General features: G+C 43.8%; 1 protein-coding gene across 1 annotated transcript; it reads right to left on the reverse strand.

Annotated features, from left to right (window-relative positions):
- Positions 1-5,681: 5,681 nt before the first annotated feature.
- LOC111975542 (desmocollin 2-like protein) lies at positions 5,682-37,910 on the reverse strand. The gene is made up of 16 exons (XM_024003875.2): positions 37,627-37,910; positions 34,326-34,416; positions 23,228-23,427; positions 22,798-22,962; positions 22,378-22,533; positions 22,073-22,217; positions 21,827-21,981; positions 21,295-21,429; positions 19,795-19,980; positions 18,580-18,827; positions 17,898-18,040; positions 14,892-15,119; positions 7,699-7,920; positions 7,330-7,439; positions 6,829-7,167; positions 5,682-6,582 (listed from the first exon to the last, which is right to left on the reverse strand). Exons 1-16 carry the CDS (start codon positions 37,663-37,665, stop codon positions 6,373-6,375), a joined length of 2,772 nt encoding a protein of 923 aa, XP_023859643.1. The 5' UTR covers positions 37,666-37,910; the 3' UTR covers positions 5,682-6,372.
- Between the last annotated feature and the right edge of the window lie 31,316 nt (positions 37,911-69,226).

Consider the following 69,226-nt stretch of genomic DNA (forward strand, 5'->3'; position numbering starts at 1 on the left):
TATACAGGTGGACTATAACTCTACAGTGATGGTATGGATCTAATATACAGTATACAGGTGGACTATAACTCTACAGTGATGGTATGGATCTAATAATATACAAACCGTATCCTGTCACTCTGTTATCCTGTCATACTGTGTCAGTCAACCTCATCCACAGACACACACACGCACACACAACCGCATGCACGCACACACAAAATCACACACACGGACACACACCTCCCCCTGAACCCTCAACACCCCTCCCAACCCACCCCACCCTAACCCCCAACATAGCCCTCCTCTGACACCTCATCAGCATATGGAATAATTGCACATGGAAGCAGAATCTCCCTGCCCCCCAAGTCTTCAGTGGTGTCTCAAATTTCTGCCTATTCCATTTATAGTGCACTACTTTTGACCATAGGGCTCTGGTATGGAATATAGTGCCATTTGGGACACACCTGTCTTCTCTAGTCCCTGAGATAATTCATACAGCCTGTGTGTGACATTCTACAACAGCAGGAGGGAGTAGCATGGAGGAGACAGGTAATGCCTATTCTATGACTCGGTTATAAACGAGCCAACACTCAATAACAACCCCAGTAACACTGACAGTAAGGAGAGCAACACCAGGCCAAGTCACCCCTATATCAAATCCAACACCCTCAACTCAGTCCAACTGCCCTGTTCCACTAGACTTGAATTCCACTAGATCTTTCCACTAGACCTGAATTCCACTAGATCTGAATCATGTTGTTTGGCAGCCCAGATAGGCTCAGTCCAGTCCGGCCTAACCCAGCCCAAACCAGTCCAGTCCAGCCCAACCAAACCTAATCCAGCCCAGAAGGCTGACACTCCAAGGCTTATTATAGATCAGTGGTGCCGGAAGAGAGCAAAACTGTCTGATTAGTTATGCAACAATAACCACTGGACAGAAGCCCCTTGCCCAGCCCCTATACCCTGGCCAACCATCCTCTTTCCTCTGTACTGATGTAGACCCAGCCCTGGCCTTGCCAACCACACACACAGACACAGACACACACACACACCAAAGAACATCCACAACGTGTTATATTTTACAGCAAAGGCTGCCGCATAAGCAACTCATTTAAACCTGTCTGAAGGCTCTCATACCTTCCACAAAAAGTTTTACTCAACATAAATACACGTAACTCACGCACGCACGCACGCACGCACGCACGCACGCACGCACGCACGCACGCACGCACGCACACACACACACACACACACACACACACACACACACACACTATAGAGGAGACGTCCAGTGCCTGTATCCCGCCCCTGGCCACTGCCTACTTGAAACCCAAAATGAGTGCTCAGGGCCAGTGTTACAGTCTCAGGCAAGATGCTCCAGTGAATTTAGAGAGGTGTTTGAGCTCTTCAAAACTTCCTAATTGCACCCGCTGAGAATGATCTGAAATAATCCTTGAAGGCTTTCTTGTTTCATGACTTTGCAGCGAGTGAAGAACAGTTTTGTGAGCAGTTTACGTTCATTTTCCTACATAATACATAATGGCTAATGGTGGTTATGTGGAAGTGTCTTTAAATGCATTTTTTTTACATTAAAGAAACGCATTTCTGTATGGCTATACTATGTCTGTGTTCCTTATTGTGCCTTGTGTTTGTATACATAGCACGTTCTGAGTTTTGTAATAGCTTTCTTCCTCCACTCGGTTCCCCAGTGGCAGAGCAGCTGAATGAATAACGGGTGGCTATGAAGGAATGACTCCCTAATCCCTAATGCTGCTGACTCACATCAGCTGGTACCGCATGAACAACTCTCCCTCTGACTAACTGTTCAGCCTGCTATCTCCCTCTTGAGTCAACATCTTTGTTTCTATTTCTCTCTTTCTCTCGCCCTCTCTATCTCTGTGTCTCACTGTATGTGGGGCTCTCTCTCTCACACACGCACACACATTCCCCCCTCTACATTATAGAGGAGACGTCCACTGCCTGTATCCCGCCCCTGGCCACTGCCTACCCGGACCCAAAATGAGTGCTCAGGGCCAGTGTTAGCCCAGAAGCTCTGGTGAATTTAGAGAGGTGTTTGAGCTCTTAAAAACGTCCTAATTGTACCCACTGGGAATGACCTGAAATAATCCACYAAGGCTTTCTTCTTTCATGATTTTSCAGCATGCTATCTCCATCTTGAGTCAACATCTCTGTCGCACACACACACACGAACACAAGTTCAAAATGAGAGATAGAGCATGAGCAGAATAACATCAACATGCCTATGAGAGCTATCATGCTCTTGGGTGGTTTATTAAGCCTAACGACAGAGTATATTATAAGTGTGCATTTGGTTTGATTGCGGTAAGAAATATCTACCGCCTCTACTGTCATTAACATATTTTCAAAGGCAGAATTTGCATAACGGTAGTGATCTTTCCCACTGGGCAGAGACGTCTATTCCACGTTGGTTCAACATCATTTCATTGAAATGACATAGAAAACAACGTTGATTCAACCAGTGTGTGCCCAGTGGGTTAGGTCATTAACATTTAAGCATGTGTTAGTGTGACAGTCGAACATGACAGTACTGAGTTTCAGCCTGATAGGAACAGTCACGTTTGCTCTGAGATGTCGGTGCCAGTCTGCCTCCATCTCCTCTGCTATCTAATAGTAATGAATGTTTATCTGGTAAGTGAAACACTTAGAACACAAATTAACATTTCAACAACTCTCATGACACCATTACCACATTGTTTACTGCAAACTAAATAATCACCCACAATATTTAATTATTATTATTTAATATTTATTTTAAACTTCTTTTATAACTCTCCAATTACTGGTAGCTGAATTCATCAAAACAATATTTTCTATGGAAAAATCTAATCTAAAAATGTTCAACATTATCCATGAATGTCAGATAGCACCTACTGTATTAATAGGTTATCACTCCCATCTCCACAATATCCCAAATTCTCCATCCTGGAGGAACTAAGACACAGACTTACACATACACCAGTGTTTCGCCTATATTCATTTGTTGCCGCCACTCCCAAAAATATGATTGAATGATTTTTCAACAACAAAAAAATCCAGTTGGTAAAACGTTTTCAGTGTAAACTTAACTCACTAAAACTAGATATTAAGTATGTAGAAAAGATAATGGAGCTATAAACAGTACCAGTCAAAAGTTTGGACACACCTACTTATTCAAGGGTTTTTCTTTATTTTTACTATGTTCTACATTGTAGAATAATAGTGAAGACATCAAAACTATGAAATAACACATATGGAATCATGTAGAAACCAATAAAGTATATTTTAAATTTTYGATTCTTCAAAGTAGCCAACCTTTGCCTTGATGACAGCTTTGCACACTCTTGGCATTCTCTCAACCAGCTTCATGAGGAATGCTTTTCCAACAGTCTTAAAAGAGTTCCCACATATGCTGAGCACTTGTTGGCTGCTTTTTCTTCACTCAGCGGTCCAACTCATCCCAAACCATCTCAATTGGGTTGAGGTCGGGTGATTGTGGAGGCCAGGTCATCTAATGCAGCACTCCATTACTCTCCTTGGTCAAATAGCCCTTACACAGCCTGGAGGTGTGTTTTGGGTCATTGTCCTGTTGAAAAACAAATGATAGTCCCACTATGCGCAAACCAAATGGGATAGCGTATTGCTGCAGAATGCTGTGGTAGCCATGCTGGTTAAGTGTGCCTTGAATTCTAAATAACTCACTGACAATGTCACCAGCAAATCACCCCCATACCGTCACACCTCCTCCATGCTTCGCGGTGCACATGCAGAGATCATCCGTTCACCTACACTGCGTCTCACAAAGACACAACGGTTGGAACCAATAATCTCAAATTTGGACTCATCAGACCAAAGGACAGATTTCCACCGGTCTAATGTCCATTGCTCGTGTTTCTTGGCCAAAGCAAGTCACTTCTTATTGGTGTCCTTTAGTTGTGGTTTCTTTGCAGCAATTCGACCATGAAGGCCTGATTCACGCTGTTTCCTCTGAACAGTTTATGTTGAGATTTGTCTGTTACTTTAACTCTGTGAAGCATTTATTTGGGCTGCAATTTCTGAGGCTGGTAACTCTGATGAACTTATCCTCTGCAGCAGAGGTAAGTCTAGGTCTCCATCCCTGTGGCGGTCCTCATGAGAGCCAGTTTCATCATAGCACTTGATGGTTTTTGCGACTGAACTTGAAGAAACTTTCAAAGTTCTTGAAATTTTCCGCATTGACTGACCTTCATGTCTTAAAGTAATGATGGACTGTCATTTCTCTTTGCTTATTTGAGCTGTTCTTGACACAGCCCTATTTGGTAAAAGCCCAAGTCCATACTATCTTCTGTATACCACCCCTAACTTGTCACAACACAACTGATTGGCTCAAACGGATTAAAAAAGTTAAGAAATTCCACAAATTAACTTTTAACAAGGCACATCTGTTAATTGAAATGCATTCCAGGTGACTACTTTATGAAGCTGGTTGAGAGAATGCCAAGAGTGTGCAAAGCTGTCATCAAGGCAAAGGGAGGCTACTTTGAAGAATTTCTAATATAAAAAGTACAATTTGTATAACACTTTTTGGTTAACACACGATTCCATGTGTTATTTCATAGTTTTGATGTCTTCACTATTATTCTACAATGTAAAACATAGTAAAATAAAGAAAAACCCTTGAATGAGTAGGTGTGTCCAAACGTTTGACTGGTACTTTACTTTTAAATAAGATCTTTGAGAACTAAAAATCAACAAAATAAAAACTAGACATTCAGGGAACATCTAAAATTCTGAAGATGTCATGGCATGGGCCCCCATAATTTTTTAAATAATGTTTGAGTCACTCAGATAGCAGAAGAGGATGGCATAAACCATGGAAAAATGTGTAGAATTGCAAGAAATTAGCTATAAAACAGCAAAATATTTTCTCTGCACCCAACAGGAGGGCCTTAAAATCTTGGTCGGAGACCGCACCATTTTACACGCCCACTACCCCACCTGTTGGTTCCAGTCTATGTCTTGGGTCTTGAGTCTTTTACCATTTTTAGGGCCGTCCTCCAACACCTGGATGGCAAGGAGCTCGGCCCCTGTGATGTACTYGACCATACGCACTACCCTCTGTAGCGTCTTGCGGTCAGATGGTGCGGCAGGGTAGCCTAGTGGTTAGAGCGTTGGACTAGTAACCGAAAGGTTGCAAGTTCAAATCCCCGAGCTGACAAGGTACAAATCTGTCGTTCTGCCCCTGAACAGGCAGTTAACCCACTGTTCCTAGGCCGTCATTGAAAATAAGAATTTGTTCTTAACTGACTTGCCTAGTTAAATAAAGGTAAAAGAAAAAAAAAAAAAAAAAGATGCCAAGCAGGTGCCATACTAAGCGGTGATGCAGCCAGTCAAGATGCTCTCAATCGTGCAGCTGTAAACTTTTTCAGGATCTCAGCCCATACCGAATCTTTTCAGCCTCCTAAGGAGGAAGAGATGTTGTCGTGCCTTCTTCACGACTGTGTTGGTGTGTGTGGGCCATGCTCATTTCTTAATGATATGGACACAGAGGAACTTGAAGCTCACAACCCGCTGTGTTAGAAAGAGCAATCATCGTTCTTTACCGTTTTATTTTCTCTATTTCCTCAGCTGGCAGCACACACTTCTCCCCCTCTATTACCTCTTTCAAAATACCTTTGGGTTTAATTTAAGAGAAACAAACATTCAAGAAGCAGACCGTTTTAATGTATACAGTACAATAGAAAAATACTCTGCATTAACATCTTCAAGCACAAATGTACAAAACAAAGCTCTTCTCTTTCTGCTTAAATTTGCTATTTATTTTCTCATTAGAAAAAGACAAGATAGTGTGAGCTCTTGACAAACGGCAGCAATTATGAAGCATTATCTCGTCTCCTACAGAAACCAATTGACTCAGAGATTATGTTACACATTCAGCAATGACAACTCCAGCAATACGATCTCTATCACACACATAGACACACACACACAAACACACTGATCCTGGCCAGTGTTGTATTACAGTAAAAACCGGGACATACGCCCCCTGGTGTCAAAGCAGAGCATAACAGAAACCAGATCAGAGCACTAACAGTCAGTAGCATGTGTACCTCAGAGTGAGAATAGTCTGGGTGATGTCTCGCTTCTTCACTCTTCTACAGGCAATGTAGAAGGCTGAGGAAAGAGAGAATACCTGCCATATCTTTGTCTCCCATCCAAAACAACAGATCTATCATCAGTCTCACTCACTGACAGTCTCACATACTGACGACACGCCTTTGGCATTCACCTTCCATTGACTTTAGTGATTGTCTTTCTCTCAAAGGTTCTGATCTTATTAGTTGCTTTGTGTTCCCGTTAGTTGTGTTCTTTATTCGTGTTCTCATCTCCGTCTCAGATCTCCTCCTCCTTGTCCATGCAGATGTTGGCCAGTGTTTTGAACTTTGACCCCAGTGAGTCCAGGAAGTCCAGGTTATCCTGGTCACCAAAGTCACTGCAGCAACCCACCGACCCGGCCGGTGACCCTTCACCCTCGTACCCGTACGCTCGGGCCAGGTCGTCTGCAAAACGCTCCTCTGACTCATCTGCAAAATACACCAGCTTCTGCAGGACAGAGAAAAGAGGTGTCAACAGGTTACAGAACGGCTTAGGAATACAACCAGGTCCCGACTGTTGTCACACCAACCCAGATATTTATTGCAAAAACACTTGACAGGAATGACAAATTGAGTGCTGAAATTACATTCTTTTGAAACAGCCCATATTGACTAAATCTACAAATGCAATACATTAATCTGAATGAAAAACCACAACAACAAAAAACCACATGTTGCTTTGGCTATGGTTTACCTTGCCCAGGTAGAGTCCATTGGTCTTCCAGGTGTGCAAGGCGGAGAGAGTGGAGGAAGCCTGGGACTGTTTGAGGAAGGTAGTGTCTGTGTAGAAGTTACCGCCCCCGTACTGTCCAGTGGAGTAAAAGCTACTCTGTCCCTGAGCTGTCAGGAAGTCCCGCCTACTGCTCTCCCGATTCAGATTGATCGTCTTCTGACCAATCAGAGGAGGACCTGGAGCCGGACACCCCGCCCCATTCTGATCCAGAAGCCCCACCAGCCCTGCCCCCTTCACGGAGCCATCCACTGTGTCCACGGCAACACCGGTGGAAGGTACAATCAGCAGGGCCGCAGATTTCTGACCAGAGATGAGACAATGACAAAGTCCCATTCACACACACACACAAACATGCGTGCACACACACACGCATACACACACAAAACACGCAGGCAAACAGTACACACGACACACACACTCATCAATGATAGAGGAGCTAGTCCAGAGGAAAGCTGATCTCACCACTTCATCTCCAGGAGCCTCTGTGTTAGACTTCAGCAGCATGCCACCACTACAGTCTTCCATGTAGATCTTCTCTCCCTTAGTGGTGCAGTAAAACACAAATAATAGACCTGCATATGAGAGAGCAAATATCTTAGTTACATAAATCCAAATAAATAGAGAATTGACTGAAATGATAGATGTGAAGTATAATGTAGGATATGTCATATTCATGCCTGAGAAAATGGTATGTGTACTCTGAGTGGTACTTGATTTAATACAGGAATAAACTGACAAAGTATCCGATGTGACTAAGTGATGCAGGATAAGATATGTGATGAATGTACAAGTGCGGGCATGTGCTAGTGTGTATCCATCATTCCTACTCACAGAGCAGTAGGAGCAGCAGGAAGGCTAGCAGCATGGCTAGGACGCCCCAGATCCCCACAGAGACAGAACTCCTCTTGGCCACACACTCTCCCCCCAGGCACTGACACACCCTTACAGACAACACCTGGACCCCGCCCTTATTCTGGAGGTCAGTCAGATGCACAGGGACCGTATACACACCCCGGGCCATCTCCACCACCTGCTCCAGCACAGCTGACCCATCTACAGAAGGGGTGGGGTGTAAGAAGGAAGGGAGTTAGGAGGTGATTGACAATATGAGGGATAGAAGAATAGAGGAAGGGGATTTAGAGAGTTAGAGAGAAAAAGAGAAAGGGGGGAGAGAAAAAAATTAAGAGACAGAGCGAGCTAGAGATAGATTACTCTAACCAGGGTATAAATGCCTCGTGAGGAGATAACCTTTGGAATGTTCAGCGTTCAGAGAGTTTCCCTCCATATTTGGTAGTCTCCTGTGGTGGCTGTGCCCCTCACAGTGTGTGTGTGTGTGTGTGTGTGTGTGTGTGTGTGTGTGTGTGTGCGCGCATTCGGAAAGTATTCAGACCCCTTGACTTTCTCCACATTTTGTGACAGCCTTATTCTAAGATTGATGGGGGAAAAAACTATTAAATCAATCAACACACAATACCCCATTACGAGAAAGAAAAAACGGAAATATTACATTTATTCAGACCCTTTACTCAGTACTTTGTTGAGGCAACATTGGCAGCAATTAAAGCCTCAAGTCTTCTTGGGTATGATGCTACAAGCTTGGCACACCTGTATTTGGGGAATTTCTCCCATTCTCTGCAGATCCTCAAGCTCTTTCAGGTTGGATCAGGAGCGTCACTGCACAGCTATTTTCAGGTCTCTCCAGAGATGTTGGATCAGGTTCAAGTCCGGGCTCTGGCATGGCCCCTCAAGGACATTCAGAGACTTGTCCCAAAGCCACTCCTGTCATGTCTTAGCTGTGTGCTTAGGGTCGTTGTCCTGTTGGAAGGTGAACATTCATCCCAGTCTGAGGTCCTGAGCGCTCTGGAGCAGGTTTTCATCAAGGATCTCTGTACTTTGCTCTGTTAATCTTTCCCTCGATCCTGACTAGTCTCCCAGTCCCTGCTGCTGAAAAACATCCCCCACAGCATGATGCGGCCACCACCATGCTTCACCGTAGGGGTGGAGCCAGGTTTCCTCCAGACGTGACACTTGACATTCAGGCCAAAGATTTCAATCTTGGTCTCATCTGATCAAAGAATATTGTTTCTCCTGTTCTGAGTCCTTTAGGTTCCTTTTGGCAAACTCCAAGCGGGCTGTCATGTGCCTTTTACTGCGGAGTGGCTTCCGTCTGGCCACTCTACCGTAAAGGCCTTATTTGTGGAGTGATGCAGAGATGGTTGTCCTTCTGGAAGGTTCTCCCATCTCCACAGAGGAACTCTGGAGCTCTGTCAGAGTGACCATCGGTTTCTTGGTCACCTCCCTGACCAAGGTCGTTCTCTCCTGATTGCTCAGTTTGGACAGGCAGCCAACTCTAGGAAGTCTTGGTGGTTCCAAACTTCTTCCATTTAAGAATGATGTAGGCCACTTTGTTCTTGGGGAACTTCAATGCTGCAGAAATGTTTTGGTACCCTTCCCCAGATCTGTGCCTCAACACAATCCTGTCTCAGAGCTCTACGGACAATTCCTTCGACCTCATGACTTGGTTTTTGCTCTGATATGCACGGTCAACTGTGGGAGCTTATATAGACAGGTGTGTGCCTTTCCAAATAATGTCCAATCAATTGATTTTACCACAGGTGGACTCCAATCAAGTTGTAGAAACATCAAGGATGATCAATGGAAACAGGATGCACCTAAACTCAATTTCGTGTCTCATAGCAAAGGGTCTGAATAGGTATTTCCGTTTAATTTTTTTTATAATTTTGCTAATAATTCTAATCAGTTTTTGCTTTGTCATTATGTGGTATTGTGCGTAGATTGATCACAACTTTTTTATTTATTTAATCAATTTTGGAATAAGGCTGTAACAAAATGTGGGAAAAATTCAAGAGGTCTGAATACTTCCGAATGCACTGTATGTGCTTTGCAGCGTGTGGCTGTGCGCCATGGCGTCATGTGAGTGTCCTGCAGCGCGAGGGTCCCCTGGAGTGTAACCTGTGTATTTATCTCAATCCCTATCCCCTCCGGCATCTCACTCTATGGTCACTGTGTGCGTGTGTGTGTGGTGTGTGCGTGCCTGCATGCACGTGTGTCTATGTGCCCACTGTGTGCTGGGCCTATGGCAGCCTGTGGTGGTTGTTTTGGAACTTATCCACTGATGTATTTACTCTGCCACTAAATAGAAGGTGACAGACACACACACTAAATGGAGGGTGACATTTCCTCTGTGCTGCCTGGCATTTAGTTGGACCTTTCTCCCCTGTGAGGCTGCAGAGGTCTGGCTAGGGCTGATACACACACACAATACAACCCCCCCCCCCCTTCCCTCCCACAAACAGAGGTCTGGCTCTGTCTAACATACACTAAGGCTGCAATATATATATATATATATATATAGCAAACTACTTTTGACCAGGTCACACATGGTAGTGCCCTATAAAAGGGAATAGGGTGCCATTTAGGACACAGAACACACAGGCCTCTGAACAATCACTGCCTTCTGTCTGTTCCACTGGGCTTAAAGGGGCAATCTGGGATCTAGTAATCTGTTCTATGGTCATTTAAATTCTAGATATAGTCTTCAAATCAAATGTTACTTGTCACACGCGCTGACCTTAACGAAATACTTACTTACAAGCCCATAACCAACAATGCAGTTAAGAAAAATAAAAGTTGGCAGCATAAAAAAAAGGGGGAGGGTCAATGCAAATAGTGCAAATCTGGTAAATCCAGATAGCCATTTGATTATCTGCTCAGCAATTTTATGGCTTGGGGGTAGAAGCTGTTAAGAAGCCATTAAGACCTAGACTCGGCGCTCCGGTATGGTTTCCATGGGGTAGCAGAGAGAACAGTCTATGACTAGGGTGGCTGGATTCTTTGACACTTTTTTGGGTCTTCCTCTGACACCGCCTGGTATAGAGGTCCTGGATGGCAGGAAGCTTGGCCCCAGTGATGTACATACTGGGCCGAACGCATTACCCTCTGTAGCGCCTTGCGGTCGGAGGCCAAACAGTTGCCATACCAGACGGTGATGCAACCAGTCAGGATGCTCTTGATGGTGCAGCTGTATAACTTTTTGAGGATCTAAAGACCCATGCCAAATCTTTTCAGTCACCTGAGGTAGAACAGGCGTTGTCGTGCCCTCTTCACGACTGTGTTGATGTGTTTGGACCATGATAGTTTGTTGGCGATGTGGACACCAAAGAACTTGAAGCTCTCAACCTGCTCCACTACAGCCCTGTCATAGTCCATGATAATCTCCTTTGCCTTGCTTACATTGAGGGAGAGGTTGTTGTCCTGGCACCACACTGCCAGGTTTCTGACCTCCTCCCTATAGGCTGTCTCATTGTTGTCGGTGATCAGGCCTATCACCCTTGTGTCGTCAGCAAACTTAATGATGCTGTTGGAGTCGTGCTTGGCCACGCATTCGTGGGTGAACAGGGAGTACAGGAGGGGACTACAAACACACACACACCCCTGAGGGGCCCCCATGTTGAGGATCAGCCTGGCAGATGTGTGTTGCCTACCCTTACCACCTGGGGGAGGCCCGTCAAGAAATTCAGGATCCAGTGGCAGAGGGAGGTGTTTAGTCCCACTGTCCTTAGCTTAGTGATGAGTTTGAGGGCACTATGGTGTTGAACGCTGAGCTGTAGTCAATTTTATTTATTTATTTAACCTTTATTTAACCAGGAAGGGCTCATTGAGATTTAAAATCTATTTTTCAAGAGCGTCCTGGCCAAGATAGGCAGCACCAAGTCATTACAAAAATTACAGACAGACAACATGAAAAACTACAAGTAATCTAGTAAAAACCATAGAATTCACAAGAGTATAACAAAATCAAAAACAGCAAATTAAAAACATTGACAGGTCAGGGAATCAGCCTCAAAATCCTTCATCAGTGATTTAAAAACACCAATCGGGACAAGTTCTTCCAGTTTAAAATTATTTTGTAAGGTGTTCCAAGACGATGGCGCAGAGTACATAAAAGACCTTTTACCAAATTCAGTTCGGATATTTGGAACAGTTAGCAGGATTTCTGAACAATAAAAATGCCCAAATAAAAAGGTAGTAAACCCAAAATGGCTTTGTAAATAAAAGTATACCAGTGACTGAGCCTACGAGTGACTAGAGAAGGCCAGCCAACCCTGGTATATAAAGTGCAGTGGTGCGTAAGGGTTTTGCAGTTTAAAATAAATCTCAAAGTGCCATGGTAAAGAGTGTCAATTGATCTCAAACACTGAGCGGAAGCATTCATATATAAAATATCCCCATAGTCTAGTAAAGGCATAAATGTAGCTGATACTAGCCTCCTTCTGGCTTCAAAAGAAAAACAGGCCTTATTCCTAAAATAAAATCCCAATTTCAGCTTCAATTTTTTTGTAAGTTGTTGAATATGCAATTTAAAAGAGAGGCCGTCATCAATTAGAATTCCAAAATATTTATATGAGGTTACAACCTCAATCTCCTTGCCCTGACAGGTAGTAATAGGTGATAGGTTCAGAGGTCTATTTCTTGCATTAGAAAACACCATTAGTTTAGTTTTGTCAGTATTGAGGATAAGCTTCAATTGACACAAGGTATGTTGAACAGTATAAAAAGCAGTTTGCAAGTTCTGGAAAGCTTTTGTAAGAGATGAGGCACAACAGTAAATAACAGGATCATCAGCATAAAAATGAAGTTGTGCATTTTGGACATTTTTGTCTAAATCATTTATATAAATAGTGAAATGTTTGTCTAAATCAATGAACAGCATTCTCACAAAGGTGTTCCTTTTGTCCAGGTGGGAAAGGGCAGTGTGGAGTGCAATAGAGATTGCATCATCTGTGAATCTGTTGGGGCGGTATGCAAATTGGAGTGGGTCTAGGGTTTCTGGGATGATGGTGTTGATGTGAGCCATGACCAGCCTTTCAAAGCACTTCATGGCTACAAATGTGAGTGCTACGGGTCGGTAGTCATTTAGGCAGGTTACCTAGGTGTTCTTGGGCACATGGACTATACTATGGTGGTCTGCTTGAAACGTAGGTATTACAGAATCAGTCAGGGACAGGTTGAAAATGTCAGTGAAGACACTTTCCAGTTGGTCAGTGCATGCTTTGAGTACAAGTCCTGGTAATCCGTCTGGCCCTGCGGCCTTGTGAATGTTGACCAGTTTAAAGGTCTTACTCACATCGGCTACGGAGAGAGTGATCACACAGTCATCCAGAACAACTGGTGCTCTCATGCATGCCTCAGTGTTGCTTGCCTCGAAGTGCACATAGAAGTAATTTAGCTAGTCTGGTAGGCTCGTGTTACTGGGCAGCTCGCTCCATAATAGTTTGCAAGCCCTGACACATCCGAAGAACCTCAGAGCCGGTGTAGTAGGATTTAATCTTAGTCCTGTATTGAAGCTTTGCCTGTTTGATGGTTTGACGGAGGGCATTTCTTATAAGCTACCGGGTTAGAGTCCCGCTCCTTGAAAAGGGGCAGCTCTACCCTTTAGCTCAGTACAGATGTTGCTTGTAATCCATTGCTTCTGGTTGGGGTATGTACGTATGGTCACTGTGGGGACGACGTCATCGATGCACTTATTGATGAAGCCGGTGCCTGATGTGGTATACACCTCAATGCCATCGGATGAATCCCAGAACATATGCCAGTCTGTGCTAGCAAAACAGTCCTGTAGCTTAGCATCTGCGCCATCTGACCACTTCCGTAATGATCGAATCACTTCCACTTCCTGCTTTAGGTTTTACTTGTAAGCAGGAATCATGAGGATAGAATTATGGTAAGATTTCACAAATGGAGTCCGAGGGAGAGCGTTGTATGCGTCTCTGTGTGTGGAGTAAAGGTAGTCTAGAGGTTTTTTTCCTCTGGTTGCAAATGTGACATCCTGGTAAAAATTTGGTCTAATGGATTTAAGTTTTCCTGCATTAAAGTTCCCGGCCACTAGGAGCGCCACCTCTGGATGAGCATTTTCTTGTTTGCTTATGGACTTATGCAGCTCATTGAGTGCGGGCTTAGTGCCAGCATCGGTTTGTGGTGGTAAATAGACAGCTTATTTTTTTCTCATCTTAAATAGACTGCTACGAAAAATGTAGATGTAAACTCTCTTGGTAAATAGTGTGGTTCTTCAGCTTATCATGAGATACTCTACATCAGGCGAGCAAAACCTTGGGACTTCTTTAATATTAGATTTAGCGAACCAGCTGTTATAGACAAATAGACACAGACCACAACCCCTGGTCATAAAAATACAAAAATATTGAAACTTGCTGACTGTACTACATAATTGTAGCGGGTTTACTAATGTGTTAGTTCTATTAGCTATGTTGACTATGACATTAGATAATATGGTGACAACGATGTAGGTAGGCTGTGTGTAGCGATTATGATAGGAATGTTTGGCTTGGAAAGTTTTTTTTGCCTGGTCACAGACAGTAGATATGTTGGATACTGAAGTCCACGTGAAGGGAAAAGGTGAAAGAGGAGGAGAGCGCGTAGATGCGAGAAGGAATTACAACAAAGTGATCATGCTGTTTGTATGTGGCTGTTATGAAAGTGAACTGTGTTTGCGATCAGGGGTGTATTCATTCCACTAATTCTGTTGAAAAATGTTTCTTAAAGCAGAAGCAAATGGAATCAAACAGGGATAAACATACCTAAACTCTCATTTGCAACTGTTGGACTAACGATTACACCCTAGATCAGCTAGATGCAGGCAAGAGTGTGCAAGGCGGTACTGTCACTCTCTGTCACTGATTACTAAAAATGATCTTGACCTGTGCACATACGTTGTAAACTTTAATTCATAGGTTAGATTGTAGCAACCTCATGTTGGGTATAGGGAAAATAGCCTAAACCTATCAATGTTACATTGAGCTGGGTGAATAGAATATGAATGACAGTCATCCAATATGCTGTAATAGAAATAAGGCCAAGCTCATTCAAAAATATATCTTCCTCCCTCATCTTAAACGTCACAGACTGCCACTGCTCTGGATGTAGACATACTATACCCACAATTCAACCACAACCATATTTCAAACCCAACCCACTCTACTCACTTTGAATGTCTCTCAGCCTCCATTTCCCATCATGCCCCTCTGGCAGCATGAAGTTGAAGGGTCTGGCATAAGGTGATAGGTCAGCATCCTCTGCTTCTATGGTTACGGAGCCCATCTGCCCATCCTCCCCCTCACATAGCGTCAGGTATGTCCCCGGGACGATCATCGGGACGTTGTCATTGACGTCCTCGATCAGCAGCGTTATATTGCCATTGCCAGACTTCTTACCTAAGAGACAGAAAGAAGGTGGAGGGGTCAGGTGAACAAGGTCAAGCTCTGAGCGACAGTCCCTGTTGGGTAACTTTTCAGGTTTCACTCATTCAAAACTGAACTTATTCATCCATTCGTTCATTCAAACCTGGAATCGCTCATCCATTCATTCAAACATGATGTCATCTGTAACCTGAATTAATTTGTCTATTCATTCAGTAATCCATTCAACTATTTTGTTACATCTAAAATCCATTGTATTATACAATAGTGCCACATAACAAAAGTACAATACTTTGAGTGGAATATGTAATAACAGTTGAAGTGCTGTACACACACATGCACAGTTATGTTAAGGTCAAATGTAGCCGTTTTTATCTAAATATGAAATCATTTATGGGTAGCAATTAAGTAAGTAGCTTACTGTGATTGATTTAAATTAAAATGGTCAAACAAAAATAGCATCTATTTCTCAAGCAAGAATTTTGCTAGGACTGCCTGGGAGTGGCCTGAGTGAGMGGCCTAATGGGAGGGATATGTAACCTGAAAACTAGCAGTTATGGGTGGAGAGGTTTGAAACTCTTTGTTATTGGTCTATTAACTTATACTGCCAGGTGATGTCGCCAGACATGCCAAAACTCCACCCATGGAAAAAAMAGTTGGAATTGCAGGCTGTCTTTTCAAACAGCTCTTATAATAAAAAAGGTATTATCATAATTTTCTAAATTTCACAGTATTATTCCAATCTCATATTGTGAAATATATATTCAAAAAAAAATATGTATAGTTAAATCCCGTTTTTGACTGCACTGCTCCTTTAATTAGAAAAACAGCTTGTGAGTGTTCTGTTGTGTAGATTTCCTTTGGGGCTTTAGAACAGTTCAGCCCTAATGAAGATTAAACAGTTCAAGTGTCTTGCATGAATGTCCTCCTGCCACATTCTATGTGACTCTGTACTTAAAGCAAGACTAGATAGAGACAGATAGCAACCAACGGCTTTGATCTAATTTACACTATGGTGTTGCGTGACCCTTTCACACATATCACTCTCAGGAATGGTAGACATTCAGATTATACAGATTAGTTTAACCCTTTCAATTCAATGGGCTTTATTGGCATGGGAAACATACACTACATGACCAAAAGTATGTGGACACCTACTCGTCGAAGATCTCATTCCAAAATCATGGGCATTAATATGGAGTTGGTCCCCCATTTGCTGCTATAACAGCCTCCACTCTTCTGGGAAGGCTTTCCACTAGAGGTTGAAATATTTCTGTGGAGACTTGCTTCCATTCAGCCAGATGGGCATTATTGATGTTGGGCACATAGCCCTGGCTCGAAGTCAGCCATCCAATTAATTCCAAAGGTGTTCGATGGGGTTGAGGTCAGGGCTCTGTGCAGGCCAGTCAAGTTCTTCCACACCGATCTCAACAAACCATTTCTCTATGGACCTCACTTTGTGCACGGGGGCATTGTCATGCTGAAACAGGAAAGGGCCTTCCCCAAATTGTTGCCACAAAGCTGGAAGCACAGAATCGTCTAGAATGTCATTGTATGCTGTAGAGTTATGATTTCCCTTCACTGGAACTAAGGGGCCTAGCCCAAACCATGTAAAACAGCCCCAGACCATTATTCCTCCTCCACCAAACGTTACAGTTGACACTATGCATTGGGGCAGGTAGCGTTCTCCTGGCATCTGTCCGTCAGACTGCCAGATAGTGAAGAGAACACATTTCCACTGCTCTAGTTTCCAATGGCGGCGAGCTTAAACAACACTCCAGCCGACGCTTGGCATTGTGCATCGTGATCTTAGGCTTGTGTGCGGGTGCTCAGCCATGGAAACCCATTTCATGAAGCTCCCAAGAAACAGTTATTGTGCTGACATTGCTTCCAGAGGCAGTTTGGAAGTCGGTAGTTAGTGTTGTAACCGAGGACATGCGATTTTTACGCGCTTCAGCACTCGGCGGTCCCGTTCTGTGAGCTTGTGTGGCCTACTACTTCGCGGCTGAGCCGTTGCTCCTCCTAAACGTTTCCACTTCACAATAACAGCACTTACAGTTGACCGGGCAGAAATTTGAAGAACTGACTTGTTGGAAAGGTGGCATCCTATGACGGTGCCAAGTTGAAAGTCACTGAGCTCTTTAGTAAAGCCATTCTCTGCCAATGTTTGTCTATTGAGATTGCATGGCTGTGTGTTCGATATTATACACCTGTCAGCAACGGGTTGAAACGGCTGAAATAGCCGAATTGACACATTTTAAGGGGTGTCCACATGTTTACATTGCCAAAGCAAGTGAAATAGAGAATAACCCAAAGTGAACTAAACAATAAAAAATTAAGAGTAAACATTACTCACAAAAGTTCCAAACAGAGACATTTCAAATGTTATATTACAGCTATATACAGTGTTGTAACAATGTGCAAATAGGTAAAGTACACTGAGCACAGAGGAGAGTTTCCACCTAGCGCACCCTGATTGACAACCCAACACTGATCAGCCACACCCCAGTTCAGCTACTCCAGGTGTTCTCACCAACGCCTCACAACAGCATAGCAAGTCTGTTATACTGTAAGGACGTGGTCCTTTATGAACACCAATAAAGTCATGTTTTACTGTATCACTGCATGTTCACCTACACTATGAGTAAAGCTGTAAACCTCACAGGGAAATGTTATTAAACCCCAAAAGGCAGATGTGTCATTTCATACTAATACATGTATGAAATATCCTTCATACACTCTCCAGTGCGGTTGCCCATGTGTAATAACAGTTTGGGTGAAAACCACACTCACTCTCGTCCACAGCTTTGATAGTGATGGTGTAGGCTCCGTTGGTAACTAGAGGAGACTCCAGGTCGATGGTGTTAGCTACCCTCAGCTCTCCCGTGGTCTCTCCCACAGCTATCCATGAGCCAGGGTCAAATTTTGTGTAGTACCTACAACACACAAATCAACATTTGTATTGGTCACATACACATTTTTAGCAGATGTTATTGCTGATGTTGCACAAAAAAATTAAATAGTGCAAAGTTGCTTAGGAGCTAGAAGCAGACCTGCCATGTCTGTCAGCACCATCTTACACACACACACACACAGAGAGACAGAGAGAGAGACAGAGAGAGAGACAGAGAGAGAGAGAGAACAGGTTTAACAGATAGCATAGAGCTATTGATGCATTCCAAACTACAGGTGACAAGTGCAACACGATATGCATGTAGAAACATGAATAGAAGAATGTATGAAAGACACTAGAAAACATCTCATAACATCTAACTTAATCTAAAGGAAAATATAATTTACTCCCAATCTACTCTAATATAACCAGCTTTAGGGTAGTCATTGGTCTTTATTCTTCCTTTACTGTTACTGGATGTGTAGCGACAGTGGGTCGTTAGCGTGCACTGGGGACAGTGGGTCGTTAGCGTGCACTGGGGACAGTGGGTCGTTAGCGTGCACTGGGGACAGTGGGTCGTACTTGATCCCCTTGCTACTCTTGGTCTCTGGGTCCAGTGCGGTGTAGGTGGAGAGGAGGGTCCCGTTGGGAGTGTTCTCTTTAACCCTGATCACCATGTTAGGAGGGGTAAACTCTGGCCCCTCGTCCTCATCACCCACACTGACATCCACAGGGATGGACAGCCAGGTCCCTGCTATGCCCACCAGGGGAGCCTCGTTCTGGGCAGAGATCATCAGCTTCACTGTCTTCCCCTTCTCATAATCAAGAGGCTGGAGGGGTGGGAGAGGAGAGAAGAGGGGAAAAAAACAGGTTAAGCTCATGACTAACTCAGACTAGCCTGGCTGTCATTCTGTCAGCATTAGCCTGAGCTCTGTGGCGGCATCCCCAATGGCTCCCTATTCCCTACCAAGTGTACAACTTTTGACCAGAGCCCAATGAGCCCTATGGCCCCTGGTCAAAAGTAGCACACTATATAGGGAATAGGGTTCCATTTGGGAATAGGGTTCCATTTGGGACATAACCTGTGCAAAATGTTCCTGTTACGACTCAGGTCAAGCTGAAGTATCCATCCTCGGACACATTTAACACCCACCTACCAGAGAGCAGAGACGCACTGTGACCTGCTAATAATAACATCCACGCTCACTTCTTATCACTGCTACAACTTAGACACACATACCCCCACAAGTCTGACAAGACTAATCCACACTCAGCTCTCCAGGGAGCTATTAACTTACGCCGCCAGGCAGGCCAAAAGTCCACCCATCCAACCTCATATTGTGGAAATATATATAAAACACAGGGAAATCATGTTTTTGACTGCGCTGTCACTTTACTAAGAAAAACAGCTTGTGAGTGTCTCTGTGTGACACTCTATGTGACACACACAGAGAGACAAGTCTGCCAATACAAATTCCACGCTCAACTCTCCAGAGAGCTGCCTCTGAATTATAACAGTGTGAGCAGATTAATTTCATCATTCATCTTTTAGTCAGTGTCGCTCTGTCTTTGTCAGTATGTCAGTCTCTCTCTGTAGCAGTCTTTTTATTTGTGTCAGTCAAGTAAAAAGCAAGTGTTGACACACCCAAACGAGATGGACATGTGCTGACTAATGGAATAGTAAAGTTATGAAATCATAGTAGTATACCCATAAAAGTATTTGGAACATATTTCAAGTACGTGACTATCTTTGTTTGTGTCAGTGCTTTCGTCTGTGGTTGTTGTTATCTCTGTCACCTTGATGACATAGAGCAGGCCCTCGTTGGTTTCAGGGTCCGTGTCGATCCGGAAATTCCCATTCTCGTTGCCCTGGGTGATGACAAACCTGGCGTTCCAGTTTGGAGTCTTCTCCTCATCCTTGTCATCCACAGGAATCCTCAGGACCAGCACGTCTGCTTGGTTCTCCTTTACACTGGCCTTGTACTGTCAGGCAGAAACAAACTAAATCATTTTGTAAAATAAGTGGAGCCCTCGTTTTTTGTTGTCGTTGTTGTTTTTGCCCTTGCCTGGTTATATTTCACCAAATTTTTTATGTATAATGTATCCTTTTAAGTGCAAATAAATACATTAAATAAATAGCGTCGCCTGAGTATATTTGACTATTTAAGTAGCGTGTCAATAATGACCACTTAGCACCTACCGAAAACACCCTGAGGTGATTTGTTGACTGCATTATTAACACCACATACCTGTTTTGTTTAGACACATATTGACTGAATGGACAGGTACGAAAGGTCAAAAGGGTAAAAGAGGGCAAGAAGAGGTGTTAAAAAGAGGTCTGCAAAAAGTCAAAATTAAAGGTCTTGTGGACACAGCCTTCCAGATCATCCATTTAATGACCCCAGAAGCACACACACATGACTAAATCACTAACACCTCTGATCGTTTTAATTGAGGATACCAAGGTTATGGTCTTTTTATACCACAATATCAGACTCTACCACTTCTGTGAAGGATTGCACAACTTGTTAACTTTCCCCAAATTCCCAGGTTTTTTGCTTACTCCCTTTCGATTTCGGGAATCTTTCATCCAGGATTTCTAGAAAATCTGGTAATTTAGGAAACATTTCCAGAATCTTACAACCTTACTATGTGTTATTCTCTTTACATTAAAACACATTTTGCAGGTCTGCTTCCAATCAAAATTATGTGTTAACTAATACACTCTAAATGGCCTGTCCACGCAGAGATTAGCCAGCAGTGTTATTTTCCAACAGCCAATTTAATGTAAATAATTTCCTTTATAGTGCATGACTTTTGACCAGGGCCCATAGGGCACTATGTAGGGAATAGGGTGCTATTTGAAACACAGAACAGTGCTGTCTCATGGCAGAAGGGTTGAGAGGTTAGAATAGGACCTCAGGTTAAAGAACTGGTAACCTGTCCAGGCAATTACTCTCTACAGCTCTGATGTTACCTAAATATCTCAGCATGTTTGAGAAAAGTGAAAATCTATTTAACATTTTCAAATGCTGTAGGCTAATGCATTGTGGCGAGGGGTTGGGATATCAAAATGTAACGTTTTCCACATATTCACTCTATGGCTATTATTTGTGTGCAATATCGTTGAGTTTGCGTCAAAGATGAGTGATTTATTGACAGCATTCCAAATGGCACCCTATTCCCTATATCCCGACGGACTCCGGTCAAAAGTAATGCACTATATAGGGAATAGGGTGCCATTTGGGATGCAAGCCATAGTTGTCATCTTAAACACAAGTGGGATGAGTGACGTACGATGGTCTCCCTGAAGGTGGGAGGGTTGTCGTTGATGTCCAGTAGCGTAATGGTGGCCGTAGCAGTGTTAAACAGGCCGTTCTTAGCTCCGTCCATGTCCCGGATCTCCACGGTAACAGCATTGACAACCTGCGTCTGGAAAGACCCAAACACACAGAGAGACATTTCTACTACATATACATTTTAGTCATTTAGCAGACGCTCTTATCGAGAGTGCATACATTTTTTCGTACTGGTCTCTCACAACCCTGGCATTGCAAGCTCAATGCTCTATCAATTGAGCCACAACATTTCCACCACAGAAAACCTCAGTGAAGTATCATCATTCAAGAGTACTCAAGTCTGCTCTGGTTTATACCTCAAATTCAGTACACCATTCAGTTAGCTAGAATGTCAGAGACTAACAATCACTTGTTAGACAATATTAACATAGCCCAACAATACAATAGGCTAACTATCTTACAGTGATGCTGGTCTATTTAGAGGGAAACAGGTGGGTGTTGAATAAGGAAGGAAGCCCTGCCTATGGTACCTCTCTGTCAAGAGTGCTGGTCTTGGCTGTGATCAGCCCACTGTGAGACCCGATGGTGAAGAACTGACCACCAGTCAGAAGGGTGTATCTGATCTTAGTGTGGGGGGTGTCTGCTTCATCCTTATCAGTGGATCTCACTTCTCCTACCTCAGTACCTGGAGAGAGGGAGGGAGGGGGAGAGAGAAAGAAAGATCAATATTGTATTTAAACTATCAGACGCACACACACACACACACACACACTCACCAGGTTTGCACTGCTCTAAAACAGAGAAGGTGAGTGGTCCAGAGAAGGTCGGTGCGTTGTCATTGATATCTTCCACCAGAACAGTGATGTCCAGAGGTCGATCTGTCTCCTTCCCTGACCGCCTGTCAAACACCTGGGCTGTGAACTACACACCACTCATTAAGAACACACATACTGAACACATCTGGTCAGAGGTACAGACAGCAGACAGACAAGATGACTCCACTGCTATTATCTTGCCTATAATCGTTGTGCGTTCATTTAGACCAACTTTATGGCCTGTACTGAAGGTCTGTCACACTTACCACAAACTTGGGGTACTGTTCCCGGTCAACAGGGTAGTGCACACGCACCATGCCTCTGTCCCGATCCACAGAGAAAAGGTTCTCCGGGGGCATGGTCACCCCTGAACCACTGATTATATAGTACACTGTGAAATTCACTGATGAATCTGACCCCACCTACAGAGAGGGAGAGAGAAACAAACTTACAGAAATAGCCTAAAATAACACCAGTACAGTTCTAACACACTGACACATAAAACAAGAGCCAAGGAGAGAGGTGAATGATGATAACAAAAGGGGGGAGTTTGAGATTGGAGGAAGGTGATTGAGATGAGGGGGGGAGATTACAGAAGAGGGATAGGAGAGTAAGACTGATGGGATACATAAGGAAACAGAAGAGAGGATGTGAGGACAGTGATAACGATGAATGCATGTCCTCACCAGTTCTACATCTTTGGGGAAAGGAGGGATGTCCTGCTCTATGATGCTGAAAGGGAGAGGACTCCATCTCCTTTTAGAGCGCCTCAGGACCTCAGACGGACCCCTCGGAACCCCTTTATGCGCAGGCACATTGAAGGGCACCCTCATGGGTACTTGAATATGCTCCTACAAGGACAGTGTCACAGTGATAAGTAAAGATACAAGCAGTCTACTTTCTAAACCTTACCGGAAGACTCACATATCTACTGTAACTCTGTTATTGCATTTCTGTTGTAGAGTGCAATTTGAGTGGAAGGGTTGGTGGGGAGTACTGGGTGTGTCTTCTGTTTGTGATTCAATACTGCATGTTGCATGTATGATTCATTGCATGATTCAGTAAAGTCATTCAGAAGTATCTCTCTCTCCCTCCCCCCTCCCAGGCATTCCTCACCTGTTCAAGGTCTGGGGACAGATGGACCTCCATCCTCCAGCGCCGTCCTCCCCCGTCCCTCCCCCTCACCCAGAAGGACCTGCCCTCCGCTGTAACCGTGGTGACGTCCACCGTGACTATGGTGCCGTCGCTCCGCATGGCGAAGTGGGGGTCACTGGAGGTCAGCCACTGACCCTGTATGTGACACCCTGTCACTGGTACTGGACAACAGAGAACACAGACACACACAGAGAGAACACACACTGTTATGTCGATTGAACTATCATTAAAAGTGAAGACATTTTATCAAATCAATTTTCTAGGTGTAATTATTATTATGCGATTTAACTAATCATGTAAACTTTAATTAACTAGGAAGTCGGAGCACCATGGAATTTTTTTAATAGAGTCTCTATTTCCCGAATCGACTCTTCAGATATTTTCATATCTTATCAAGTACAATCTTCTATTAATGCTTATTAATCTTTACCTTCCGTTAGTCTCATTCCAAACGTCATAAAATTCTTGGTTATCTGCACGAACCCTAGCATAAATTATGAATCAGTGATATACAAATTGGTTTAATTATTTATTTACTAAATAACTAATCAAGTCACAGAAATACATGAAAATACACACAATTAGTTAATACATGGGGTATTACATGATACAAAAAAAGTGTCCCTGGCGGACAAAACCGATAGCTGATAACTACACTAATAGAAATTGATAATACCTTACATGAACGACCTTTAATTTGAAAGGAAATTGCAATTTACATATTTACGAATGTATGTCTTGTTGTCTCTCTATGGTAGCCGGTCCATCTGCTGGAGAGAGTCGACAGAAAGCCTCTGGTTTGTCCACCAGAGATCAAAGTTGTAGGTTGTTAGAATGGATACTTCAGAGTATCATTCAGAAATGTTTTTAGAATAGATGTTTCGGCGGTTGTCGGTATTCTCGTTCTAGACTTAATTTCCAACTGCAGACTAGTAATTATACGTCTAACATTTGCTCTTATTCTGTAGTGATCAATGGTCTCAGAGTTTAACCATTTCCAGCCGTGTTGCCAATGCTCCACGTGATATGGTCTTGTCCTTTGGTAGAGTTGTAGTGCCAACTATTTCAACATGTCGCATCAGCTGCATGTTTTCTAGTCTCATGTCAATTTCGTTAGGTGGTAATGTAGTTCAACCATTTGCAACCTCAGCTTACACTGTGGTTTGCGTGGTCTGGTGTGAATTGCGTCACGAGTGGGTTTTATACACTTCAGAGAAAAGGGCGGTCCATGACACCGACGTAATGTCTATGCTCACGTACGTGTAACTTTATATGAAAAACCCACTCTCATTTATAAGGTTAACATCACATTACATCTTTCACAAATAGTTTCATGTTTAATCACATACGTTTCACAATATTTAGATGCAAACCTGATAGCTGGGAGATGTACACTTTAAGAGATACAGTTATGTGTGTTTCCTGTCATTCATGGGATCACCAAATGAAACACACTTGTCATAACTGTCCCCTAAGTGTCCACGGAGCATTCCCACATTCTCAAAAGTAAAAATATTGCTTAATTTGGCCGAGAGGTTCTTTGTTCTCTTAGACTCTCTAAATACTGCATGGCAGTTTCTACCAGGTATGTATGACCTGTCGTAAAGTCATAAAACTTTGGAGAGAAAGAAGAGAAGAGAGAGAGGACATCGTTACAACACTGTATATATACATAATATGACATTTGTAATGTCTGTATTCTTTTGGCACTTCTGTGAGTGTAATGTTTACTGTTCATTTTTATTGTTTATTTCACTTTTGTATATTATCTACTTCTCTTGCTTTGGCAATGTTAACATATGTTTCCCATGCCAATAAAGCCCTTAAATTGAAATTGAGAGGAGCAGTCATGAGCACATGAGCTTCTGCATTTTTCAGCATGTTCTTAAAAAAGATGGATTTAGAGTTAGAAAAAAGTATTTTTTTTGTGTCAGGGACATATACTGTATGCTACCCTCTACAACATAACCTTAACTCCAAATCAAAACCTACAACCTGATTTTGGACGGAATTACGGAATCACCTGGAAGGCGTACAACTACCAAAGATTATTATTCCAAAGCTATACAGCAAATGCTCTGGACAACAGAAACCTGAAAACACCATCCAACCTGGAACTGAGTGAGTAATGTTTAGTCTGAAGCTATATTTTATTTCTAAAAGCCAAGAAGAAAAAWATATTACTTTACTTTAGAAAGGACTGAATGCAAGAATTAAGGCTGCCAAGATACAACTTAAATTAGCACTGACATGTCAAGTGAGAGGTGTCAAAGCCCTTTTGCCCAACAATGGCAGGAGAGTCACACAGTCTACTCCAACCAAATGGAGAGGCCTTAGAAGCTGCCTCCCGCTGTTCAGAGGTAGTTAAAATACAGTACCCTGTGTATGTAAAGAATGATAAGACACGAAAAGAGCACAAAATGAAGCTCCTTATGGAAAATCAAGAGACACTTTTTGCTGACTATTAAAAAAATGGGAACATCAGCAACCTCATCTTCCACACAGACCATCCCCTGGCATGGCACAGTGCTATATTAACACACTACCCCTCAGTTAACCTCTCTGGCACCAGTGGGACGGTAGCGTCCCACCTCGACAACAACAAGTGAAATTGCAGGGCGCCAAATTCAAAACAGAAATCCCAAAATTAAAATTCCTCAAACATACAAGTATTATACACCCTTTTAAAGATACACTTCTTGTAAATCCAACCACAGTGTCCGATTTCAAAAAGGCTTTACGGCGAAAGCACACCATGTGATTATGTTAGGTCAGCGCCTAGTCACAGAAAACCATACAGCCATTTTCCAACCAAGGAGAGGTGTCACAAAGGTCAGAAATAGCGTTAAAATGAATCACTTACCTTTGATGATCTTCATCTGGTGGCACTCCCAGGTCTCCATGATAGACAATAAATGTTCGTTTTGTTCGATAATGTCCCTCTATGTCCAAAAACCTCCGTTTTGTTGGTGCGTTTAGTTTAGTAATCCAAAGGCACAACGCGCGCTCTCAACATCCAGACGAAACGTCAAAAATAGTACAATAAAAGTTCGTAGAAACATGTCAAACGATGTTTAATATCAATCCTTAGGTTGTTTTTGTTATGAACAGTCAATATTTCAACCGGACAAAAGCTTCGTCAATAGAAAAGGAGAAACAAGAAATGCGCGCTCCCGAACACGCGCTGGACTCATGTCTGGAAATGTTCACTGTCCACTCATTGAAAGTGCTGTATCTCCCTAATTTTTCAGAGTAAAAGCCTGAAACAATGCCTAAAGACTGGCCACATGTAGAGGAAGCCATAGATATTGTGAAGTCTTTGTATGGTGGATAGGCTTTCAATMGAAAAACAGCCTTTCAAAATAAGAGTACTTCCTGGATGGATTTCCTCAGGTTTTCGCCTGCCATATCAGTTATTTTATACTCACAGACATCATTTTAACAGTTTTGGAAACTTTAGAGTGTTTTCCATCCAGATCTACTAATTATATGCGTAACTCAGGATACTAGACAATGAGGACTGAGTCAGCTAATAATAATCTCTATAAGTCTGGAACAGTATAGGTAAAGGGTAACCCCAAACAGTTTCAGCTGGACTTTCTCAAGCTCTACCTTGAGAAAGATACCCCCACCCCGAGCGGGTCAGACCTCGTCATTATATAACCCCACAAACGAGCAACCCCAAGCGGAAAGTCAACCTCCCAGCACAGAGTACTACTCCCTCATTGAAATGAAGGATAAATTCACCTAAGTGGAGGTAAGGCAGGTGGAGCTGGAATAGCAGGTGATTACACTCCAGTCAGCACAGACCCAGACAACAGTCCAGCACTACAACACCCCCTTAACCAGACCCGGAGAGCTGGAGGTGGAGAGAGACATATCTGCACTCTGAACTGTGGTGAGACAACTTCAACAGGAGAAAAAGCAGGAGCAGGAGAAGAACAGAGCACTAGAGGAAAGGATCAGACTGCTGGAGGAGAGGGTAATTGGGATAGCGTGTGACAGAACAACCAACTAGAGAAGTGGCAACCCCCGCAGAGAAGCCAGCAGAACAGCCCACCTCAGCTCCCGAAAAAAGTCTTGACACCACAGCAGAACAGTCCACCCCAGACCATGATCACAGCGGGACAGACAAATAAAGAACCCCAAGCCCAGGGGATCTCGCCCCTCTGAGCAAGCCCCCTGTCAGCCACCCTGATAGTCCTCCTGACAACCCCCCCACACGCACTGAGGACATACACACGACACAGATTGTACTCCCTATGGACTCAAACGGGAAATATATACAAGATAAAAAAACTTTTTCCCAAACACAGTGTGTCTAAACTCTGGTGTCCAAACACCCAGCGCACCCTAGACCTTCTGTCTGAGGACCAACTAGGTTCACCTAGGGACTTAATAATAGACACAGGCACAAACGACCTGAGAGCACAGCAGGAAAGGGAGTGATTGAAAAAGCTTCTTTTACTTTCCCCAATGCACAAGTGGTTATATCCACCCTGATACCATGAAAAGACTTCCACCCTGCTACCATACAGCGGGTAAACACAAGTATTTCCCGTGACTGTGCCTCAAAACCAAATGTTTACCTGGCCCACCACTCCTCCCTGGACTTGAACAGCCTTTATGACCAGGTCCACCAATACAAGGCAGCAGTGCCCACCTTCCCCCAGACCCTAAAGGACATCGCTCTCAAACACAGCCCCAATACTTCACACAGGAGCAACAGATCAATTGACACCCCGCCCAGACCAGCGAGACACTCTCCCAGACCTGTGGAACCCCACCCCCCGGACCTACACAGAGGACCCACGCCGAGAGGACCTACATCCAGAACACAACACCACCAACCACATCCACCCCAATCAACCCCCCCCCCCCCAAGTCAACCATACCCACACCCCATTTAGGTCTCCTCAGATCAGACCTATTCCCACCCTGCCCACCCCATGCACCCCACCCCCGCAAAGAGGGCCTCAACATGGATGGCACACATACGCTCAGACCGTGAGCAAGCAAACAGGTCCAACCCCCATTCTTACACTAACCCAAGCCAATGGCATGTACCAGATGCTCAGCCGGCTCTGCTCACACTTACTGGCCTGAGGCCAAACCACGCGAACAACAACATTGGACACTTTATGTAACACAAAGCCTTCACTATCTCATCCTGGAATATCCAAGGCCTGAGGTCATCTGCCTTTGGCCAAAAGAGCAGGAACCTGGACTTCATCAAAGAAATCGGAAATACAGACATTGTCATCCTACAGAAAAATGGTAGAGGAGACGGACCCACTGGTTTTCCTCTAGGTTACAGAGAGCTAGTAGTCCCATCCACCAAACTACCAGGTGTAAAACAGGGAAGGGACTCAGGTCTACTCTATACCAAATTAGCATACCCCCTAACTCAGTCCATTAAATTAATCAAAACAGGAACATTTTACATTTGGCTAGAAATTCAAAAGGAAAAGATCTTAACAGAAAAATGTCCTCCTGTGTGCTACCTATATCCACCCCACTAGAATCCCCATACTTTAATGAAGACAGCTTCTCCATCCTGGTGGGGGAAATCAATCATTTCCAGGCCCAGGGACATGTACTAGTCTATGGCGACCTAAATGCCAGAACCGGACAAGAACCTGACACCCTCAGCACACAGGGGGACAAACACCTGCCTGGAGGTGACAGCATTCCCTCCCCCATATCCCCCTTGGCACAACTATGACAATATAACCAACAAAAATGGGTCACAACTCCTGCAGCTCTGTCGCACACTGGGTATGTACATAGTCAATGGTAGGCTTCGAGGGGACTCCTATGGTAGGTACACCTATAGCTCATCTCTTGGCAGTAGTACTGTAGACGACTTTATCATTGACCTCAACCCAGAGTCTCTCAGAGCGTTCACAGTCAGCCCACTGACACCCCTTTCAGACCACAGCAAAATCACAGTCTACTTGAACAGAGCAATACTTAATCATGAGGCATCAAAGCCAAAGGAACTGAGTAATATTAAGAAATGCTATAGATGGAAGGAATGTAGTTTGGAAACCTATCAAAAATCAATTAAGCAACAAATTAAAATCTCTTTTAGACAACTTCCTGGACAAAATGGTCTACTGTAATAGTGAAGGTGTAAACTTTGCAGTAGAAATTTTTAACAGTATATTTGACATATCAGCTTCCCTATCAAATCTAAAAATCTCAATTAGAAAACCGAAGAAAATGAACAACAATGACAAATGGTTTGATGAAGAATGCAAAAATCTAAGAAAGAAATTGAGAAACCTGTCCAACCAAAAACATAGAGACCCGGAAAACCTGAGTCTACGCCTTCACTATGGTGAATCGCTAAAACAATACAGAAATACACCACGGAAAACGTAGGAACAGCACGTCAGAAATCAGCTCAAATTAATTGAAGAATCCATAGACTCTAACCACTTCTGGTTAAATTGGAAAACACTAAACAAACAACAACACGAAGAATTATCTATCCAAAATGGAGATGTATGGGTAAAACACTTCCCTAATCTTTTTGCCTCTATAACAAAGAACAAACAGCAAAAATATATACATAATCAAATACAAATCTTAGAATCAACTAATAAAGACTACCAGAACCCACTGAATTCTCCAATTACCGTGAATGACCTACAGGACAAAACAACAACCTTCCAACCCAAACAGACCTGTGTTGTTGATGGTATCCTCAATTAAATGATAAAATATACAGACATCAAATTCCAATTGGCTATACTAAAACACTTTAACATCATCCTTAGCTATGGCATCTTCCCCAATATTTTGAACCAAGGACTGATCACCCCAATCCACAAAAGTAGAGACAGATTTGACCCCAATATCTACCGTGGGATATGCAACCTTGAGAAAATCCTCTGCATTATCATTAACAGCAGACTCATACATGTACTGAACAAATGTCAACTTGTCTTTTTACCAAATTATCGTACGACAGACACACATTCACCCTGCACACCCTAATTGACAAACAAACAAACCAAAACAAAGAAAATCTTCTCATGCTTTGTTGATTTCAAAAAAGCCTTCGACTCAATTTGGCATTAGGGGCTACTATACAAATTGATGGAAAGTGGTGTTGGGGGAAAAAACATACAACATTATAAAATCCATGCACACAGACAAGTGTGCGGTTAAAATAGGCAAAAAAAAACACACACGATTCTTCCCCCAGGGCCGTGGGGTGAGACAGGGATGCAGCTTAAGCCCCACCCTCTTCAACATATATATCAAAGAATTGGCAAGGGCACTTGAACAACCTGCAGCCTTACCTTACAAGAATCTCAAGTCAAATGTCTACTGTTTGCTGATGATCTGGTGCTTCTGTCACCAACCAAGGAGGGGCTACAGCAGCACCTAGATCTTCTGCACAGATTCTGTCAGACCTGGGCCCTGACAGTAAATCTCAGTAAGACCAAAATAATGGTGTTCCAAAAAAGGTCCAGTCGCCAGGACCACAAATACAAATTCCATCTAGACACCATTGCCCTAGAGCACACAAAAAACGATACATACCTTGGCCTAAACATCAGCACCACAGGTAACTTCCACAAAGCTGTTAACGATCTGAGAGACAAGGCAAGAAGGGCATTCTATACCATCAAAAGGAACATAAAATTCGACAAACGAATTAGGATCTGGCTAAAAATAATTTAATCAGATATAGAACCCATTGCCCTTCATGGTTGTGAGGTCTGGGGTCCGCTCACCAACCAAGAATTCACAAAATGGGACAAACACCAAATTGAGACTCTGCATGCAGAATTCTGCAAAAATATCCTCCGTGTACAATGTAAAACACCAAATAATGCATGCAGAGCAGGATTAGGCTGATACCCGCTAATGTTCAAAATCCAAAAAAGAGTTAAATTCTACAACCACCTAAAAAGGAAGCAATTCCCAAACCTTCCATAACAAAGCCATCACCTACAGAGAGATGAACCTGGAGAAGAGTCCCCTAAGCAAGCTGGTCCAGGGGCTCTGTTCACAAACACAAACAGACCCCACAGAGCCCCAGGAGAGCAACACAATTAGACCCAACCAAATCATGAGAAAACAAAAAGATAATTCTTTCCAATGTGTCAAGTAATTAACAAAAAAAAACTGAGCAAACTATAATGCTATTTGGCCCTAAACAGAGAGTACACAGTGGCAGAATACCTGACCACTAACTGAGCCAAATTTAAGGAAAGCTTTGACTATGTACAGACACAGTGAGCATTGCCTTGCTACTGAGAAAGGCCGCCGTAGGCAGACCTGGCTCTCAAGAGAAGACAGGCTATGTGCACACTGCCCACAAAATGAGGTGGAAACTGAGCTGCACTTCCTAACCTCCTGCCAAATGAATGACCATATTAGAGACACATATTTCCCTCAGATTACACAGATCCAAAGAATTCGAAAACAAACCCGATTTTGATAGCCACTTGTGTGGGTTGTAGACTCCGTCTCATGCTACCACTAGAGTGAGAGCACCGCCAGCATTCAAAAGTGACCAAAACATCAGCCAGGAAGCATAGGAACTGAGAAGTTGTCTGTGGTCACCACCTGCAGAATCACTCCTTTTTTGGGGGTGTCTTGCTAATTGCCTATAATTTCCACCTTTTGTCTATTCCATTTGCACAACAGCATGTGAAATTTATTGTCAATCAGTGTTGCTTCCTAAGTGGACAGTTTGATTTCACAGAAGTGTGATTGACTTGGAGTTACATTGTGTTGTTTAAGTGTTCCCTTTATTTTTTTGAGCAGTGTAGTTTCATTTGATTATTGAAATTTATTCGGGACGTTAGGCGTGTTGCGTTGTTTGACATTGTTGACGTTGGAGAGCTTAGCGCCGCATGGCCAGTGTGCTTGCTAATTCAAGAGGGAAAAATAACGTTCTGAATCCAAACAAAGACGGTTCTGGACAAACCCCTTGTACAACATTCTGATAGAAGATCAGCAAAAGTAGGAACCATTTTGTGATGCTATTTCATATATATCTGTCGAACTGTGTACTAGTAGCTTTGCGCTCAGGTTTTGGTTATTCCCTTACCATAACTAAGTCTTATGTCGTAATGAAGATATTTTTAGAATTCTAACACTGCGATTGCATTAAGAACTAATGGATCTATCGTTTCCTATACAACATGTATTTTTTTGTAATGTTTATGAATAGCTATTTGGTCAGAATAGGTGAGAGTCTAATAGAAATATCCGCACATTCTGGGAAAAAGATGCTAAGTTAGCACGTTATGCTACGTTATGCTACGTTGTATAACCACGGATTTCAGCTCTAAATATGCACATTTTCGAACAAAACATAAGTGTATGTATAACCTGATGTTATAGGACTGTCATCTGAGGAAGGTTTATGAAGGTTAGTGAAATTTAATATCTTTTGCTGGTTTATTCGCTAACGCTAACGTGCCTATTGCTATCGCTAACGTGCCTTGATGAATGAATGCGGTAGTGTGGTAGGCTATTGTAGTAAGCTAATATAATGCTATATTGTGTTTTCGCTGTAAAACACTTAAGAAATCGGAAATATTGGCTGTATTCACAAGATCTTTGTCTTTCATTTGCTATACACCATGTATTTTTCAYAAATGTTTTATGATGAGTATTTCYGTATGTCACGTTGGTGTCTGTAATTATTCTGGCTGCTTTCGGTGCAATTTCTGATTGTAGCCGCAATGTAAACTATGATTTATACCTGAAATATGCACATTTTTCGAACAAAACATAGATTTATTGTATAACATGTTATAAGACTGTCATCTGATGAAGTTGTTTCTTGGTTTCTTTGGTTTGTTCTAGGTTAGTTTGGTTGATTTTGTGCATGCTACCTGTGCTGTGAAAAATGTCTGTGCTTTTTTCTATTTGTTGGTGAGCTAACATAAATATATATTGTGTTTTCCCTGTAAAACATTTAAAAAATCGGACATGTTGGCTGGATTCACAAGATGTGTATCTTTCATTAGCTGTATTGGACTTGTTAATGTGTGAAAGTTTTAAATATTTCAAAAAAATATATTTTGAATTTCGCGCTCTGCCTTTTCAGTGGAATGTGGGAGGAGTTCCGCCTGCGGAACCCCAGAGTCAGACAGGTTAACTGACTTGCCTAGTTAAATAAATGTAAAATAAAAAAATTATAAAAAGAGACCAGACATCACTGGCAACAACGCCCCCTATGGGCACAAACCCATTGACGCTGAACCAGACAGTACTGGCAAAATGTGCTCTTCACTTAAGAGTCGTGGGTTTGTCTCACCAGGGGTGATGGTCAGATTTGCGTTTATCGTCAGAGGAATGAGCGTTACACCGAGGCCTGTACTCTGGAGCGAGATCGATTTGGAGGTGGAGTGTCCGTCATGGTCTGGGGCGGTGTGTCATAGCATCATCCTACTGAGCTTGTTGTCATTGAAGGCAATCTCAACGCTGTGCGTTACAGGGAGACATCCTCCTCCCTCATGTGGTACCCTTCCTGCAGGCTCATCTTGACATGACCCTCCAGCATGACAATGCCACCAGCTATACTGCTCGTGATTTCCTGCAAGACAGGAATGCCAGTGTTCTGCCGTGGCCAGCGAAGAGCCCGGATCTCAAACCCATTGAGCATGTCTGGGACCTGTTGGATCGGAGGGTGAGGGCTAGGGACATTACCTCCAAAAATGTCTGGGAACTTGCAGGTGCCTTGGTGGAAGAGTGGGGTAACATCTCACAGCAAGAACTGGTGCAGTCCATGAGGAGGAGATGCACTGCAGTACTTAATGCAGCTGGTGGCTACACCAGATACTGACTGTTACTTTTMATTTTGACCCTCCCTTTGTTCAGAGAGACATTATTCCATTTCTGTTAGTCACATGTCTGTGGAACTTGTTCAGTTTATGTCTCAGTTGTTGAATCTTGTTATGTTCATACAAATATTTACACATGTTAAGTTTGCTGAAAATAAACACAGTTGACAGTGAAAGGACATTTATTTTTTGGACTTTACATTGACTAGGCTACACACAGATAGGCGTTATAGACCTACCTTGAGAGATGACATAGCCAGGCCTGACCTCCACTGGGACCTGGGCTTGGATGGAATGAGGAACACAGCACTCAACAGACTGAGCTATGATCTGAGAGAGAACAGAGAGAACAGGGTTTACGTGTGTCTTTCATCCTGTCTTTGTCACTCTCCTCCTACAGTCCATATTTTAAATTCTTTATTGGCAGTGATGCATTAACCCCCAAATCCATTTCTGCTATCTGCCAACTCCTTGTCACGAGAGCAGACAGACTGGCTACAGATGCATGTCTTCTAACACTAACCTTTAAGATATAATCCTTAATTAAAACAATAACAAAGCAGCCACCTTGCCTCTGTTTTCCTAAAAAGATTAGGGATTGGCCGGGYGAAATGTAACCACTCAAATTCAGACAGATCTATGGATGCATGGACTGACCATACAATTATAGTTTTAACCATGTATCAGGGCTGGGAATTGCCAGGGAACTCACGATACGATATTATCACAATACGCAGGTGCCGATACGATATGTATTGCTCATTGTACACAGTGTACAAAACAGTAGGAACACCTGCTCTTTCCATAACATAGACTGACCAGATGAATCCAGGTGAAAGCTATGATCCCTTATTGATGTCACTCATGGCAGATGAAAGGGAAAAGACAGGTTAAAGAAGGATTTTTAAGCCTTGAGATATTGATTGTGTACTTGTGCCATTCAGAGGTTGAATGGGCAAGACAAAAGATTTAAGTGTGTAAAGAACTGCAATGCTGCTGAGTTTTTCATGCTGAACAGTTTCCCGTGTTTATTAARAATGGTCCACCACCCAAAAGACATCCAGCCAACTTGACACACCTGTGGGAACCGTGGGAACCATTGGCGTCAACATGGGCCACCATRCCTGTGGAAAGCTTTTGACACCTTGTAGAGTCCATGTCCTGATGAATTGAGGCTGTTCCAAGACCAAAAGGGGTGCAACTCAATATTTGTTTTTGTAATGTTTTGTACACTCAGTGTATGTCTACTGCAGAGAGACAAGTGAGACCCATAATAAAAATTTGTATTGATCAGTCATGGAAATATAAGTGCTGAAAACTTGTTGGCTCACTATTTAAAAAGCTATAGGATGAAAAATACTTCAGTTTTGGCAAAGATACAGCCGACTAGCGCTTGCTAATGCTACCAAAACATAATAATCTACAAATCTATATTTGGAGTCAAAGTATCAATATAATATCATCCCAAATAATATTTTGATATGTAACTATCAATTTCTTCCCCATCACTAGTTTTGAGGCTGTACGGTGTTTGTTCACATTTATGTTGTTTACAAACATTGAAGTAAAATAAGCTTATATTTTGGATTCTGATGGGGTATGACAGTTGAACTTAGCTCATGAGGCATTTATCTATATTCTTCAAGAATCAAAGGGTATATTTCCCTCAAACGCAACTCTGGACCTCGAAACCAGTTCCACTGCGTTTATTGTTCCCCTCTAATCAGGGACTGATTTATAACTGGAACAACAGGTGGGTGCAATTAATTATAAGGTAGAAATGAAAACCAGCAGGCTCCGGACCTTGTAGGGTAAGAGTTGAATACCCCTGTTATATACCATTTATTTATAAGTCCAAAAATGGATGTAGAAACTAGGGATTCTAGCTTCACTGAAAATACCTAACCTTTAGAGTGGCGGGTAGGCTAGTGGTTAGAGCTCTGGGTCAGTTACCGAAAGGTTACAAGATCAAATCCCACAGCTGACAAGGGAAAAATCTGTCGTTCTGAACAAGGCAGTTAACCCATTGTTCCTAGGCTGTTATTGTAAATAAGAATTTGTTCTTAACTGACTTGCCTAGTTAAAAAAAAATATTAACCAATCAAATGTATTTATAAAGCCCTTTTTACATCAGCAGCTATGCAGAAACCCAGCCTAAAACCCCAAACAGCAAGCAAAGCAGATGTAGAAGCACTGTGGCTAGGAAAAAGACACTCATGTTGGACAGATCAGTTTTCCAATCACACTCTGTTCACATCATTGAAATGTGTTTGAACTAATAAGCCTATAGTAATACTACTGCTGAAGAGTGCCTGACTAATTCTAGCAAGTGTGAGGAAACCAGTAGACGTGTGAATAACATACAATGATAAATGTAGCCCGAGTCAAAGGCAATACTACTTATTCAAGTTTAATCTTCAATGTGAGATTGGTACATCAATTTTTTTTCTCACACATCAACTGTTTATCAAAACAAGTGGTGAGGTGACTGCTTTGTTTTTTTAATCCCAGATTGGGATATGGGTTATTTTAAGCAATATTTCTAATATAGGTCTCTGAAACTGTATAAGATGTTTTGGTGGGTCATTGTTGAGCAATGAGTAAGTAGGCCTAATGCTGTTTGTATGAAGCCCCCAAATGACCTTATTATTTTCCTATATGGAGTAGCCTGGTCATTATGGCTCAAAACAATATGTCAACATGGGCCGCCACTCACTTGGCTATTTGAAAATATTTTATCTTTACAGGAGTTTATCAAAAAAGTCTTATCTGGATTCTGCTTTCCCAGGCCTTCGTTTCATTTATAACCCGTAGTGCCTTCGATAATCATTAACCCCATTCGCAGCGAGAGTGCTGTATCAGTGAAATGTAGAACTAATGAATGCATTTGCAAAAGATCTACACAGGCCTACTCAGTTTGACAAATAAGTAGCCTATAGCCTAAACACACGTCAGAGAAAGAGACTAGGACAGGAGACTAGAGAACACGGATCATGCTCATTTTATACACAGTTTCAGCTCAACAACATACGTCTGTCATTTCTGTGCTAAATTCCACAACGATTTGCTTACGAAACTTCTGCATGAGATAAACGCAGTGGTCAGACATTGAGGACTGGACTGCCCACCTACTTTTAAAGCTGAACTTAAGTCCCTCAACACTTTTATTCAGGGGAAATACCGAAAATACCGAAAAAAACGGATCCCTAGGTTTTGGCCTTTCTAGGGAGTTTTTCCTAGTCACCGTGCTTCTACACCTGCATTGTTTGCTGTTTGGGGTTTTAGGCTGGGTTTCTGTACAGCACTTCGAGATATTAGCTGATGTACGAAGGGCTATATAAAATAATCTTGATTGATTGAATACCTTTCCACTGGGCACAGACGTCAATTCAACGTCTATTCCATTGAAATGACGTGGAAACAAAATTGATTCAACCAGTGTGTGCCTTGTGTGTTAAATTGTCTACATCAGAGTTATTCTCCAAGACAGCTATTGCAACTTTCAAGACAAAAGTATTGTTTGCGGTTTCCGTCACTTACCACAGTGAGCAGGCTGACGCAAAAGACGCCCGGGGCCATGGCGCGGCGGGATGAATAAACAGAAGTCTGGAGAATCGCGCCCTACCTAAAATGACTGAAGTCGTTCGGTGAAGTCCCGGGTGCAGCGAGGGATGGGTGAGGTTTTGGCTCTAGAGCCTTTGTAATTATTTTAGCTCACACATTAATTCCAAGGGTGTGTCGGGAAGAATTGAGACTGAGAGAGACAGGCTGTGAGGGGGTACGGAGTCCGCTCTGGGGTTGGCCGTAACGATCACCACCTACAGGTTTACCGGGAGGGACTGTCCCGCCTCCTGTCCTGTCTTATCTCGGCTCTGGACTCCACCCACGCCAAACCTACCCAACTGTGTGTGTTTTACTGTCTATGTTGACTATAAGTGTTTATCTAAGTTATTATCCAACATTTCAAAATGTGCTATTGTAATAAAAGTGACACCCTGTATATTAGGCCTATGTTTTTAATTTTTAACAGAGTCATTGACCAAACCAACCAGAAAGGAACCAGAGGCTTCAGTGTAGACCAGAGGTGTGATTTTATCTCTTTGCAGGTAAGAAGTCTGACAGCCATGTATAGTATCATTCCCCTAAAATCCCCAAAAGTCCCCACAAAGATAGGAAAACAAGGAAAATTCTCTCTCGTGGGAACATTTCCCACACCCTATGAGGACAAAGGCTTAGGGGTTAGATTTAGGGTTACAATTAGGGTTAGAATAAAGGTTAGGGTAAGGGTAAAGGCATCAGCATGCTTCAGTTCAGCAGGCGCCTAGCCAACCTCGGCTAGCCGACCTGCACTTGAACATTTTGAAAAAGCGCAATAGTGCTGTTTTTCCATTTTGAGACGCCGTAGCCAGTATACAGTTCCTCAAAAGTCCAAATTAATCTAAGATAACTCAAGAAATCAGGCATTAATTCTGATGTATTTGCCAAAGAGATCGTAATCGTGCAATTTTACATCTAACTAAAATGTTTGGTGAAGTATTTTTCAATGAAAAAATGTGCATGAAAATGAGTTGTCTCTCATTGAATGATAAAGTCTTTATTGAAGAATTCGTATTGAAGAATTGAAGAATTCGTACTGTTGACCAATCACAGACGAAGGGCATAGACTTCCGCTCCGAACTTCGGCTTGACTCCTGAAAAAAATGTGTGTGCCCGAACAACCGAAAAAACCCTCACCGAAGTCCAAAACAAACAAAAAGTCATCATCATCAAAACTCTACCAAAATGTTTCGGCTGGCAAGCATGCGGACACCTTAAGGGGTTAGGTTTATTTGTTTAACCTTTAGGCAAGTCAGTTAAGAACAAATTCATATTCACAATGACAGCCTACTCCGGCCAAACCCGGATGACGCTGGGCACCACCCTATGGGACTCCCAATCACGGCCAGATGTGAAACAGCCTGGATTTGAACCAGGGACTGTAGTGACACCTCTTGCATTGAGATGCAGTGCCTTAGACCGCTGCGCCACTCGGGAGGGTTAAGGTTAGGGGTTAGGGAAACTAGGATTTGAATGAATTTTAGGTCCCCACGAGGATAAAATAACATAACATCTGTGTGTGTGCGTTCGTGTGGTATGCGTGTGTGAGAAAGAGAGAGTGAAGTAATCAGTCATAATAAAACCTTTATCTGTCACGTTCTGACCTTAGTTATGTTGTTATGTCTTTGTTTTAGTATGGTCAGGGCGTGAGTTGGGTGGGTAGTCTATGTTCCTTTTTCTATGTTATTCTGTTTCTATGTGTTTGGCCTAATATGGTTCTCAATCAGAGGCAGGTGTCAGTCGTTGTCTCTGATTGGGAGCCATATTTAGGTAGCCTGTTTGTCATTGTGTGTTGTGGGTGATTGTTCCTGTGTCTGTGTTTTCACCATACGGGACTGTTTCGTTTTCGTTCGTTCACTTTGTTGTTTTTGCTCAGTGTTCTATTTCTTTTTTTAAATATGGACACTTAGCACGCTGGGCATTGGTCCTCCGATCCTTCTTACTACTCCTCCTCAGAAGAGGAGGAAGACGAGCGTTACAGAATCACCCACCACCAAAGGACCAAGCAGCGTGGTAACGGGCAGCAGCAGCAGCAGCGGCCGAAATCTCAAGACTCCTGGACATGGGAGGAGATTTTGAACGGAGAGGGACCCTGGGCTCAGGCTGGAGAATATCGCCGCCCCAAAGCAGAGCTGGAGGCAGCGAAAGCTGAGTGGTGGTGGTATGAGGAGGCAGCACGGCAGCGCGGTTGGAAGCCCGAGAGGCAGTCCCAAAAATGTATTGGGGGGGTGGCACACGGGGAGTGTGGCTAAGTCAGGTAGGAGACCTGAGCCATCTCCCCGTGCTTACAGTGGAGAGAGAGGGACCGGGCAGGCACCGTGTTATGCCGTGAGGCGCACGGTGTCCCCGGTGCGCAGGCATAGCCCGGTGCGGTACATAGCAGCGCCTCGTATCGGCCGGGCTAGAGTGGGCATCGAGCCTGGTGCCATGAAGCCGGCTCAGCGCATCTGGTCTCCAGTGCGTCTCCTCGGGCCGGGGTACATGGCACCAGCCCTACGCATGGTGTCCCCGGTTCGCCAGCCCAGCCCAGTGCGGGCTATTCCACCTCGCTGCACTGGCCTGGCTACGGGGAGCATTCAGCCAGGTAGGGTTGGGCAGGCTCGGTGCTCGAGACCTGCAGTGCGCCTCCACGGTCCGGTCCTATCCGGTGCCCGCTCCACGCACCAGGCTGTCTCTCCGTCTCCTCCCTACAGGTGCTCCCGCCTGTTCAGTGCTGCCAGAGTCTTCCTCATGTCCAGCGCCGCCTGAGCCGCCCTCCTGTCCAGCGCCGCCTGAGCCGCCCTCCTGTCCTGAGCCGCTGAGCCGCCTTCTCAGTTACCGCCTCCTGTCCACGCCGCCTGAGCCGCCCGTCTGTCCTGAGCCGCCTGAACCGCCTGTCTGTCCTGAGCCCCCTCAGTCAGGACCGCCTGAGCCGCCCTTCAGTCAGGAGCCGCCTGAGGCCGCCCTTCAGTCCAGAGGCGCCTGAGCCACCCTTCAGTCCAGAGGCGCCTGAGCTGCCCTTCAGTCCAGAGGCGCCTGAGCCGCCCTTCAGTCCAGAGGCGCCTGAGCTGCCCCTCAGTCCGGAGCTGCCCCTCAGTCCGGAGCTGCCCCTCAGTCCTGAGGCGCTCCTCAGTCCAGTGGGGACCTTTATTAGGGTCCCCAGTCCAAGGTCGGTGGCAAGGGTTGCCGCTCCAAAGACGCCACTTAAGCGGGCTAAGACATTGGTGGAGTGGGGTCCCGCGCCAGAGCCGCCCCGCGGACAGATGCCCACCCAGACCCTCCCCTATAGGTTCAGGTTTTGCGGCCGGGGTCCGCACCTTTGGGAGGGGGGGTACTGTCACGTTCTGACCTTAGTTATGTTGTTATGCGTTACATTATCTCCAGACATAAACAGGTTGAACTTTACTTAATTCATTCATACAGGTGTATCAGACAGAACAATAGTACATGAGTCACAGTCTAGTCTACACCTTGAAATACAGACATACAGAAAGAAGCCTGCTGAGGGAGAATACAAATGTGATGTGTGCTGAGCATCCTGGCACAAATGGTTGCCATGAATCACCCAAGTGGGTGCCACACATTGGTGGTGGATGACGCGAGTTTCCCCCTTACTATGTAAAGCGCTTTGAGCACCTAGGTGGAAAAGTTATTCCAATCAATTATTATAATTCATTATTATGTGTCATTACAGTGTAACCGATGTGAAATGGCTAGCTAGTTAGTGGGGTGCGCGCTAATAGCGTTTCAATCGGTGACGTCACTTGCTCTGAGACGTTGAAGTAGTTGTTACCCTTGCTCTGCAAGGGCTGCGGCTTTTGTGAAGCGATGGGTAACGATGCTTCGTGGGAGGCAGTTGTTGATGTGTGCAGAGGGTCCCTGGTTCGAGGTGAGGAGAGGGACAGAAGCTATACTGTTACAACAGTAAAACATGTTAATCTTTGTTTGTGGTTGTGCATTAAGGTGTCTATACAAAGACTACTGCTCTAGCCTCTTATTCATGTACCGCACACTTTTCCACAGAGAAAATAAACCACCTAGCCCTCATAGCCCAGACTCCAGGAATGCACATCCACCACTCCAGGCCCTTGAGGAGTGTGTGTGAGGAATATGTGTGCGTATCTACATTCATATGTGTGTGTGATAAGTGTGTGTGTTTGTGTGTCAATGTGTGTGGTAGGCTAAGTGAGGGGCACAGACAGGGGAGTTGAGAGGGAGTGAGAAAGCAGAATGGTGACCTCACTCCCACCTCTTTATGAAGAGCTGATCAGGGTGCATGACACTGGAGGGAGCAGAGAGAGAGAGCAAACTAATATTCCTTTCAAACAGAGACGAAAACCTGCCAACTTTAACATTCCACCAACTTTTCTTTATATCTGAAAGGTATTGCCCGCCACAAAGCCTGTACTTCTATTTCCACCATCTGACCTAGTCATGATTGCGGTAATGTATAAATGTCAACTTTCATATTACCGTCGTTAGCACGCATTCAATTATTAAAGGGGAACTGCACCCGGTGATTTGGCCTCGTTTTGGGGCTTTTGGCTAGTTGGGTGTATTAGTCAGACTCAGACATGAGTTAGCTGCCGCCATAGCTGCATCTATTATTTTGTTTTGCCCTAGACAATACAGAATACACTTTATGAGCAACAAACTACCTTGTAGCTAGCTAGCTAGTCTGCATCGCTAGCATTATCAAATGATAACGTTACATAACCAGCAGTATCTAGACAATACACAATAAACTCGTATGAGCTACGACCTAACTAAGTTGTAATGAGGTAGCTAGGTAGCTAACGTTAACTTAAACATTAGCTAGCCTGCCTCGCTAGCTAATGTTAGCTAGCCTGCCTGCTTTATCAAAAGATAGCTACCTACATAACCAGCAATACACATTATCTCTTCCAACTTCCGGGCCGATAGAGATGGCAGCCTCGTTCGCGTCCTTGGAAAATATGCAGTATTTTGTTTTTTACGTGTTATTTTCTTATCGGTACCCACGGTAATCTTAGGTTTCATTACATACAGTCGGGAGAAACTACTGAATAATAGATATAAGTCAATCACCATCGTTTCCTACCAGGAATATGACTTTCCCGAAACGGATCCAGTGGTTTTGCCTTCAAACACAATACAATGGATCTGGATCCAGCCGGCGACCCGGGCGACGCCGAAAAAGGGGAAAAGTGGCGGGCTCGTGTGGTCAGGCTTCGGGAGACGGGCACATGCGCTTCCACTCCCTAGCATCTACTATCGCCAATGTCCAGTGTCTCTTGAACAATAAGGTTGGATTGAATCCGAGCAACTGGTAGATTCCAGAGAGGAACAATCAGGGTGCAACGTGTCTGCTTTCACGGAAAACATGGCTAACTCAAGGACGCTAACGGAGGTCGTGCATAGCGCTGGTTCTATGGCATCGGCCGAAGAAAAACATTTTCCGAGAAGAGGGCGGGGGGTATGCTTATGATTAACGAGAAGTGGTGTGACCATCATAATAACACACAAGAATTCAAGTCGTTCGTGTTCACCTGATTAGAACTCTCACAATCAAATGTCGACCGGCATTATCTACAAGGGAATTCTCGTCAATTCATAATCACAGCGTTATACCATTTCCCCCCCAGGCATTGACACATCGATGGCCCTGAAACGACTTTATCTAACTCTTTGTTAAACTGTAAACCACACACCTGAGCTGCATTCATCCGTAGCTGGGGATTTTTTAACAAGGCTAATCTAAAAACAAAAACTCCCTAAATTTCTATCAAGCCATATGATTGTGCTACAGGGGCTGGAAAAACAACTGGACCATTGCTACAAACTAATTCCGCGACGCTTACAAGGCCCCTCCCCCGCCCCCATTTCGGAAAAAGCTGGACACGACGTCCTTTTGTGATTCCTGCTCAAAAGAAACTCAAAAACAAGCTCCCGCGTCTCGGTCTGTTCAACGCTGCGCTCGAACAATCTGAATCCACGCTTCAAGATGTTTTACTTCGATAACGCGATTGGAATAGTTCCGCATCGCGTCCACAACAATATTGACGATATGCTGATTCGGTGAGCAGTAGTTCATAGGAAGTGCATTGACGGTGTGGTTCATTGTTGACCCACAACAACGATAAAAACATTCCCAACCGGAAACGTGGATTGAGGCAGCATTCGCGTGAACTGAACAGCGCGAAACACTGCTTTTAACCAGGGCAAGGTGACCGAAGCATACCGAGATAAAACAGTGTAGCTATTCTCTCCGCAGGCAATCAACAGGCTAAGTTCAGTACAGAGACAAAATCGAGTCGAAAATCAACAGCTCAGACACAATGAGGTATGTGCAGGGTTAAGTCAATCACGGATTACAAAAGAAAACCAGCCGTCGAGGAACAGGATGCTTGCCCCAGACAGGCTAAACAACTTTTTGCCCGTTTGAGGGCACACAGTGCACTGACACGGCCCCCTACCACAACTCTGGCGGCGCTCCTTCACTGCAGCCGAGGTGGGTAAAATTAACGGTGTTAACCCTCGAAGGCTGCAGGCCCAGACGGCATTCCCAGCCGCTCCTCAGAGCATGCGCAGACAGCTGGCTGGTGTGCTTCGGACTATTCAATCAAGCCTTATCCCAGTTGCTGTTCCCACATATGCATTCAAGAGGCACATTGTTCCTGTTCCAAGCAGCTAAGGTAACTGAGTAACATCACTGCCCGTTATGCACTACTTCGTCATCATAATGCTTTGAGAGACTTAGTAAGGACCATATCACGTCCACCACACTAGACCATCCAATTCTACTCGCAATGCCCACTGGCATAGTCAAGGACACGCAATCGCAACCGACACTGACACACTGCCGTAAACCATCTGGACAAGAGGAATACCATGTGGAATTGCTGTCAGTCGATTACAGCTCAGCAAAACCATGTACGCTCGCAAACGTCCGCATCAAGCTTCGGAGACCCTGGGGTCTGGCCCCGCCCTGTGCAACTGGGGTCCGTGGACTTTCCTGAACGGGCCGCCCCATGGGAGTGAGGGTAGACAACATTCTCCACCCCGTCTGATCCTCAAACACTGGGCCCCACAGGGGTGCGTTCGGAAGCCCTCTCCTGTCTTCCTGTTCCCCACGACTGGCGTGGCCATGGCACGCTCCAAACTCGACATCAATTTGCGATGAACTACAGTGGTAAGGGCTGGTGATCACAACAACGACGAGACGGCCTACGGGAGGAGGTGCAGGCCCTCGGATGTGGTGTTTCAGGAAATAAGCCTCAACTCGAACTGCGAACAAACCAAAGGAGATGATTGTGGACTTCAGAAACAGCAGAGGGAGCACCCCTATCCACGTATCGACGGGTCAGTAGTGAGAAGGTGCGAAAGTTTAGTCTCGGTGTACCATCACGGACAAACTGAATTGGTCCACGCACGACATCAGTCAGCGTTGTGAAGGAAGGCCGAGCAGCGCCTCTCAACCTCAGGAGGCTGAGAAAATTGTGGCTTGTCACCAAAAGCCACTCCAAAACTTCTACAGATGCACAATCGAGAGGCATCCTGTCGGGCTGTATCACCGGCCTGGTACGGCAACTGCTCGCCCACAACCGTAAGGCTCTCAGAGGGTAGTGAGTCTGCAGAACGCATCACCAGGGCAAACTACCTGCCCTCCAGACCAGCACACCACCCGATGTCACAGACAAAGATATCCAAAGGCAACAACCACCCAAGCCACTGCCTGCACCGCTATCCCAGAAGCGATCAGACGAGGGCGATCAAAGCAGGACCAGAGACTGAAAAACAGCTTCTATCTCAAGGCCATCAGACTGTTAAACAAGCCACCACTAACATTACGGCGCGCTGCCAACATACTGACTCAACGTCCAGCGCACTTTAAAAATGGAGAGGAAATTAGTAAAAATGTACCAACGAGCTTAAGCATGCCACAATACAAGTTTACATACCCTACATTACCCATTCATATGTATATACTGTACTCTATATATCTACTGCATCTTGCCATCTTTATGCAATACAGTCGACACGCACTTTAAACTATGCCACTTTAATGTTTACATACCCTACAGTACTCATCCATGTAGTATACCGTACTCTATACCATCTACTGCATCTGCCATGCCGTTCTGTACCACCACTCATCATATATCTTTATGTACATATTCTTTATCCCTTCACACTGTGTGTGTGTGTAAGTAGTAGCGTGTGAAAGTTAGTGACTGTTGGTTATTACTGCATTGTCGGAACTAGAAGCAACAGCATTTCGCTACACTCGCATTAACATCTGCTAACCATGTTATGTGACTAATAAAATTGATTGATTTGATTTGGATTACATTTACAGTTACATTAAGTCATTTGGCAGACCGCTCTTATCCAGAGCGACTTACAAATTGGTGCATTCACCTTTATGACATTCCAGTGGAACAGCCACTTTACAACAGTGCATCTAATCTTTTAAGGGGGGAGGGGGCGGTCAGAAGGATACTTTATCCTATCTCTAGGTATTCCTTAAAGACGGTTGGGGTTTCAGGTGTCTCCGGAAGGTGGTGATTGACGCCGCTGTCCTGGCGGTCGTGAGGGAGTTTGTTCCACCATTGGGGGCCAGAGGCAGCGAACAGTTTTGACTGGGCTGACGGGAACTGTACTTCCTCAGTGGTAGGGAGGCGAGCAGGCCAGAGGTGGATGAACGCAGTGCCCTGTTTGGGTGTAGGCCTGATCAGAGCCTGGAGGTACTGAGGTGCCGTTCCCCTCACAGCTCCGTAGGCAAGCACCATGGTCTTGGTAGCGGATGCGAGCTTCAACTGGACAGCCAGTGGAGAGAGCGGAAGGAGTGGCGGTGACGTGAGAGAACTTGGGAAGGTTGAACACCAGACGGCGCGCGGCGTTTTGGGATGAGTTGTAGGGGTTTTAATGGCACAGGCAGGGAGCCCAGCCAACAGCCGAGTTGCAGTAATCCAGACGGGAGATAGACCAAGTGCCTGGATTAGGACCTGCGCCGCTTCCTGTGTGAGGCAGGGTCGTACTCTGCGATGTTGTAGAGCATGAACCTACAGGAACGGCCACCGCTCTGTGTGTTAGTTGAGAACGACAGGGTGTTGTCCAGGATCACGCCAAGGTTCTTAGCGCTCTGGGAGGAGGACACAATGGAGTTGTCAACCGTGTGGCGAGATCGATGGAACGGGCAGTCCCTTCCCGGGAGGAAGAGCAGCTCCGTCTTGCCGAGGTTCAGCTTGAGGTGGTGATCCGTCATCCACACTGATATGTCGCCAGACATGCAGAGATGCGATTCCGCCACCTGGTCATCAGAAGGGGGAAAGGAGAAATTCAATTTGTGTGCTCGTCTGCATTAAGCAATGATAGGAGAGGACCATGTGAGGTTATGACAGAGCCAAGTGACTTGGTGTATAGCGAGAATAGGAGAGGGCCTAGAACAGAGCCCTGGGGGACACCAGTGGTGAGAGCACGTGGTGAGGAGACAGATTCTCGCCACGCCACCTGGTAGAGAGCAACCTGTCAGGTAGGACGCAATCCAAGCGTGGGCCGCGCCGGAGATGCCAACTCGGAGAGGGTGGAGAGGAGGATCTGATTGGTTCACAGTATCGAAGGCAGCCGATAGGTCTAGAAGGATGAGAGCAGAGGAGAGAGAGTTAGGCTTTAGCAGTGCGGAGCGCCTCCGTGATACAGAGAAGAGGCAGTCTCAGTGAATGACTAGTCTTGAAACCTGACTGATTTGGATCAAGAAGGTCATTCTGAGAGAGATAGCAGGAGAGCTGGCAAAGACGGCACGTTCAAGAGTTTTGGAGAGAAAAGAAAGAAGGGATACTGGTCTGTAGTTGTTGACATCGGAGGGATCGAGTGTAGGTTTTTTCAGAAGGGGTGCAACTCTCGCTCTCTTGAAGACGGAAGGGACGTAGCCAGCGGTCAGGGATGAGTTGATGAGCGAGGTGAGGTAAGGGAGAAGGTCTCCGGAAATGGTCTGGAGAAGAGAGGAGGGATAGGGTCAAGCGGGCAGGTTGTTGGGCGGCCGGCCGTCACAAGACGCGAGATTTCATCTGGAGAGAGAGGGGAGAAAGAGGTCAGAGCACAGGGTAGGGCAGTGTGAGCAAACCAGCGGTGTCGTTTGACTTAGCAAACGAGGATCGATGTCGTCGACCTTCTTTCAAAATGGTTGACGAAGTCATCTGCAGAGAGGAGGAGGGGGGGGAGGGGGAGGAGGATTCAGGAGGGAGGAGAAGGTGGCAAAGAGCTTCCTAGGGTTAGAGGCAGATGCTTGGAATTTAGAGTGGTAGAAAGTGGCTTTAGCAGCAGAGACAGAAGAGGAAAATGTAGAGAGGAGGGAGTGAAAGGATGCCAGGTCCGCAGGGAGGCGAGTTTTCCTCCATTTCCGCTCGGCTGCCCGGAGCCCTGTATCTAACGTCGTTACCTAAATTATACCAGAGAGGTCATTATATTCCAGTATCCCTGATTATACTCACCACCACCGGTCATTGCACACAAAGCAACCGTTACTGGTGCAGACTTGGGGCCTGACCAACTCCAACCACCTATTCTGCATACTAGGGTCCTTCGGCATGACATGCAGAAAATAGAACTTTGGCTGTGGAGGCATGGTCAATCCGTTTAGGGCTTTTCAGTCTGCCGTCCTTTGAATGCGTTGGGGGCCATGAAACAACGGAGCCCCATTAAATGCAGGGAAGCAAAGTGGGCGGAGGGGCGATTTGAACGTGGAGCTTAGCAAAAGGGGGCATGATTTGTTGACATAATTTTAATCCAAACCCAAKCTTCATTTACTCTTGTGATGAACTGAGGTTCCAAACTTTGTTTCAGACGAGGCTGAACTTATGACCAAAATGATCCTATTTACACTTTGTAGTCAAAATGTTTCTGACTCATATAGATGCCACATAAGCCGTTTACAAAGGGATTTGTTGCTTTTTGGGGCAGTCGCTCTTTAACATTCTATCGTTGTTGTCCGGCAAAAAAGTTGTCCTTTCATTATGAAAAAGCATAAACACAAAAACAGCAATCTGCATGACAATCATCACAGCAGCCTGGTCCAAATAACTGTCTGGAACATATTATCTAACCAGATGATTGTTTGCGAAAATTCTAACTGAGAGATTGACGGGTTTTCAGTTGAGGTCGAGGAGATTGTGTGTGTGTGTGAATCCTGGCACTGCGCCTGCAAATCCAATTTGTTTCCCAACAACACTTTATTCCAGTCATTCTGAAGCATATATCATCACACCGCTAAAGAGAACACACACACATACACAATAAATGCGACGGTAAACACACACACACACACACAGAGAGATTTGCCAGGGCAGAGCCGCAGGATTCACAGGGTGCGGCTCCAGCAGAGCCTGAAATGTAGCACTACTCTGATATTTGGGGAGTGTCTCCCTCCTCCCTCCTCTCCCTTCTCTCTCCCCCTTCCTTCCCTCAGGTCCAACTCAATCCTTAGCTTCCCACCCCCGGGCCTCCACCCTTCTGACTTGTAGCTTGTAACCAGTGGCAACGAGAGGACAACCTCCCACAGTGGTGTCCAATTACATTAGCAGAAAGAAGGAGGAAACTGAAAGAAAACCTCAACTACTGGTCTATCCCAAATGGCACTATGTTCCATTTATAGTGTAGGGGAAAGGGTTCCATTTGAAACGCAACCGCTGATCTGCTGAAAGGGAAAGTCCACTTCATCCAGCAGATCAGAGAAACTTTGTCTGCGTCCCAAATTACAGCCTATTTCCTATAGGGCTGTGGTCAAAAGTAGTGCACTATGTAGGGAATAGGGTGCTATTTGGGACCACGAAACTAGGCTAGGGATCAACAGACCAGCTATCATCCCCATATGACCAGTGGCGATTTTAGCATGTACATCTTGGTGGGGGGAAAAATAAACTATGTGGGATGCATGCCAGCAAAGCCACTACACAACACAACCCTAAACAATACATTAATTACATAAAGCTGTTCCAACAGCAGAGTCCCAACAGCAGTCCCAACACCTTACCACTGCTACACCTGGCTATCAGCGCAGCCTTGTCTGGCAGCAAAACAGTTCCTTAGACCTCATTTACTGCCTTTAAAAAAAACATAGCTGATATGGCTGACTTGCTTAAACAAATGTGGTTTCTACTGACAATTGAGATGCACAAACTATGGCATAAGGGGACGACAAGCGGATAAGAGGCAATCCGTAATTCCGATTAAGACATTAATGAGCAAGCTAGAACGGACGTTGTCAATATAACTATTTGTTCAGCACTTTTGAAATGTACAACGACAGAATTCAGAATATGGGCCATTCTTACAGTATTCTCCCTGTACACAAAGTCAGAACTGTAGGATAAATAAAGGGGGCATATAAGCAGACAATGAAAGCTTTTACAATATTCGATGATTACATTTCTCAAAAACAGGTTATAGGCTACATGTGCACCACCACGTCAGAACAGTACGTGAAATTAAGAGGTGAAAATAGACCAAATTATTAGGGTGAGGCACATGGGCTACTAACAGCTTACTACAGAACATACACTTAGTATTACTTTCTTAGCTACAGTATACATACCTCCCTGGCATATTACATAGTTTATGCAGCAGCACACAAGACATTTTTGGACTCACCTTGTTGTGCTGTGCTCACTTGAACAGGAAGGTGGCGCCGTGGCCCTTGGGCAAATGTTGTCATCAAACTTTGTCATCAAAGTCTGGCATTCTCTGGATTTATGGTGCTTTCAAGACAACTGGGAAATCTGAAGAAAAAAAAGTTGAATCATGATGACGTCAGTGACCTTCATGTCGTAGCTCTATAAAGAGGCTTGAGTTCCAGATTTACAATTGGATGAAAGTTCAAAATGTATTTTCCCAGTCGTAGCTCATTTTTCCCTAGTTTCCAGTTGTCTTGAACTCACTAAAGTCAGATTTTGCAGTTCTGAGTTAACAGTTGTTTTGAGAGCGGCACAAATCATGCTTCATTGACTGCATGGCCAATGTTGAATGTTTATAATTTTAAACTAGGAAAAGAGACCCTTAATCTTAGGCTTGGGACCACACAGCCACTCCTCTGAATAGCAGGCTAATGATTGCTTTGCAATGCTTGCAGTTAGCCACTGATTCCTTCCAAACTCCTTGAATTTGCGATTTCCAACTTGTTGTGTAATGTTTATGTCCAATGGCCGATGAGCACCAATATGTTTTATCTATAATTTCATAATTTCTCTTCATATGACAAGGATTAAAAAGGATTTGCCAGTAGATTGTCGACTTGATTCATGATGATGACTGCTAGCTAAGATCAATCCAATCAAAGCTACTGTAGATATAATGTGATTTGATGTAATTTTATCTGTGGCCAATGACCTTGAGCCTTCTTGGATGGGTACTTCTAATGTAACTCTATGGCAGCACCCAAGGGGCTTGAATTTTAGAGCTCTACCATTAGACTTGGCGGTGACGTGTCCCGATGAGCGACAGAACATTGAGTCAATTGGTGCAACGCTCCATATTTTCTGCTGGCTTGCTCCACCACCACAGAAAGCACTGAACTAGGATGAAATACCTGCATTTTGGAGCTGCCTTACTCAAGAAAACAAAAAAGAGACCATGTTTGTATGTGGCTTTATTAACTCAATGATATACACTACCGTTCAAACGTGAAGAGGTGACTCCGGGATGCTGGCCTTCTAGGCAGAATTCCTCTGTCCAGTGTCTGTGTTCTTTTTCCCATCTTAAACTTTTCTTTCATTGGCCAGTCTGAGATATGGCTTTTTCTTTGCAACTCTGCCTAGAAGGCCAGCATCCCGGAGTCGCTTCTTCACTGTTGACGTTGAGACTGGTGTTTTGCCGGTACTATTTAATTAAGCTGCCAGTTGAGGACTTGTGAGGCGTCTGTTTCTCAAACTAGACAATCTAATGTACTTGTCCTCTTGCTCAGTTGTGCACCGGGGCCTCCCACTCCTCTTTCTATTCTGGTTAGAGACAGTTTGCGCTGTTCTGTGAAGGGAGTAGTACACAGCGTTGTACGAGATCTTCAGTTTCTTGGCAATTTCTCGCATGGGATAGCCTTCATTTTTCAGAACAAGAATAGACTGATGAGTTTCAGATGAAAGTTCATTATTTCTGGCCATTTTGAGCCTGTAATCGAACCAACAAATGCTGATGCTCCAGATACTCAAATAGTCTAAAGAAGGCCAGTTTTATTGCTTCTTTAATCAGAACAACAGTTTTCAGCTGTGCTAACATAATTGCAAAAGGGTTTTCTAATGATCAATTAGCCTTTTAAAATGATAAACTTGGATTAGCTAACACAACGTGCCATTGGAACACAGGAGTGATGGTTGCTGATAATGGGCCTCTGTATGCCTATGTAGATATTACATAAAAAATCTGACGATTCCAGCTACAATAGTCATTAACAATGTCTACACTGTATTTCAGATCAATTTGATGTTATTGTAATGAACAAAAAATGTGCTTTTCTTTCAAAAACAAGGACCCAAACTTTTGAATGTTAGAGTATATATATTTTTTACAGTATTTGCAAACTGATATGTGACACGTATTGATGACAAAATAATATGCAAAACAGGCAAGCCGCCCCAGAAATTTGGGGCTCAAAACAGGTGGGGCAATCATTTGGGATTGAAAACGTATAGGCAGCCTAGCAAACCTAATTTTGAATATAAACCAAATTGGATCACGTTCACATTTTCTCCTGACACCCAAATGTTACCCTTACCAAATGGACAGCGCACATAGGCTGTATGCATATGCTCTTATTCGTAGCCTACAGTTGATCAGGTGGGAAAATGGTCTCGTTTTCATCCCATACAGCAAGTGAAATCTTGAATGTTTAGGTGTAGCCTAGGCTGCTGCAACATTTATTTAATTCGTTTTTGCTTGTGTCTGTTCGGAGTGATTATGTGTTATCATCTTTGCTAAATAAATACCGGAGGAAAGTGGAAAGCCTACTTGAGCGCGCGTTAAAAACAACCTCTCTAACTTTTAATGGATGATGCGATGGAAGCTATCAAATCATTCTGAATGATCACATAAAAGAGAGTAGAAAGTTCCATATGTTCAGCAAGTAAAGCATCGTTACGTGCAATTACCGCTACAAYATCCTTGTGGTTGACCGAGGTAAAGAGAAGATTCAGGTTGGATATTCGACGAATATTCACCTGTAGTTTTCCTTAAATCCACCAGTAGCAGTTAGGGACCACCAACTATTTTTTCTAATTTCAATAGCTCTTTAACCATTACTCCTAAAACTTTCAAAACTGGTTCAAGCTAACCCGATGGCATAGACACACATTGCACACACTTTTTTTTGTTGGTTTAAATCTCACACTATTTTAAATCATTTATTTTAATTTCTAAAATTCAATAGTGCCTTGGTCTTTTGACCCACACACCTCAAACAATATTCAGAATGGACACTCAGTGGGCCTACACATTGCACACGCTTTTGTTTGGCCATTTGCATCTCATGAGATTTTATGATAATTTTTTAAAGATTAAATGTCAATAGCTCCTTAGTCTTATGACCTATAACCCTCAAACTACTTTCAGAATATCCACTGAGTAGCCTTATATGTAGTACATCCTTTTTTTTGTCCATTTTCATCTCACACGATTTTACTTTAATTTTCAATGTTTTTCAATGTTGCTCATTTCAATATCTCCTTGGTCATGTGACCTACAACCCTCAAACTACTTTCAGAACATCCAGTCACTTAATTGCACACCCTTGAATTGTTCATTTTCAACTCAGGTGATTTTACATTAATTAAAACTATGTTTTTTATTGTTTTGAATTTCAATACCTCTCTGGTCATGTGACCTACAACCCTCAAACTGCTGTCAGAATATCCACTGACAAGCCTTATATATTGCACACCCTTTTTGTCCATTTTCATCTCAAACGATTTTACATTTTTCAAACATTCAAATTTCAATAGCTCCTTGGTCATGTGACCTACAACCCTCAAACTGCAGTCAGACTATACACTGAGTAGCCTTATATGTAGCCATTTTAATCTCAAGAGTTTTTACATTAGTTTTCAATGTTTTTCAATGTTTCTAATTTCAATAGCTCCTTGGTCATATGACCTACAACCCTCAAACTACTTTCAGAACATCCAGTTACTAGCCTTTTATATTGCACACCGTTGAATTAGTCCATTTTCATCTCAGGTGATTTTACGTAAATGTTTCAAATTTCAATAGCTCTCTGGTCATGTGACCTACAACCGTCAAACTTCTGTCCGAATATCCACTGACAAGCCTTATATATAGCTGGACTCAAACAAGGTTCAGAATGTCCAATGACTACCCTTCCATATTGCACAACCTTTAGTTTGTCCATTCTCATCTCACACAATTTAACATTAATTTTTCAAACTTTCTCATTTCAATAGCTCCTTGGTCATGTGACCAACTTGACTCAAACAAGGTTCAGAATGTACACTCAGTGCACCTACACATTGCACACAGTTTAGTTTGTACATTTTCATCTCAGTCGATTTTACATACATTTTTTACATTTAAAATAGCTCCTCAATAGCTCCTTGGTCATGAAACATACTGTTAAATAATTTAAATGTTAAATTTCAATAGCTCCTTGGTCATGTGACCTACTGACCTCAACCAAGGTTCAGAATGGCCACTTGAAAATAAAGGAGAGCCGCATACTCTAGGAGCAAAAATGTAATTACCAACGTTTCGACAGCCAAGCTGTCTTCATCAGGGTATAATCACAAACACTGCGGGATGACTCGTTTATATAGTGTCAAAAGACACACAGGTGTCTGTAATCATGGCCAAGAGTGGCCTAATATCATTAGTTAATTCTCAAATATTAAAATGACATACAAAGTACAGCATACAAAAAACTGATGGCCACTAACTACCCTTCTATATTGCACACCTTTTTGTTTGTCCCTTTTCATCTCAGGTGATTTTACATCCATTTTTCAAAATTGTACATTTCAATTGCTCATTGGTAATGTGAGCTACTGACCTCAAAAAAAGTTCAGTATGTACACTCAGTGTGCCTACATATTGCACACCCTTTAGGTTGTCCATTTACATCTCACACGATTTTACATGAATTTTGTCAACTTTAGAATTTCAATAGCTCCCTGGTCATGTGACCTACTTGACTCAAACAAGGTTCAGAATGTACACTCAGTGCACCAACACATTGCACACCCTTTAGTTTGTCCATTTTCATCTCACTCGTTTTTACATACATTTTTTACATTTATAATGTACATTTTAACAATTAATCTCAGGTGATTTTACATACATTTTTCAAAATTTTACATTTCAATAGCTCCTTGGTCATGTGACCTACTTGAATCAAACAAGGTTCCGAATGTACACTCAGTGGGCCTACACATTGCACACCCTTATAGTTTGTCCATTTTCATCTCACACGATTTACCATTCATTTTTACATTTAAATGTCAAGCTTCCTCAATAGCTCTTTGCGATGACGATCTAAATCCTTTTTTTGTGGGTTTACATCTCACACTATTTTAAATAATTTAAATGTTACATTTCAATAGCTCCTTGATAGTGACCTACGACTTCAACCAAGGTTCAGAATGTCCAATAACAAAACTTCTATATGGCAACACCTTTGGTTTGTCTCTTTTCATCTCACACATTATTACATAATTATGTAAACTTTCTCATTTCAATAGCTCCTTGGTCATGTGACCTACTTGCCTCAAACAGGTTCAGAATGTACACTCAGTGGGCCTACACATTGCACACCCTTTAGTTTGTCCATTTTCATCTTACATGATTTTCAATTAGTTTTCAACATGTTACATTCAATAGCTGCTTGGTCATGTGAACCACTGACCTCAACCAAGGTTCAGAATGGCCACTAACTACCCTTCTATATTGCCACACTTTTTGTTTGTCCCTCCTCTCCAGGTGATTTTACATTAATTTCTCAAAATTGTACATTTAGTTCTTGGTCATGTGACCTACTGACCTCAAACAAGGTTTAGAATGTTCACTCAATGGGCCTACACATTGCACACCCTTTAGTGTGTCCATTTTCAAACCACTCGATTTTACATTCATTTTTCAAAATAAAAAATGTCAATTGCTCCTTGGTCATGTGACCTGCTGACCTCAACCAAGGTTCAGAATAGCCACTAACTACCCTTCTATATTGCCCCACTTTTGTTTGTCCATTTTCATCTTACGCAATTTTACATTAATTTTCAACTGTTACACTCAATAGCTCCTTGGTCATGTGACCTACTGACCTCAACCACGGTTCAGAATGTCCACTAACTACCCTTCTAATTGGACACCTTTTGTTTGTCCATTTTCATCTCACTCGATTGTACATGCATTTTTCAAAATTGTACATTTCAATAGCTTCTTGGTCATGTGACCTACTGACCTCAAACACGGTTCAGAAGGTACACTCAGTGGACCTACACATTGCACACCCTTTAGTTTGTCCATTTCATCTCACTCGATTTTACATGCATTTTTCAAAATTTAAATGTCAATAGCTCCTTGGTCATGTGACCTACTTGCCTTAAACAAGGTTCAGAATGTACCCTAGTGGGCCTAAATCAAATCAAATCAAATCAAGTTTATTTTATATAGCCCTTCGTACATCAGCTAATATCTCGAAGTGCTGTACAGAAACCCAGCCTAAAACCAACAGCAAGCAATGCAGGTGTAGAAGCACGGTGGCTAGAAAAAACTCCCTAGAAAGGCCAAAACCTAGGAAGAAACCTAGAGAGGAACCAGGCTATGAGGGGTGGCCAGTCCTCTTCTGGCTGTGCCGGGTGGAGATTATAACAGAACATGGCCAAGATTGTTCAAAATGTTCATAAGTGACAAGCATGGTCAAATAATAATCAGGATAAATGTCAGTTGGCTTTTCATAGCCGATCATTAAGAGTTGAAAGCAGCAGGTCTGGGACAGGTAGGGGTTCCATAACCGCAGGCAGAACAGTTGAAACTGGAACAGCAGCAAGGCCAGGTGGACTGGGACAGCAAGGAGTCCATCATGCCCGGTAGTCCTGACGTATGGTCCTAGGGCTCAGGTTCTCCGAGAGAGAGAAAGAAAGAGAGAAGGAGAGAATTAGAGAGAGCATACTTAAATTCACACAGGACACTGGATAAGACAGGAGAAGTACTCCAGATATAACCAACTGACCCTAGCCCCCGACACATAAACTACTGCAGCATAAATACTGGAGGCTGAGCAGGAGGGGTCAGGAGACACTGTGGCCCCATCGGATGATACCCCCGGACAGGGCCAAACAGGAAGGATATAACCCCACCCACTTTGCCAAAGCACAGCCCCCGCACCACTACACACCACTACACATTGCACACCCTTTAGTTTGTCCATTTTCATCTCACTCGATTTTACTGCATTTTTCAAAATTATAAATGTCAATAGCTCCTTGGTCATGTGACCTACTTGCCTTAAACAAGGTTTAGAATGTACACTCAGTGGGCCTACACATTGCACACCCTTTAGTTTGTCCATTTTCATCTCACTCGATTTTACATGAATTTTTCACTTTTAAAATGTCAATAGCTCCTTGGTCATGTGACCTACTGACTCAAACAAGGTTAGAATGTAAACTCAGTGGGCCTACACATTGCATACCCTTAAGTTTGTCCATTTTCATCTCACTTGATTTAACATGCATTTTTCAAAATTGTACAATTCAATAGCTCCTTGGTCATGTGACCTACTGACCTCAAAAAGGTTCAGAATGTACACTCAGTGGGCCTACACATTGCACACCCTTTAGTTTATCCATTTTCATCTCACTCGATTTTACATTATTTTCAACATGATACATTCAATAGCTCCTTGGTCATGTGACCTACTGACCTCAACCAAGGAGCTATTGACATTTTTAAAAAGTGAAAAATTCATGTAAAATCGAGTGAGATGAAAATGGACAGACTAAAGGGTGTGCTATTTGTAGGCCCACTGAGTTTACATTCTGAACCTTGTTTTAGGCAAGTAGGTCACATGACAAAGGAGCTATTGACATTTTTATTTTCCCTTTTCATCTCAAGTGATTTTACATACATTTTTCAAAATTGTACATTTCAATAGCTCCTTGGTCATGTGACCTACTGACCTCAAACAAGGTTCAGAATGTACATTCAGTGGGCCTACACATTGCACACCCTTTAGTTTGTCCATTTTCATCTCACTCGATTTTACATGCATTTTTCAAAATGTTACATTTTAATAGCTCCTTGGTCATGTGACCTACTGACGCCAAACAAGGTTCAGAATGTATACTCACTGGGTCTACACATTGCACACCTTTTAGTTTGTCCATTTTCATCTCTAACGATTTACATAAAAGTTACAAATATTCTCATTTCAATAGCTCCTTGGTCATGTGACCTACAACCCCCAAACTGCTGTCCGAATATCCACTGAGTAGCCTTATAAGTAGCACACGTGGTTGCTTGTCCATTTCCATCTCAAGCATTTTTAAATACATTTTCAATGTTTCTAAATGTTTCTAATTTCCATAGCTCCTTGGTCATTTGACCTACCAGACTCAAACAAAGTTCAGAATGTCAACTGACTACCCTTCTATATTGCAAACCCATTTGTTTGTCCCTTTTCATCTTAGGTGATTTTACATAKATTTTTCAAAATTGTACATTTCAATAGCTCCTTGGTTATGTGACCTGCTGACCTCAACCAAGGTTCAGAATGTCCACTAACTACCCTTCTATATTGCACAACCTTTTGTTTGTCCCTTTTCATCTCAGGTGATTTTACATTAATTAATCAAAATTACATTTCAATAGCTCCTTGGTCATGTAACCTACTGACCTCAAACAAGGTTCAGACTGTAAACTCAGTGGGCCTACACATTGCACACCCTTTAGTTTGTCCGATTTTATCTCCCTCAATTTTATCTCCCTCAATTTTTCTGCTGACCTCAATTGCTGACCTCAAACAAGGTTCAGAATGGCAACTAACTACCCTTCTATATTGCACACCCTTTAGTTTGTCCATTTTCATCTCACACGGTTTTACATTAATTTAAAAAATATATATATATTCCAATAGTTCCCTGTCATGTGACCTACATCCCTCAAACTACTTTCAGAACATCCACTGACTAGCCTTATACATGGCACACCCTTTTGTTTGTCTATTTTCCTCTCATACGATTTTACATTAATTGCCTGGTCTGCTCCCCTGAAGGACAGTTTCACTCACACACCTAATCACTTGGGCCTTCTCCCTGGGGCCTTCCTGACCTCCAGGCAGGCCCCCATTGAACTGGTGACCTCTGACTCCAGGCCTCTAGGCCTACACTCCCTGCCCGCCTCCTTGCCCTCTCCCTGGGCCTGAGAGTGTATAGCTTACTCCCAGGAACTACAGACCTCCAGGCCTCCACACCCACTCTCCCTACCTGGTCAACACCCTTCTCACTGGGCATCACCCATCATCGCGTCTCGGCCGGGGCTCAGCCATCTCCATAACCTTGCCCACCAGGCGAACCGGGGCACCCACACGTCCCTCCCTGGACACTAAGACGTCTATATTTCCTCTGTCAGGAACCACGCTCACCTGGTAACCCGAAACAGGCTCTGTGTGCCAGGTAACCCAAAACAGTCTCTGTGCACCTGATGACCCGCATGCTTTTTTCCACTCAGAGACTAAGTCCCCTCTCCAACCTCCATGGCCCCCGAGTCCGGCCGCCCCTGCTCGGACTCTGAGTGCACTCGTGCACCTGGTGACCCTTTGACTTCCACAGCGAGTCCCAACCTGACTCACAGTCCCACCAGAGGACGACCCCGGGTGGATGGGCGACCATCACCTAGCCCCCTACCTATCCAGAGCCCCATGTCAATGTCTTACGCCTTCTACCTGCCTGCCTGGGCTCTCTCACACTGTGTCCAGCCTCTGGTCCCTGGCCCTTCTGCGTGAACCTGGTAACCTGTAAGTAAAGAAAGAGGATGGTGGAGGAAGACGCCTTCTGTCCCGACAAAAGCTTGGACTGAGGGCTGACTTTCAATAGATCACAGCGAGTGAGCTGCTCTGCTACGAATGAAACCCTGACCCAGAATCAGGTCGTCTTCGAGTGATTTAGCACCAGGTTCCCCACTAAATGCGGTGCGCATCAGGAGAGGGGCGGAAACTCATCCGGCCGCACCCCAACCCCGTCACGAACGGCTCTACTCACCTGCCAAAAGAGGCAGACTATCCTGAGCCAACCGAATATCCATGGTGCTACGGTATCGTTACGTTTAGGGGGGATTCTGACTTAGAGGCGTTCAGTAATAATCCCACAAATGGTAGCGTCACACCATTAGCATACACCAAATGTGCTTGGGTGATTTGAGTGTGTCCGCGACAGGTGGGTACGGTCCTTTGAATTTCATCAAGTTGACATTCAGGGATCCATGCCCAGTGGGAACCCAGGCTTTTTCTGTCCGTTTTATGGGTCCGCAGCAAATCAATGGGAGTGGGTGGTACTACCCACATCAGATGTAGGCCTCCCTCCCTAGACAATCTGGAGATACCTCTCTCCACTTTGTAGGGCATGATCCAGATCCATGCAATGCCCTATCACTGCGGAGCCAATGGGTTTAGTCTCCCACTCGAGTCTAGTGAGCGTAGAGGAGACCTCCCCACCTACAATGTGTGGTGTCCCACACTTAGCCAGCATTCAATTCAAACCTTCGCAGTTTAGAGTTAGCTAAGTATACGGGGGACGCATGTTTCAACGTTTCACCACAGCCGCTCTGTGATCAGACTGATGCCAAGTAGTACACTTTCATCAGCCGTCTCCCAGGACTTAACTCCCCCCTCCCAGCCAAAGCCAGGGATGCGTTCAAGCCATCATTCTCTGATTGGATTCCTGTCAAGGTCAGGATTCGTTTAAAAGAGCCCTCAGCAAATCATTGAGTCTGATGGAACCGCCCTCACATTTTCATGCTTGACCTAAAGCCCCATATTCCAGGACCGACTGCCGCCTTTCCGGTAAAGATCAACAGCCGTCACCATCTGCAGGACTCTCTTTGCGTACGGACTAGTACCGAGGTAACTCCCGTTTGGTTTGCATTGTTAGCGACACCTGAAAACAGGTGACATACAGGGAGGGTTTGGAAGAGCCCTGCTAGAGGGTTACCTCATTATCTCCCTTACTAAGGCTAAGGACTCCTTAAGAGAGTCATTGTTACTCCCACCGTTGACCCGCGCTTTATTGAATTTCTTCACATTGACATTCAGAGCACCGGGCAGAAATCACATCGTGTCAACACCCACCTCAGGCCTTCGTGATGCTTTGTTTTAATTAAACAGTCGGATTCACCTGGTCCACACCAGTTCTAAGTCAGCTGCTAGGCGCTGGRCGATGCAACCCGCCGGAGACCCAGCATGAACAGGGCTGGCGAGCGCCGTAGCTGGGGACATCCGTGAAAAGGATCTCCCCAACACTCCAATGGTCTGCCTTCGGCAAGCCGACGGACACTACCCTGACGAACACCCGCACACAGCCCCTTGCAAGACCACGTACGAGAGACCGCGAGATGGGTCGCACAATGAACTTCTAACGGTGGCGAGAGGAGGGAGACAGAGCGACTGCTCCCCCAGCCGCGGCTTGAGCCCTGCTTCGCACCCCAGCCCGACCGAACCAGCCCTTAAAGCCAATCCTTATCCCGAATTTAAGGATCTTACTTGCCGACTTCCTTAACCTACATTGTTCTAACATGCCAGAGGCTGTTCACCTTGGAGACCTGCTGCAGATATGGGTACTGCCCGGCACGAGATTTACACCCTGTCCCCTGGATTTTCAAGGGGCAGCAAGAGCTCACCGGACACCGCTGGAACTGCAACGCTTTCCAGGGCTTGGGCCCCTCTCAAATCAAATCAAATCAAATGTAAATTGTATTAGTCACATGCGCCGAATACAACAGGTGTAGAATTATTTTTTTTACGGATAATAATAAGAAATAAAAATAACAAGTAATTAAAGAGCAGCAGTAAAATAACAATAGCGAGAATATATACAGGGGGGTACCGGTACAGAGTCAATGTGTGGGGGCACCGTTTAGTTGAGGTAATATGTACATGTAGGTAGAGTTATTAAAGTGACTATGCATAGATGATAACAACAGACAGTACAGCTTGGGGTAGAAGCTGTTTAGAAGCCTCTTGGACCTAGCTCCGGTACCGCTTGGACCAAGCTCCGGTACCACTTGCCGTGCGGTAGCAGAGAGAACAGTCTATGACTAGGGTGGCTGGAGTCGGTGACAATTTTTAGGTCCTTCCTCTGACACCGCCTGGTATAGAGGTCCTGGATGGTAGGAAGCTGGCCCCAGTGATGTACTAGGCTGTTCGCACTACCCTCTGTAGTGCCTTGGGGTCGGAGGCCAAGCAGTTGCCATACCAGGCAGTGATGCAACCAGTGAAGATGCTCTCGATGGTGCAGCTGTAGAACCTTTTTTGGATCTGAGGACCCATGACAAATCTTTTCAGTCTCCTGAGGGGGAATAGGTTTTGTGTCGTCGGCAAACTTAATGATGGTGTTGGAGTCGTGCCTTGCCGTGCAGTCATGAGTGAACAGGGAGTACAGGATGGGTCTGAGCACGCACCCCTGAGGGGCCCCTGTGTTGAGGATCAGCGTGGCAGATGTGTTGTTACCTACCCTTACCACCTGGGGGCGGCCCATCAGGAAGTCCAGGATCCAGTTGCAGAGGGAGGTGTTTAGTCCCATGGTCCCTTAGCTTAGTGATAAGCTTTGAGGGCACTATGGTGTTGAACACTGAGCTGTAGTCAATTAATAGCATTCTCACATAGGTGTTCCTTTTGTGCAGGTGGGAAAGAGCAGTGTGGAGTGCAATAGAGATTGCATCATCTGTGGATCTGTTGGGCTAGTATGCAAATTGGAGTGGGTCTAGGGTTTCTGGGATAATGGTGTTGATGTGAGCCATGATTAGCCTTTCAAAGCACTTCATGGCTACAGACGTGAGTGCTACGGGTCGGTCGCCATTTAGGCAGGTTACCTTAGTGTTTCTTGAGCACAGGCACTATGGTGGTCTGCTTAAAACATGTTGGTATTACAGACTCGGACAGGGAGAGGTTGAAAATGTCAGTGAAGACACTTGCCAGATGGTCAATGCATGCTCGCAATACACGTCGTGGTAGTCCGTCTGGCCCTGCGGCCTTGTGAATGTTGACCTGTTTAAAGGTCTTACTCACCGGCTGTACGCAGACCTTCGTCATGATCGATGCAGCTTTTTCCCAGAAGCTTGAATCTTATATGCTCCCTGCTTTTGTTTTGCCGTTTAGCTGAACGATTGATGATCTTCAGGTCACTGTACCCTCTTTCGCCCAAGGCTCACTTTCCAAAAAGCAGACAAGGCCAGCAATATAAGCGGATTCATGAAAGGCTCCCCGTTAACCAGCTATACTTTTGATACCAATTGGTATTAAACGCCCTCACCTTTTCATCTTTCTTCATGAAACAGATATCAGGCAGAGGTCGACCCTCGGTTTTAATTCGCACCTTTTCTGTGTACCCCAGAGAATGAAAGGGGTTCAACAAAACCTAAACACAATTTGCGGTAGCATTGGTGGCGAAAGGTGCACACTCGAGCTGGTAACTAGCTAGTTAGCTATTGCTAACAGTACTTGCTACTGAAGTTAGCAGGGCAAATTGAAATAAATTGCACTAACTGGACACAAAAATAAAGTTATAAAACCAAGAAAACAATGTTTGATCTACCTCCTCCGTCTCCTGTAACTTGAAGAAACTAATTTGAATTGAAAAATATAAAAAAAAATACTCAACTATCACTTTTCAATCTCTATCCAATAATGTCACCAACTCAAGCTTCTCAACACATAGAACTCCTTATAATCCTCTCGAACTCCTATACAACGCACTAGGTTCGTTTTCTGATCCTAATCGTATGACTGGATGGACAACATGTCAGTTCATACTGAAAAAGCTTTGATTGGTTGGAGGACGTCCTCCAGAAGTGGTCATAATTATCATGTAGGTCTATGGAAGGGGGTGAGGCCTACGAGCCTCCTAGGTTTTGTATTGAAGTCAATGGATCCAGACGAGGACAGAAGCTAGCTGTCCTCTGACTACACCATGGTGCTGACCCAGAGAGTGCTGTTGAAATTACTATAGATCTTCCTTGCAAAATAGTGTGTTTTAATCAATTATTTGGTGACATATGAATATATTTAGTATAGTTTTATCTAAAAAGGAAAACTTTTTTAGTGTATCACTATTTTTATAAAATTTCACTGAGGAGGATGGTCCTCCCCTTCCTCTGAGGAGGAGCCTCCACTGGTTGTTACCTCACAATAACTAGTGTTAGACAGGGTGCTAGGCACCACAGGTAGATCCTGCTTTTGGGTGTGTCTACCTGGCAGGACACCCTGCCATGCCCCACCTGGTCATGCCTACCTGTTGACGGCCTTGCCACGCCCTGTCATGGCCTAGTAGGAGTGTCTCAGTCATGACAACGCCTGCCTGAGGGGGATGCATAATGATACCCAGAACGATACTGTTGCTGTCTCACTGAGAGGAGTGGACTGTGGAGTTCAAATATTCACTCTGTCTCCCAAGTTACATCTAGTCTATGAGACCAGGCTGGTGGGAAATAACCAAACTACTGTAACTGATGTTATAACGATTATGGTGCTATTTGGGACTCAACCCACAAAACTTTCAACTGAACTTAGTCAAATATATATATGTTTTGTTTTATTCCCAACTCCTAAACACACCACCGACCACACACACCACACCTACAGCAGCACCCTTGAATAACTCATTAGCAGTGTTCATAAACCTTACCTCGACCCTGATCATCAATAAAACTCCCTCCAACTCCTCTATATTTGACAGAGATGTTTCCTCTCTCTCTGACCCCAATAATAACTGCCATGAAGAAGAACAGGTATGTGCATGTATGCACCTGCTAGTCAACAGACATGTCTTAGGTGAGTCACCTGTTCAGTCTGTTCCCAGAACAGTCACATCTAATTAACAAGGTGTGTCCATCTCTAATACCTGTGTGAATATAGTACACTTGTGATCATAATACCTTTGTGAATAATAAACCTGTGATGATCATTATCTCACACTGGATTCCCCTCTTATTACTAAGAACAGCTATACCACAGAAGACAAAACACAAAACCTCCAGGACTTTCTGCAACACCTGATCAAGGTGAATTTCCTGAAGCCTTCGTAACTAAAGTAGCATGTTTTTCCCTCAACAACCCAGACTCACCCTATTTGTAGAACAGCAAAGTGCTTCATTTCACATTCTCATGACTGTTTAGCAGGGTTGTGGAGTGAATTTATGCCTGTGTCCCAAACAGCACACGATTCCCTACATAGTGCATTACGTTTGACCAGGGCCCACATACTTCATTACTTTGACCAGAGTCCTATGAGCCCAGGTCAAAAGTAGTGCACTATGTAGGGAATAGAGTAACATTTCGAATGCAGTACGATTGTAATAATTTAGCTACAAAGAAACCCTCCCCAGTGTGTATTCTACTGGTTAATTTAACATCATAACCCATATGTCCACATGAGGTTGTGTCAGTATAGACTAGAGCCAGCTCAGGGATGTCTGTATGCAAGCCTCTCTTTATGTCTCTCTCTGTGCCTGACGCCACCTCAGCTTGGGTTACACCAACACTGCTTCACCATGACAAGAGTGTCTTGTTTCAAATGGAGCAGATAGAAAGACAGGACAGAGAAAAGGAGAAAGTGAGAGAGATGAAGGTAGAGGGAGGGAGAGAGAGGGAGAATTTACAGCTGTACTCCACCCTTGTTATTAAGTTCCATTAAACATGTTAGAGCCAGTCTCTTTGTGTGTGTGTGTGTGTGTGTCTTTGTATGACATGCTCATACAGGGTTTGATTGTCTGTGTTTATACCTGTGGTGGACAAGTGTTGGGGCGTTTCCAGAAAGACTGGTTCTGTCTCTCTCCCTTTCCTCTCTCCAGTCCTATACCCACCTACAGTATATCCTCCTCTCCCTGTCCACCGCTCAAAGTTCTATTCTGCACTCTTTTTCATCCCTTTTTTCATTCTCTCTTCTTCCTGTACCCCCTCTGCCTCTCTCTTAATTCTCCCTTTCTCCCCTTCTCTCTCCCACTCTCCCTGTCCCTCATCTCTCTCTCTATCTTATTTTTTTCTCTCAGGTTCAGGTTTCCCTGAAAGTATGACTCATCCATCCAACACTCCTCTGCAGCCACACCCTCATATAAAATAATTGAACAGTTCTACTGAGGGCTCCTTTTAATCCCAATGTATTTTACTCTTGGTTATTTTATTTCCTGGATACATAAAGCTGTAGATGAATTAACAGAAACACACCTGTGCATGCTTCTGATTGAATTTAACCAATATTAATGCTTTTAGCTCTACAAAAACGAAAATGTACATCAATGATGAAGTGCAATTAATTAATTAATGTATTTTCCAGCACCATCTCTTTATACCATCACTACCAGCCACATGTCAGAACACGTGTATAGAACATTAATGCTAGCTATCTTTCCAGAGTGGTATACAGAATAGAGGAATAAAGAATACTGATAATGCTGACAGACGGAAGAATCTCTACTTTTACAAGGAATTGAAAGTGGCACATTTCATTTCATTGCAGTCTGAGGTGTTTTGTTATTTATAATGAAGCAGAGTTGGCAACTTGAATTTCCATAAAAATTCCCACTTTAAAACAACATTTTCATATAGGCCTAAAAGGCAAGAATGTTTGACTTTCAATTCCATTTAACCCTACAGGATATGTCACACAAGACTAACAAATACTTTTTTAAATGTTCTATAGCATGCGAAATGACTTGATAACTTATTTCCAATACATTTTAAATGGCACTGTCATAAGTCTAGGTGATGCGGGTAAGGCAGAGTCAGGCGCAGGACACAGAGATGAGAAATAACCGTTAATTTACTCAAAAACAATATTCCATAAAGGAGACAAATAATCCAGGTCACAAAACGAGACAACTTGAAATAAAACAAACACGCACAAAACCAAGTGGGAAACCAGAGGGTTAAATAGGGAACAATGATTATGGAATGGAAACCAGGTGTGTATAATGAAGACAAAACAAATCGAAAATTAAACATGGATCGGCGGTGACGTCGACCGCCGAACGCCGCCGAACAAGGAGAGGGACCAACTTCGGCGGAAGTCGTGACAGGCACAGTCCATCAGTCTAAGACATGTGCTACTGAAATGGTATACAGTATGGTTATATCAAATAGGAACAATGGTGCAACACTAATAAAAAAAATATTATTTTATAACCCGCGTTGGAAAGTGGTCGCTGTCTGCGGTTCAGAAACAGATCAATGCGCTGTTGAATTGGCGCCTTTCCTAGACCATGTTGCTATGTGCATAATAGCAAAGTTAACCAGCATATTGGTGTTGAAGACAATGCTGCAGAGGCAGCAGCAGAATGAGGATATGAGAAAACAGCCCTTGCCTAATTAAAGAAAAAAAAGTGAGGAGAGGAAACCAACTTAATTAGGTCTATAATCAATAGCCTAACTGTTAAATGTGCCTGGTTTTATAAATCATCAATATTTCTACAGAAATAAGACAGATCCTGCTTCTGTTGCCTATTTGAGTGGTTGTTTAATAGTCTACTGATTCTGTGAGCACCAAGCCTCACGCAATGACATTTTCACAAATTCTGCTTTTTTTAAATATTTGCTTTGCTGTAATAGGCTTTACACTTTATTTTCGTTAGACCAGCCTCTCTGGTATTATTTATAATTTATTTAGTGTTGTTTACTCTGTTCCAAATTGTCATAAAAATTATATTTATAATAATAATGCTCCTTTTTCTAGATCTCCTTCTTATTGTTATCATTACTATTATTATTATTATGATCATCATTATAATAATATGTAATGTCATTATCATAAGCAGGCTTAGTATAGCAGCCTTGTATAACCACCACTGAGCTGTAGGCCTAAGAGTGCATCCTGTTTAGTCTTAATACCATAACTTACTTAGGTCTATATTTCAAAACTCATATAGGCTAGTGTATCAATCAACCATTCATTGGTTCATGTCACCACAAAGCACACCTCATTCATGATTTGAAATGCAATCAAGCATTTAAGTTTTAAAATAAAATAGAGCCTTGAATAATTAGCTTAAACAATAAATAAACCGTTCCATTTCAGAAATTGCATTCACGAATGAATGCGACTGTTTATAGTCTTTGCTGTAATAAAGGCCTACCAAAACATGTTTTACAACAGACTCTTTGGTACACTTATCATTTATTTTGTGTTTATATTGTTCCAAACGGTCAGAAAAATTATATTATAATCTATATAGCACCTGTTTGGCATACATAATATGCACGCAGCGCTTGCTCCGTACCTTATTGTTCTTCATCTGCAGTATTTTCCACAACTAGTTAAATTTATTCCACATCTGACTTTCCCTTTACCTCCTGAGCAACCAGTAAACATTCACCCATTTCGATTTTATTTGTCACATCCTATGCATTAATTTTGCTGTCACCTGTTACGGTTTTCAGAGTTTGTTATAACCATTCTATTGATGTGATTATGATATGCTATAAGTCAGGCCCTAGTGTGCCCTAWTCAGACAGGATTCGTTTTACTGGGGAAGGTTGAATAACGTAATTATGTGCACGAGCACAAAACACCACATCTGTCATTTTAGTCCTCTGATAATACTAGTCCTGTGTGAATTGACATGCCTGTGTTTCGAGAGAAAGTATATATATGAATGGCCTACATTATATGAATGGCCTACATCTATTAACCCTTGCTGTTAATAGATCGCAAAGCAACATACAACTGACCTAAACGTTTAGAAATTATAAGTTAACTTTCTCATCCATAGCCTTAAAACACATCTCAAGTGTAATTGCACTTGAGAAAKCAAGTTATTCTGTCTGGAATTAATAATCTCCTGGAGATGATTGTGGACTACAGGAAAAGGAGGACCGAGGATGCCCCGATTCTCATCGACTGGGCTGTAGTGGAGCGGGTTCAGAGCTTCAAGTTCCTTGGCGTCCACATCACCAACAAACTAACATGGTCCAAGCACATCAAGACATTCGTGAAGAGGGCACGACAAAACCTATTCCCCCTCAGGAGACTGAAAATATTTGGCATGGGTCCTCAGATCCTCAAAACGTTCTACAGCTGCACCATCGAGAGCATCCTGACGCTTTGCATCACTGCCTGGTATGGCAACCGCTGGGCCTCCGACCGCAAGGCACTACAGAGAGTAGTGCGTACGGCCCAGTACATCACTGGGGCCAAGCTTCCTGCCATCCAGGACCTCTATACCAGGTGGTGTCAGAGGAAGGCCCTAAAAATTGCCAAAGACCCCAGCCACCCTAGTCATAGACTGTTCTCTCTGCTACCGCATGGCAAGCGGTATCGGAGCGCCAAGTCTAGGTCCAAGAGGCTTCTAAACAGCTTCTACCCCCAAGCCATAAGACTCCCGAACAGCTAAT

Source organism: Salvelinus sp. IW2-2015, linkage group LG16 (genome assembly GCF_002910315.2).
Source record: "Salvelinus sp. IW2-2015 linkage group LG16, ASM291031v2, whole genome shotgun sequence".
Lineage (NCBI taxonomy): Eukaryota > Metazoa > Chordata > Actinopteri > Salmoniformes > Salmonidae > Salvelinus > Salvelinus sp. IW2-2015.

Bases quoted from the DNA above. Each gene is read 5' to 3' on its own strand.
- LOC111975542 (XM_024003875.2), bottom strand. From the start codon at position 37,665: ATGGCCCCGGGCGTCTTTTGCGTCAGCCTGCTCACTGTG. The intron at 21,430-21,826 runs GTACCATAGGCA...GGGTCTTTCCAG, and splicing joins CCAGCACTCTTGACAGAGAG to ACGCAGGTTGTCAATGCTGT. The intron at 7,921-14,891 runs GTGAGTAGAGTG...CCCCTTCTGTAG, and splicing joins GAGGCTGAGAGACATTCAAA to ATGGGTCAGCTGTGCTGGAG.